Source organism: Zingiber officinale, chromosome 4A, assembly GCF_018446385.1.
Source record: "Zingiber officinale cultivar Zhangliang chromosome 4A, Zo_v1.1, whole genome shotgun sequence".
In the NCBI taxonomy this organism is placed as follows: Eukaryota; Viridiplantae; Streptophyta; class Magnoliopsida; order Zingiberales; family Zingiberaceae; genus Zingiber; species Zingiber officinale.
The window spans coordinates 125,678,314-125,750,402 of record NC_055992.1 but is presented as its reverse complement, the minus strand read 5'-3'; positions in this window follow the sequence as shown (position 1 = coordinate 125,750,402).

Here is a 72,089-nt window from a genome sequence, read left to right as displayed (position 1 = left end):
ATTAACATTAGTCATAATTAAGCTGTCAGCTCTAACTATTTAGATTGCCGGAACTAGTCGATACCTGAATAGTGATATTTTTTGATATATTTTAACGAAGAAAACAAGCCTAGATATAATATTGATTCATCAAGTAGGATTCACTTACATTGAATTAGTGTGAAAATGCTGAGGAGGACCAGGAGGGTGATTATGGAACGCATGGTGGCCATCTCTTGACTTGGATATGTTTGAATTGATAGATATGATCGAGGCCCATTTATAGTGTTTTCTTTTTTGTTTTTCAGTTTGAAATCCTCATAAAATTATGCATTGTATTGAAATATTTTCTTAGCATTTTTGAGATTTTTGCCAAAAATGCAATGTGTTAATACTTTCTTGACTTAATTTGTAGATATAGATGACCTTTCCTTCTTTAGAAAGATTATTGAATACAAATGATCAGCATTTTTCAAATTTATTTCTTAAAATATTTGAAAGATTTGCTAGGGTGAGAGAAGGAAGATTTTTCTTAATGATTTATTTATTATTAGCATTAAAGGCAGGTGGGTTGCTAGCTTTAATTTATTTAAAATGAATAATGCATTATTAACGAACCAATTAATCATGTTTGATGTTTAATTCTCTTAAAATTTATCTGGAAAAACAATGTTTCTCAAAAAGATTTTCTATATGAAAAATTTTAACATAAGAAGGGGAAAATGTTTTTTTGCTCGACTATTACCTTCTGTTTGGATGGAGTGAGGGAAGGTTCATTAACGGAAGGGGAAGGGAGGGAAAGGAAGGGGAAATGATGGAAAGTAAAGTATTTAACTTTCTTATTTGGGAGAGAGGGAAGGTTCATTAACGTAACATGTGTTACTTTGTTTGGGAGGAAAGGAAGGGAAATGAAGGTTAAATAGATAAAGTTACAAAAATACCTTTACTTTTTAAATTTGATATTTTTCTTAATATTAATATTTATTTTATAAATATAAATTAGATATTTTTAATAATAAAATTAATTTTTTATATTATCATTTAAATTAGTTATTTTTTTAATAAAAAATTAATCTTTTTATACTATTAATAACAAAATAATGAATTATCGATAATCAAGTAATTAAATGAGAAATAATGAAAATAATGATTTTAAAAATCTTAAATAAAAAAAATTGAAAGATAACGCTGATACCACTAAATTGTCACGCCCCGGAGGAGTCCCTGACCGAGAAAATTTCGGCAGCATCTCCCCTGTACGGCGGGCAATCTGAAACTTTTTTACATCCTCATATACCTCAGCCACATGCGGCTGGAATAATAACATGTAAATAAACCATCACCACGCAGTTTATATAAATATAAGCAAACCAAAGCAGTAATACCATGACTCAAAATCAATCCTGCTCAACTACACTCGTAAAGCTCAAATCCGATAAACTCATCTCTTCTGCCGTCCAGGCAGGCATGTAGTAGAATAAATCCAAATCATACCAAAAATCCATCAAACGATAAGAATCCATACAATATCCATAAGTAAAACAATACAAGACTAAAACAAAGTCTGATAGAGGAACTAAGATAAAATAACAACTCAAGACCAGCAGAGGACTAGCACTACGTGCGGATGGGGACTAGCGACTGGAACTGCTCCGGACAGCCTCAACCTGAAAATATCAACAATGGAGGCGGGGTGAGTCCAACACTCAGCAAGTACAACTGATATGCAAAGTAAGGAAATAATACCTAGCACTAATCATGCGTACAATCTCCTGATGTAATAAAGGTGAATACAAACTGAAGTAAACAGGAGAATACTGTACTAACCAGGACCTGGGTATAAAGACAAGCAATCCGAGAGGTATAGAAATCCTGTATGCATGTCAAACATAGGTATCCAAACAATATGCAGCATATAAATGCAGCAAACACAAACACAAGCAATAAATGCATCATGCATATGATGTCAATGTCATGGTCACCCCTGACGCCAGTCAGCCAACTCACAACAAAAGTGGGACCGAGTGGGTAGGGCTGTGACGACCGTGCACTCTGCATCACTACTCCTGATGAGTGACCGAGGGGACGAGATGTTGTCGGAGTACATACATACTCCTACCCCAAATCGTAAATGGGGGAGCTCAGTGCTCTCATCTCCCGTTACACTATGACGGGGAGGGATCTCTAACGTGCTACACGCTGCGTCACACTACCCATGAGTGGACCAACGGAGCACCGGAAGAGCAAACTGACGTGCTACCACGCTGCGTCACGCTATCCATAAGCGTCACAACGGAGCACCGAACAGTGATGAAACTGGCAATGTGCTCGACAATAATGGAGCAATCTATCACACAGCATGCAATCATGCGAATGGTGCATGCCACTAAGCATGGTAATATACCGAACTAATCTACATACACACATGATGTGTACCATAGTAAATAAATCACAGTAAAGTACACTGATCAGATAAGGTATCAAACCTAGGTCCTGAACATGGTGAAGCATGGTTATATCACTGCCCCTATGAGCATGTGTAACCAGGTACGTAACAACACGAGATGCAAAACAAACAATCAATCAAGCAGGTAACAGGTATCGGGTAGTGATTAACCGAAACAAATAAGAGAACATAATTATTGCTACTTGTAAATTTCACTACTATGCATATCAAAGACATAAAGTCAAAAGTACCCGCCTCCGACAAAAGAAAGGTCCAATTCCGACTCCGAGATACTCGTCTCGCGTCAAAGTGCTGTAATACCAAACATACATTTTTATTTAGCTACAAATTAAACGAATAGCCAAATAAAAATCTTTAAGAACAATTTTAGGGAAAACCCCTAAACCATAAATCTCAATCTACCTAAAACAAATCCAACAGTTAATTAACGAACCCTAATTATTCCAAATCCCCGTTTTAAGTGATTCTACAGTAGGGATAAATTCTTCCATATTGCTATACTACAATTATCCAACAACCATGAACCAACAATTATATACCAATCATACTAACTCATGTAAATCCAAATCCCTACACCTTACCTCAACACTAAGCTTCTCCGGTTGATCACGGCCAGATCGGGCAGCCGCCAAAATTGAGTAGCTGCCGGAAATCGAATGACTGCTCAATCTCAACTGCTGGAAGGAAATCCTGCCAAAACCAAAATGAGTTGCGGGAACCCAAATCATGCAGAGGTGTGTCTCTAATCAGAAAGACTAGCAAAGAGTAGAGATGTGCCGGTGAACTCGAACCCTAGCTAAATCTCCACTTCTCGGAAGGAAGGAGGCACCGGAGAGGGGCTGTGCGTCAGCGTCGGCACAATGCTTGGGCACAAGAGAGGCCGGTGATCCGTTGGCGTCGCTGGGCTAGCCCCGTGCGGAAAGAAGGCTCGGCTAGGGCACGGGGTGGCCTGCGGTGGCGTCGGGCTGGCTAGGGCACGAAGGAAACTCGGCCAAGGAGTCTCGGTAGCAACACAGAGGAAGTCGGAGAGGGCGTCGGCACCTAGGGCTCGGCTTTGGCCGGCCGATTGGGGTGGCGACAGAGGAGAGGAGGAAGGCGTTCGCGCTGGCGTCGGGTGTGTTGCTCAGGAGAAAAACAAAAATGAAGAAGATGAAAAGGAGGGCTCGGCGGAGGGGTTGTATGCTCGAGGAGGAGTAACTGCCGCCGGCGGTTAGGGCAAGGAGGAGAAGGGAAGGGTGGCGTCGGGATGGCTCGGGTGCACGAGGGAGAGAAGAAACGGCGAGGAAGAGAGAAAATAAAGTAAAAAGAAAAAGAAAAGAAAAAGGAAAAGAAAATAAAACTTTTCCTCATTAAAACAGGGTAGCCTAAACAGGCCTTCCCGGGGTCCTGTTTTTATCCCCGCTAACTCGTCCCTACAAGCTCCGAAAAATTTCAGAAAAATTTCTAAAAATTTTGAAAAATTCCCTTATTATTATTCTCTTATTTTCCGGTATTTTACAAGATACACATGGGTGGACGGGCAAGAAGAGCAATTTAAAGCTACATGGAATACTTACTGTGCTAAATTGTACAAAGATCATATGTATTATATGAGAAAAAAGGACATTTGGCCTCCGTATGTTTCTGAGACGATTTGGAGTGCATGGACAACCACCTGGACTGCAGAAAGGTGGCAAACAAATGTTGAAAAGGCAAAAGCAAATAGAAATACAGAGCCAGGTGGCCCGAGCACCGGTACCGCTCGACATACGTCGAGATCGAGATCTATTGTTGAGCATACTATGGATTTGTGAGTATAATTTAAAGTTATACTTTGTAACAAATTTTCTATTTATTACCAAACTTGTATAATTTTTTGCCCTTTAATTTTTGGAATGTAGGAACGTGAGCTTGCCCGACAACCCACATGTATGGAGGTCTTTCTTACGACCCATAAGAAGAAGGATGGATCATTTGTTGATTCTCGATCTCAGTCTCTACACGTAAGATTATTAACTTTATTATATTTTTCCACTTCTATCTATATTTGTATTTAGTAATACTGAAATTGGATATTATAATTTTTTTTATGCAGCAACAAATGACAGAAAGGGTGGCTCAAGCATCTCAGTCATTAGCAGAGGGGAGGAGTCACAGTCTTTATCCACCGACGACCTAAATCAGATTTATTATGATGTTGTCGGTGGAAGGACAAAAAACTCCACCCTCTACGGCCTTGGCTCTCAAGCCAAAGTTGCATTTGATTGTTTGAGGAATCCAGTAGGTCGTGCTAGTTCCTCTTCTTCCAATGAGATGCAGTCTTTAAGACATGAAAATCAAGAACTGCGTACTCAACTGATATCAATGGATCAGAGGATGACTGAGATGGATCAGTGGAGAGCTGATGAGGAGAAGAAGAGAGCCGAACGTGACAAGAGCAATGATGATCTCATGGCCCAGATGCACCAGATTGTGGCTAATTTCACTTAGGGATCACATGGTTCTGAGTCACAGGAGACTCAAGATCCATCACGCAGGGATGATTAATTTTTGTGAGGGTTGGTCATCTACACTTTAATTTTTATTTATCATATATTAATCTTCCTTACAGTATTTATTCTGTATAAATATTATAATATATTTATTTCTAAATATTTTATTACTATATATTTCAGGAGTCACGTTCGGTCGGATTTACATATTGGCTCTTCATTGGATGATATGCTCGTTTTTTCAGGTATCATTTCATATCAAATCTGTTATATATATATATATATATATGCAAACGGTTTATTTAAACATCAACATGATCATTTTGTATTTGACTTTTACAGGATTTTCTTGATCATTTAGCGTTCTTGTATAATTTGGATTACATTCTAGTGTGGTATGTATTCTGTAAACTTAAATTTTGTTATGGATCTTTGCATCTATATATTCTCTAGATTGAGTTAGATATGGATTGTGTTTATTTTTTGTTGATTTTATTTGTGTGTGATTGTTATAAAATATATTGATGTGTGGATTGTATTATAGATGTGTAATTTGTATTTGATGTGTGAATTGTATAAAACCATCGTTTGTGTTGGTTGTTTATATATATGAAAAATGTATATGTGGATGATGACCAAAACAAGCAGAATCTGGATTTTTTTTTTGGTTTCCGTCGGAATACCGACGGAAAAGAATTCCGTCGGAATTTATCGAAACATTACTGTGCGATATATTTCCGACGGAATTGCTTTTTCCGTCGGAAATTTTCCGCGGAAGTGCCTCTTCCGTCGGTAATTTCCGACGGAAGTGCCTCTTGCATCGGAAATTTCCGACGGAAGTGCCTCTTGCGTCGGAAATTCCCGATGGAAAAAGCAATTCCGTCGGAAATTTTCGACGGAAAAAGCAATTCCGTCGGAAATTTTCGACGGAAAAAGCAATTCCGTCGGAAATTTTCGACGGAAAAAGCAATTCCGTCGGAAATGTGTGCACTTTTTTCCATCAAAATGTATTTTTTACCGACGGAAATAAAATCTCCGTCGGCAAATTTTGTGAGTTCGAAACTGTGTTTCCGGCAATATTACCGACGGACCTATATTTCCGTCGGTAAAATATTAACGACAGAAACCTTTGTTTCCGTCGGGAATCGCATCCCGTCAAATATATTTCTGACGGAACACTATAACAAAAACCTTCATAGACATCGGTTTTCCACCGGTGTCTATTACATTTTCGACCGATGTCTATGAAGGCGATGTAAAAGCACTGCCATTTTAGACATCGGGTTAAAACCGGTGTAGTATCACTTAACAACACGGGTGTTCGAATTGGTTATTAACCGGTGTAGTATCACTTAACGACACCGTTTCATCAACGGTGTAAAACCGATGTAATATTATATATTAATAACACTAGTTTTGGCAGCGGTGGAAAACCGATGTAATATCAATATTGTTTAACGACGCTGATTCGATTTCCGAAATAGTGAAAACCCGATATTATACAACATTTTAATAGTACAAAATTTAGTTAATATTATTATACATCGGTGTATCTAAACACACCAAGTCAATATCCATATAACCAACACATAAATATTATTCTTATAATATAAAAAGATAATAGATATTGTACACATCAAGTCCGTATCCACAAATTATACAAATATTCTTCTTACAACATCAAAAGATAATTAACTATGATGCCTAAATTGCATTGGCTGATGACAAATCACCGATAGGAGCTAAATCACCTTAAAAAATTATATCAAGCTTATAGTTGCAGGGAGCAGTGTTGACATTTTCAGTCAACTTCTGTAAAAACTTCTACCATTGTTGACTTTATGTTTGTAGCTGATGCCAAATGCATTTCATCAATTTCTATTGTAAGCAAGGCGTCGCATACAACCCGTCCAACTTGGAGAATTTTTAGGCAACCTGATAGGATGTAGTTGTAATGAGCAAAAACATCAACAACAAAAGATCAACTGCAATAGATAGGGCACTTACCTGCAACTGGGCATTGAGGATGTGATTTCTGTGTGCTTATGTAGTGGATTACTGGTTCCTTCTCATAAATGTACTTGCAGTGCATCCTGCTTGATGAAGAACAATAGACAGAAAGAACACGGTTTATAACTTTAATAATAATAATAACATACCTTTTGCTTGGGAAACAAAAAAAAAAAGTGAAACAGACTAGTCATAAGCTTCTTCATCACTTGATAAATAAATATACATCAAGCATTGTTCAAGGAACATGAACAATTGAATCAACAAAATATGTTAAAAGGTTTTTTTGAGTTGTTAGAAGGAAATATAAGTAGAAAGCTATGGAATGTTGTCTACGACATTAACATATCCTGGGAATACGCTAGGAACAATGTTTAATTGTATATGATACCAATATTTTATTGTATATGATATTCTCATTTTCTAAAAATGCATTATAAACTATTCTAACGGTTTTCCATTCATAATTTCCAAATGGCTTACTATTAATATTTTCTTCAAATTAACATTAACAAGTACAAAAATTTACTGCCTCCTTTGGTCTTGAGCACAGTAAAATGTTCTAAGGATCGAATATACTAATCACCATGATGTTGCAAATCAACCGGAAGAGAGCTAAATCACTGTGTGGTACACTCTACACACTAACAGCATGATTCACAAACATAACTGCTACTAGCATTGTAGATCAACATTGTACAACATATGATTACCCAGTATGTAATATTTTTATATTACCAAGATATATAATATGAAAGAAACAATTGACCAAACCCAAATTCTAAGGTTTTTTCAGTATCAAGAAAAGAAAAAAAAAAGCAACATGCAAGGATGATCTGAACTTAACAACCATATAAAAAGCATAGAGATTTTTCTCTTAGTGAAAGATGGGACTTGATAAGAAGACAAACACAGTCCCAGAATATGCAATCAATGAGTTAAAGATCGATGCAATGAACTTGCAGGATAATTAGAACAATAAGATAAGATGACATTCATAATTGTATTATTATGCCATAACTAAAATCCATGATGAAGCAATGCCAACTGCATCAGATTCTTTCCTACTTTGACAAACACACTCATAATAGCATTAAATAGAAAGTTGACCACAAAAGATTCAACAACGCCTACTTTATACATGAAAATGCATCAATCAATGAACTTGCCACAAATGAAAACAAAATGAGGCATGCATGATAGCAAGGATACACTTTCCAGCATATGATGGAAGAAGTCTCATTTCAGTGACTTTTGACAATTCCAAATCATCATTACTTTCTGAATCTGAGCTTTCAGACTCTTCATCTTCGTCGCCTATCTCGATCTGATGAAGAATCCAGCAAACAGTACATAAGCAATAAAGCAAAAAACAGCACAGGAGCCATCAGCCAATCTGACTATCCTCAATGGTGTAACTCAAATTTGCCCCTCAAATAATTCAAATCCTTCAGGACATTATTACTATAAAGGACCATTCTCAGCTAGTAATCACCAACTCAAATAGGCAACCTCAAGCACCAACATGTAGCTATCCAAGAAACAACTTACCGGTAGCCCCTTAATTCATGCTTAGAAAATTCAAGTCAGAGGCAACAAAAGTTCAAGTTTACCAATCAGTGAGGGAAAATAGCGCATTATCTAGCACCACAATGAATTCTCCAAAAAAACACAGAAAGCTTTCTAATGTTCAAGATAAATAGAAAAGAAAAAAAGTTACGTTTTGTAATTTTGATCCTTTGGATTCAATAGAAGTTCAGGTAGAACCACCCCAAACTCAGTCATAGATCAAATACCTGAGTATAGATGCAAGGAAAGGGGTAGGTCTCCAGGTCCCTTGACACAGCGTGGAGGGACAACGACAAGATATTTAATGATATTCAACTCAGACTTTAACTTTTCATTATCCTCAAAGTCCTCATCGACTCTATGTCCATCATCAAATGTGACAGATGCAACATCAATAAGAGTCCCCAAAGCAAAAATAGCAGAAGCTCTAACCTGCCAAACAGATGTTGAACTACAAGAATTTTCCTAGTAAAACATAAACTACAAAGATGTATAAATTCTACCTCGGGCTATGGTTCCAGCAATTAAGGTAAAATAGTTGCTACTCCATCTGCATGAGAACCTATGATTTGTACTTATGGAAAATCTTCCCAGAGCTTTCCCGGCCCAGACATAAACAAAGCCATGGAGAAGTAAAGGTTCAGTTTGCCCGTCACTTGGATTAGCAATTTGTAAATGCTTCAGGGACACATTTAAAAAATTTGCTTGAATACATGCTTCTTGTCTCCGCCGATGTCCATCCACTACAACTGCCAAGACAAAAGCAGCCATTGCTCGCTGCTCAGCATAGGCATCCATGCTATCATGAAACCTGATAAAATATGTGTGACCACCATCTTTCACCAAATCTACCTGACAAGACTGATATCATTAAAAAAAAAAAGTAAACAATAAATTAGTCATTCTCTAGAAGCTAGCAAAAAGATGAAGGAACACCTAGATCAAGGTCAGCAGCCTAGCAAAAGATAAAGGACAAAAGTAGATTAGCATGGAGGATGGTTGTAATTACATCAAGTAAAGTATGTAGGAGTATACTTTTCAATCAGTATGGAACAGACATGAATGGTTATGTGTGTACCTAACACTGACAAAATAAGGGAATGCCAGCAAAGAGCATCAACACAACCAAAATCATGTCACATGGCATTTGTCAATGGCTATCCCAACAAGAAGGGTCCTATGCATGAGCTACTAAGCTCATGTGGACAAGGGTCAATGAGTAGTCTTCTCAAACAAACAAAAAACATGGTACCATGTAGGTCATTATCCTCCTCTTATCTATATCCTTCCACTTCATCTTCCACCCCATAATCCCCCTCCCGATCACTAGAGAACAACACAACTAGAATTAACAATCTGGCACAATGCCAAACTAGCATAGATGCGATCTAGTTCCAACTCCATGATTCGACACGCATCTTACTCAAACTTATATGACACAGATGTGTATCAAAGTGTGACATAAATGTTTCCAATTGTTTTTATACATGATCAATAGAGATCTTTGAAATTCCACTCGAAGTGTTGGGATCAAAGACACAAGTATGAATTGGGTAGATAAAGACTAAAGATTCTAAGTATCAGAGTCCAATGCACGTCATAACAAGATCACAATCCTTTAGAAACAGGAGTGGTTGGTAGATGGCCTTGTCCAAATATGCATTAGTGGTTGTGTAGAATATCAATTCTATGAAGATGGTCCAAGTTTGAAGACACCATGGATGTAGCCAATTATTACTATATTTGACGGTCTACTTCACTAAGGAACAATTCCCTAAATTAGGAAAATCAATGGTACTTAAGAAAATACTATACTTTACCATAAAAGGCAGAAAATTAAGGAGTTGGAAATTTACCACTGTCTTAAGTGCCTACCTGAAGAACTACTGGTAGTTGTTCTGGTGGTTTCTTATGTTCGGAGCCATGGGCTAGCCACACCTCAAAAGTTGTCAGTTGCATTGTAAAGAATGGGCTTGGCTAATTTAAACAAAGTAAAAAATATTAGTGAAGAGTCTCAGGTAAACAATGGATATGAAACAGGAGAGCAGTTAGCAGCTCTGTAAAATATCGAAAAAATGATGGATAATAATAAGGGAATTTTCTGGAATTTTTTGGAGCTCATATGGATGAGTTTACGGGGATAAAAGTGGGTCCCGAAAAGGTCTATTTAGGCTACCCCATTTAAGCGAGGAAAAGTTATTTTTCTTTTCCTTTTTATTCTCTATTTCTTTTATTCTATTTCTTATCCTCCTCACGCCGAACCTGTGTCGTTCCTTCTTCTTCTCCGCGCGCTCGATGTCGAAGCTCTAACCGGCGCCGCATGCGGCGATTACTCCCCTTCCTCGCGATTAAGGCTCTCGGCCAAGGGAAAGCCTCGCCTTCGCTTGACACTTCTCCCTCTCATCTTCCTTGCATGCCGCGCCAACTAATTCCTCTTTGTCACCGGCTGATCCCTTCTTCCTCCCTGTCCAAGCGTCGGCGACGCGCGAGCACAGCTGAGCAAAGCCCTACTCTTTGCTTAAGCGCTGTCCTCCTTCCTTCCCGTCTCTGCCTGACGACGCCACCCGAGCTCTCACGGCGAAATTATCAAGTCGACACTGTGCCCTAGCTTGAAGCCGACGACTACGGTTTAATCTCTCCGGTGACCATTTTTGGTTGCTGTCCTTGCTATTTCCTAGCGCCGGCAGCCGGCCACTGTGCCCTAGATTCCTTCTTGCCGCACCCACAGTGCGCCTCTGACCGACGCCGACCATTAGGTTCTGCCGAGCCCTAGATTTCCACTGTCGGGTTCTTTCTTCATCCATCGCAGCAACCATTTCAGCTTTGGGTAAGATTGATCTATATAAGAGTTAATTTGAGTATATGGCTTGGAGGTCAATTATTTCTTACTGCACAAGTTCGGCAGTGGGTTTCCCGGATCACGTGCAACAGTAGAGTGCTGCTGGTCAGATACAAGAATCGCCAAAGAGGAAGCGATTGACACCGATTTAGGTAAGATGTGGTTGATATCAGATTTGGTAGGGATTGGAGTTGTGTTTATGTATATGGGCGCATTGATCATTTAGTAGTAAATTTTAAATATGGATTTGTGATAATTGTAGCATGCCAGTGTAGAAGGGATACAAATTGACTAAGTGTGAATTAGATTTATGTTCATGTGTTAATTAGGGTTTTGCCCTAATTCAGGGTTAGAGATTTTGATTTAGCTATATATTAGAATTGTAGCTAAATAAAAACGTATGTTTGATATCACAGGACTTTGACGCGAGACGAGTATCTCGACGTCAGATTGGACTGTATTGGACCTTTCTTATTGGAGGCGGGCACTTTGACTTATGCCTTTTGATATGCATAATAATGTTTTTAACATATAGCAATGATTGTGTTTTCCATTTGTTTCGGTTGGTCACTACATGATCTGTTACATGCTTGCTTGTTTACTTATTATGCACTGCATGTTAGTATATATCTGATCATACATGCTTATAGAGGTAGTGACACAACCATGATATATATTATGTTAAGGACCTAGGGTTTATTTGATACCCTATCTGATCTGTGTACCTTTGATTTGATTCCTTGTCCTGTGGTACACATTTTGTATTTATATATATGGTTATTGTTATATTGTTCATGATATTGCCATGTTTAGTGTCATGCATCATCTTGCATGATTGCATGCTATGCGATAGTCTGCTCAATTTTTGTCGAGCACATCACCAGTTACATGTATCCGTACACACCACCACTCATGGGTTAGTGGTAGATCAGACAGGTGTGTGACAGTTCTGCTGTTTGGCTCCGTTGGTCTGGTGACTTAGCGTGGTAGCCGGCAGACGGTTCTGCTCTGTTTGGCTCCGCTGGTTTAGTGTAGTAGCGTGGTAGCCGGCAGGCGGTTGGACTCCGTTTTGGCTCCGTTGGTCCGCTCATGGGTAGTGTGACGCAGCGTGGTAGCCAGCAGAGATACCTCCCCGTCATCGTGTACTGGGAGATGAGAGTATTGCGCTCCCCCATTTATGATTTGGGGTAGGAGGATAGGTGTACTCCGACAGCATCCCGTCCACTCAGTCACTCATCAGGAGCAGTGATGGCAGAGTGCACGGTTGTCACAGCCCTACCCACTCGGTCTCACCATTGTATGTGACATGACTGACTGGCATCAGGGGTGACCATGACATTTGCATCATATGCATGATGCATTTATTGCTTGTGTTTGCTACATTTACTTGCTGCATTTATATGGATGCATATGATTGACATGCATACAAGATTATGACACTCTCGGTCTGACGACCCTGTTATCCTTATACCTTGGTCCTGGTTAGTACAGTTTTCTCCTGTATTCTTCAGTTGCATTTTATCTTTTTTGTATCAGGAGACTGTATGCATGATTAGTGCTAGTTGTTATATTCTTTATTATGCATATCAGTTGTTACCTGCTGAGTGTTGGACTCACACCCTCCTCCGTTGTTATTTTCAGGTTGATGCTGTCCAGAGAGTTCCAGTCGCTAGTCCCCTGCAGTCTGCGAGGATGGTTATTTGTCTTTTGGTGTTCTTTTCTAGACTATGTTTGGACTTGTTCCATTTTGGATACTTTGGATCTTGTATGGATTGTTTTACTTGTGGATGACTTTTATTTGGATTTGTTTTTACTACATGCCTGCCTGGACGGCAGAAGAGGTAAGTTGATCTTATCGTCGGATTTGAGTTTTATGAGTGTAGTGGAGTAGGAATATGTTTTGAGCTTTATGAGTGTAGTTGAGTAGGGTTGTTTTTGAGTCATATTATCACTGTTACAGTTTGTTAAATTATTAACTACGTTGGTGATTGTTTATATTATTGTTATTGTTCTGGCCATGTTGGCCGAGGTATATGTGGCCCAGAGGGCGATGTAGAAAGTTTCAGATTGTCCGCCATACAGGGGAGATGCTGCCGAAATTTCTTTGGACAGGGACTCCTCCGGGGCGTGACAAGCTCTCATAATCCGCTCAGCAAGTAAGAAATTGCGAAAGAGACTTGCAACTAACAAGTCTTACCTAAACAGTCTCTGGAAAAGATCTGCGCAATTGCATTTAACACTATTGTTCACATTTCCTCTCTTGGAGAAGGCGCTAATTAAAGCCTCGTTGGCTTCATTGAGTAGAAGCTTGAGGCACACTTATGCCTCTTCTTCCGATAGATCAATTTGATCCATGAGCGACTCAATTAACTAAGCCACACAATCTTTAAGAACCTCAACTAAAAATAAACAAAGACAGGAAAGCACACGAAAGAAACAAGCCCAGGGTTCAATGACAACGAGAAAATCACCTTGGAACCGAACCTCAAAAGGGCGGGTCCCCAGGGCGCTTGTGGTGGGCATGGCCAGCAAGGGATGAACAGCCACAGATCTGTAACTACGAGTGGCAGATGCAAGATTGACAAGGAGTGGAGAAGGAGAGGGAGGAGGGTGATGAGAAAACAAATGGAGGCTCGACGGAGGAAGGGGTGGAGGAGGCGAGGATCTCAAAGAGAAAACAAGAGGAGGCTCGATAAGGTGGAAGAGAAGTAGCAGAGGCGAGCGAAACGGAGGAGGGAGAGGGAGGTGGGCGGTGGATTGACTAGGAGCGGAGGAGGGAGAGGGAGGAGGGTGATGAGAATTAGGGATTGACGGTCCGTCGGTCGAGTGAAAAAAGTCGCGACGAGATGAGATGTTTTAAGTGGTTTTTCCCACGTTGTTGTTAATAATATTAGTAAGTATTAATAGCACATATTACATGCTGTTAATATTAAGTTTTAACAGCGTACTTTGTATGTCATAGAAAAGTTTATTGATAGCGTATTTTTTATGCATGCTATCATTTATATAAATATTACATCATTCGCAGCACACATAAGTAGGTGAGCCGTAAAAACTATTATTAACGGCGCACTTTAACCGCGCGCTATGGATGATGTGATGGGATAGTCATATTTGTTGTAGTGCGTGAGCAGCAAAATCAGCAAGCAAGGAGCTCCGATCAGTCCTGGCCACGTGAGGATCGACAAGGAGGGATCAAATCAGAAGAAGGAGATGAGGAATCGAGGTTACCAGATATGGGATCGAGAAAGAGTGGAGGGTGACTTCTAGCGACCCGACGACAACTCCAAGCCACACAAGCAACCTCTTCTCACCCAAAGGGAGGAGTTGGAGGAGATGCGCTTTAGTTGGACGGAGAAGCAAGGACGTCCTGTGTTGATCCTGATTGGGAGAGGAAGGGGCGTCGATCTAGGAAGGGGAAGAGGGAGATGAGGCGACGGTATACGGTGGACGGTGCGATATAGGTTTAGGTTTAGAGGGAAGAGTGAAGTGTTACAAATTTCGGCTAAGTATTGGTGGAAAAATTATATTATTTTATTTTATCATAGACACCGGATTTTAAAAACAGCTATTAAAATCGGTGTCTATTAACCAAAAAAAGGCGCTCATAGACATCGGCTTAAAAACCGATGTCTATGAGCGAAAATCTGTGCTTATAGACACCAATTTTTGGAAAAACCGGTGTAAAATACTCAAAGACATCGATTTTTGCTTAAAACCGTTGTTGTTCCACCAATGTCTATGAGGGTTTTTCTTGTAGTGGAATAAAATTCGTCGGAGAGCCGTCGTTATACGCATATACCAACGGAAATTCCGTCGGTAATGCTGGTTTTTCTTGTACCAACGGATCGACGCCTACTGTTCCTTCAAACGGGGAACACGTCCTCACAAAGTCACTTTCCTCTAGTGACTTACCTTAACTTACCGCTTTACTAGATATTCGGTCAGCCCGTCGACCTATCTGGACTTTATGCCAGCGCTATCCGATCGGCCTGTTGACCAAGCTGGACTTCGTGCCAAATATCCGGTCAGCCCATCGACCTATCTAGACTTCGTACCAGCTATCCAGTCAGCCTGTCGGCCTAGCTGGATTTTTTGCTAGATATCCGGTCAGTCTGTCGACCTATCTGGACTTCTCCCGCATACTTAGTGTAATTGTTAGATCACATTAAACCCAACTTAACTTACTTTGTCATTAATCAAAAGCTGAGTTAGACCGTTAGTGCAACCTGCACCAACAGAAAGTGTTAGGACCAAAAGTAGCTAGAGGGGGGGTGAATAGCTTGTCGCGTTCGCTCGGTGCGCTTCGTTGCTTGGCGTTGCTTGTTTCTTCTTGGATGTGCAGCGGAAAATACAGAAACAAACACAAAACGCTAACACTAGGATTTTACTTGGTATCCACCTCACAAGAGGTGACTAATCCAAGGATCCACACCAACGCACACACCCTCCACTATGAATAACACTCCTTTATGGTAACTACCAAAGGCGGAGAAGCCCTACAACACTCTCAATACAAGAAGAAGAAAGGGAAATACAAGTTAAGCAAAAGCTTACAAGATGTGCAGTAAAAACCCTAACCCTAACTTCTTCCTCTTGCAATAGATCCGCCTCTTGACTTGGAAAGCCTCCAAGAACCTTCAAGAACTGGCGATCACGTGCTTGTAGAGAGCTGTGGAGGAGCTGGAATGAATCTGAGAAGCTCGTAAAGAGATGCCGAAGACCACGCCGCTTGCGGCTTTAACGCCAGCGGTCGGATCCCGATCGATTCGAATGTTCGGAATCGATGGCTTCTGATCGATCCACGGATCGATCTGGCATGCTACTATGAATGCTCCCGATCGATCCACGGATCGATCCAAGACTTATCACGCGAAGAAGATCGTCCCGATCGATCGGCCGATCGATCGGGACCTGATCGATCCACGGATCGATCCGGAATCTTGTCTTTGGATCTGTGCTCGGATCAACGCCTGGATCGGATCGATCCACGGATCGATCCAGACTTGGTTTTGCCCAAAACCAAGTCCCAAACCTCCCTAACCAACATCCGGTCAACCTCGACTGCTGGTACATCATGCCTCGCATCTGGTCACTCCCTTGACCTGCCAGACTCCCCACCAAGTGTCCGGTCAATCCCTTTGACCCACTTGGACTTTTACGTCGTGCCAAGTATCCGGTCACCCATTGACCTACTTGGACTTCCACCAGATGTCCGGTCAACCTTGACCCATCCGACTTCCCTCCTTATCAAGTATCCAACCCTCCTGACCTACTTGGACTTCCCAACACCGGATGTCCGATCATCCTTGATCCATCTGGATTTCCTTCTGCCAAGTATCCAACCAATCCTTGACCTACTTGGACTTCCCAACACCAGATGTCCGATCATCCTTGATCCATCTGGATTTCCTTCCTTGCCTGGCTTCACTCACCAGGACTTTCACCTAGCTTCACTCACTAGGGTTTTCCATCTGCCTAGCTTCACTCACTAGGACTTTCCATCTGCCTAGCTTCACTCACTAGGACTTTCACCTGGCTTCACTCACCAGGATTTCCTTCTGCCTAGCTTCACTCACTAGGACTTTCACCTGGCTTCACTCACCAGGATTTCCTTCTGCCTAGCTTCACTCACTAGGACTTTCCAGTCAAGTATCCAGTCACTCCCTTGACCTACTTGACTCTTCTTCAATCAATATCTTATTGTCAAACATCTAAACCCTAACCAAGACTCAGCTTGGTTAACCAGGTCACCCTTGACCTGAGGGATATTGCACCAACAATCTCCCCCTTTTTGATGTTTGACAATACCACAATAACACTTACAATCCCACATGTAAGTTAGGCTAATCCTATAGCCTCCTTCTTCATGCCACTAGGTAATGAACCCATAAATTAAGCTTTTCATTCTCCCCCTAAGAGGGCAAACTCCCTCTAGGTAATGAAAACCTAACTTACTTCCTTTCATTCTCCCCCTATTGGCACACATCAACCCCCTACTAATAAAACACATCAACCCGTCTTTGGACACACATCAACCTATGCTCCAATTTTGGGCACACTTCAACAAATCCATTTGTTGAAGACTCTCCCCCTGAAGAGTTGCTCATCGTGATCACAATTTCACTCATTGTGATCAACTCAATATTGAAGGTCCCATACCCTTCATTATCCTTAAACTTCTCCCTCAATGTTGATAAATACCCAACCTTGAGCATTTTCAACCACTTGAGTTGCCACTTGAAATGATGAGGATATCCACTCCCCATTTATCCCCATTTCAAGTTTAAATGCTCAACCATGAGCATTTTCTTTAAAGAAGGTTAACCACCTTCCAAGGTTCATGAAAAATAATTTTCATGCCTTTAAAGAGTCCCTCCCCCTAAAGACATGGTGGTAACTTCTGTCATTGCACCAACAATGACTTGGAATCCCTAAACCTTTAGGAAACCCAAATTTAGAAGTTTTGAGGTTCAAATATTCAAAATTTGAAACAACCTCAACCGAAACTTCTACTTAGTCTTCGTTAACCAATCCATCCTTGTTTTCAACATGAAAACACCCTTTGTATGTATACAAATGTATTTAAGGGGTTTGGAATGGTTACCTAGACTCAAAGAGATTCAAAGATGCTGAAATCAGGCCTTCCCAGCCAAAATCAGCAACTTGGATCGATTGGAGTTGGGTTCCAATCGATTGAACCTTTCTGAATCGATCCACGGATCGATTCAGACTCCCTGGATCGATCGGCTGATCGATCCAGCGAGCTTCTGCTCGTGGGAATTGCCGTTTGAATCGATCCATGGATCGATTCATGGAACTCCAATCGATCCATGGATCGATCGGAGCTCTGATAGTTTCTGAAATTCCATTTCAGTCAACTTCAGAAACCCCTAGAAAATTCTACAAAAATCCAAAAATTATGAAATTTCGTGTAGACATTATTTAGGGCATACTTAATCATGGAAAAATAGCTTTCTATGAAAATACATCATATTTTCAAAGATTGACACAAACTTGAAAGCTTGCAAAAACTTTAGTGTTTTTCTTCAAGTTTGTGTCTAACTATTCAATGGTGATTACTATCAAAAGATAGCCTTCACCAAGGTTTTCCAAAAACATTTTAAAAACATTTTCAAAACCAATATCCCATCATGTTCCTTGGGCATAATGCACATGACTTGTACATTAGCTTTCCCAATGATGGGAAAACACATAACTATGTGTTTTGATGAACTTAAAACTCAAAAGAATGCACTAAATCAACATCTTGAGTTTTGTTCATCATCCTAATATCTCACTTGTATATAATATGCACTAAAACACATACAAGTCACCTTATAGGTCTTTGTGAGATGTAAGATTTTGGTTTTGCCCTATTCTAGGGATCATGCATATCTATCTAGGCATTTTGAGAGGTAGACATCCACAAAGGATGTTACTTGTTGATTTACTTGTTAAACAAATGTCACTTGTTTATTCCACTTGTTGTAAACAAATGCCACTTGTTTAACTAATGCCATATGTCCTTAATTTTTTTTTAAGGAAATAAACATAATGCATGATAATGTTATGGCATACATCAAAATAAAATAGCTTTAAAAAAAAAGATTCCTATAACTACATGATGTATGTATGACATGACATGGTATTTTTGTATTTTTCATGATAAGTCATGAATGCAAAATACAAATAAGATAAAATATGATGTCATGGCATATTATGAGCAAACAATCATGGCAAGGTTTAGCATAAATAAAATATACCTAGATTACCTATCTAAGTATCGTTAATCTTAGCTAATCCTAAGACTTAAACCCTAGCTTGCCCAAAGTGCTTCAAGAAAATGCCAAAGCCTAAGTTTGCATTTCTTATTCCCTTGATTAATTTATGCCAATTAAAATGAACATGTCCTCAAATGTTGGCATATTCCATTTTTCCTCAAGAGCAGCACTTTTAAATTTAAGGCCCGGATTGCCTTACATTGCCTAAGAACATACCAAAAACCCAACTTGATAGTTCTTATTAATTTTCCAATATGTGCCATTTAAGATTAAAATTAAATCTTCCACCATTAGGCACATTTTACTCTTTCAAGGAGTAAATAATAGGTCCATTTCATTTTCAAAGGTTAACTAAACCTTGAAAATGCTCCTTGAGTGTCAATTTCCTCAAAGTTGGGTTAACTACCCTTCTAATCGGAGTTGACACTCTCTAACCCATCTATGAGGTAGAGAAGATGCTCCTAGGAACCCAACACCTATTGGTGCTCCTTGGATGCTCTAGGTACTCACTAGGGATAACTTCCCTAGATACCTTCCTAGTGACCTTGTTGGGCTTCTTAGAAGCCTTGGTCACATTTTCTAGGTCAACTCTAGGGATAACCTCCCTTGTGACCTTGTTTGTGACTTTCTTAGACTTCTTAGAAGTCTTAGTCACATTTATTGCAAAAATACTCTTAGGGATGACTTCCCTAGTATTTTTGGCTTGACCACTAGACCTAGGGTTTGTTCCATAGCTATATGGAACTCTATGGTAAGAGGGAACATCCTTCTTAGCCTTTGGTTTGTATCCCAAACCTCTATGGCCATTAGATGACCTTTGTGCTCCTAGACCTAGGTTATGCTCATTTTGCCCTAATAGGATATTTTCCATCCTTTTTAGGGTCTTTTCCATTTTATCAAGTCTTGACCTCAAGACTTGATTTTCTCTCACTAAGTCCTTAGTATTTGACTCATGAGCATTTTTGTTTCTAGGCTTGTATCTAAAATCCTTAGAGTTTACGCCTAGATTTTTACCTACAATCCTAGCCTTAGGTGTAGTAGTTTTAGCATGAAAAGCTATATGTTTTTCTTTAACACTATCATGCTTTCTATTTTCATGGTAAATAGCATTAAAATGATATAAATTTGAACTATCATGCTTTTTACCATAATGTAGAGGAGTAGGCTCAATAAATGTTACCTTCTTCTTTACCTTAGAGGCTCCCCCTTGACTAGAGCTTCCTCCATGAGCCTTGACCATCTTCTTCCCCTTGGGGCATTGACTTCGGTAATGCCCTTTTTGTTGACACAAGAAGCACACAATGTGCTCCTTGCTCTTCTTTGTCCCGGGGGTGGTCTCCTTGGGCTTCTCCTTGCCCTTTTTCGTCACTTGACCCTTCTTCTTGGCCAAGTTGGGACACTTGCTCTTGTAGTGCCCACTTTCCCTACACTCAAAACATATTATATGATTTTTATTTTTAATTGAAACATTTATACCTTCTTGTGTAGGGATGGCACTTGCTCCTCCATTTGCTATTTCTTGAATTTCGAGGTGGCACCATCTTCTTCTTCTTCACTTGACCCGGATGTAGAAGCTTCTCCTTCTTCTTGATCCGGCGTCACCAATTGCTCCCCCTCAATCCTAGAGGTGGAGGCTTCATCATCTTGAATGTGAAACAAGGAGTATGCTCTCTCCTTGTTCCCTTCGGTGCATTCCCTTGAGGATGAAGCTTCTTGGATTTCCTCTTCTTCGGAGGTTGAGTATCTCTCAACCTCGGGGTCCTCCTCTTGGTCTTGCTCCAAAGAGTCACCCTCTTTGGATTCTTCATGATCTTGTACAGTGGAGGGGATCTCTTCATGAAGCTTGGCCAATTTGCTCCAAAGCTCCTTGGCATCTTCGAATTCTCCAACTCGAGCCAAGATGTGGCTAGGCAATGAGTTGACCAGAAGCTTGGTCACTTTGTCATTTGCCTCGCCCCTTTGAATTTGCTCTGAGCTCCATCTGCTTTTCTTTAGAAGCTTGCCCTTGGAGTTTGTTGGAGCTTTGAAGCCTTCCATTAGAGCAAACCATTGCTCTATCTCCATCATAAGAAAATTTTCGATTCTTGATTTCCAAGAATCGAAAATCGTAGAAGTGTATGGTGGAGCCACCCTTGTATCAAATCCAAGTCCATCTTGGAATTGCATCTTGAAGTTGAGCTTCTTGAATTCTTTGACTTTGATGAATTTGCTCCAACTTCTTCACCCTCTAGCTTTTGTTGTTATGCTTGACCCTTCCGGCGATGATTCCGGTGAAGAGCGGCCTTGCTCTGATACCACTTGTTAGGACCAAAAGTAGCTAGAGGGGGGGTGAATAGCTTGTCGCGTTCGCTCGTTGCTTGGCGTTGCTTGTTTCTTCTTGGATGTGCAGCGGAAAATACAGAAACAAACACAAAACGCTAACACTAGGATTTTACTTGGTATCCACCTCACAAGAGGTGACTAATCCAAGGATCCACACCAACGCACACACCCTCCAATATGAATAACACTCCTTTATGGTAACTACCAAAGGCGGAGAAGCCCTACAACACTCTCAATACAAGAAGAAGAAAGGGAAATACAAGTTAAGCAAAAGCTTACAAGATGTGCAGTAAAAACCCTAACCCTAACTTCTTCCTCTTGCAATAGATCCGCCTCTTGACTTGGAAAGCCTCCAAGAACCTTCAAGAACTGCGATCACGTGCTTGTAGAGAGCTGTGGAGGAGCCGGAATGAATCGAGAAGAGCTCGTAAAGAGATGCCGAAGACCACGCCGCATGCGGCTTTAAACCCGACGCAACGGTTGGATCCCGATCGATTCGAATGTTCGAATCGATCGGGAGGCTTGGATCGATCCACGGATCGATCTGAGCGCGCTCGGGTCCTCGATCGATCCACGGATCGATCCAAGACTTATCACGCGAAGAAGATCGTCCCGATCGATCGGCCGATCGATCGGGACCTCGATCGATCCACGGATCGATCCGAATCTTGCGAACAGAAGAACTGGATCGATCCACCGATCGATCCATGCATCGGATCGATCCACGGATCGATCCAGACTTGGTTTTGCCCAAAACCAAGTCCCAAACCTCCCTAACCAACATCCGGTCAACCTTGACCTGTTGGTACATCATGCCTCGTATCTGGTCACTCCCTTGACCTGCCAGGACTCCCCACCAAGTGTCCGGTCAATCCCTTTGACCCACTTGGACTTTTACTCGTCGTGCCAAGTATCCGGTCACTCCATTGACCTAGTTGGACTTCCACCAGATGTCTGGTCAACCTTGACCCATCTGGACTTCCTTCCTTGCCAAGTATCCAGTCAATCCTTTGACCTACTTGGACTTCCCAACACCAGATGTCCGATCATCCTTGATCCATCTGGATTTCCTTCCTTGCCAAGTATCCAGTCAATCCTTTGACCTACTTGGACTTCCCAACACCAGATGTCCGATCATCCTTGATCCATCTGGATTTCCTTCCTTGCCTGGCTTCACTCACCAGGACTTTCACCTAGCTTCACTCACTAGGGTTTTCCATCTGCCTAGCTTCACTCACTAGGACTTTCCATCTGCCTAGCTTCACTCACTAGGACTTTCACCTGGCTTCACTCACCAGGATTTCCTTCTGCCTAGCTTCACTCACTAGGACTTTCGCCTGGCTTCACTCACCAGGATTTCCTTCTGCCTAGCTTCACTCACTAGGACTTTCCAGTCAAGTATCCAGTCACTCCCTTGACCTACTTGACTCTTCTTCAATCAATATCTTATTGTCAAACATCTAAACCCTAACCAAGACTCAGCTTGGTTAACCAGGTCACCCTTGACCTGAGGGATATTGCACCAACAGAAAGAACCTTGGAGACCAAGTTGGATAGATGAGATGTGCTCTGTAACAAACTCAGCAACCTCTGACTAGAGAATGGAGAGTCAGTTGCTCAACTACACTCAAAGCTTAAGGAGCTGATCACTGGACTCACCAACCTCGAAGAAAAGATGTCAAATCAGGATTTCATCTAATATTCATTAAATGATTTTCCAAGAACCCTGGACTGAGCATTAATAGTAGACTCCTGCTACATCTCCAAGGATCTCAAGATAAGTACTTTAGAAAGTTTGAGAAAAGATCAAAAGGTCAAGGCTCAAGAATCTTAAAGGAACATGGTGCGAGTTGTTAGCAAAAGAGTTCGAGACGGAAGAATACGCTGGACTAGCACTAATGACCAACCATCAAGAAGAAGACGACGAAGCAACATTGGAAAAGAGCATCGATAAAGGGGGAGCATCCACAAGAGAGTCTGACATGATAAGCGATGTATAACTCTTACCCTCCAACAAGTTGTATCATGCAATAAAAATGCTATATTGATCATTATGCAAATCTAAGAGTAAGATTTTTTAAATAAGAAAAGAAAAATTAATAGTAGAAATAAAATTAGAAAATGCCTGTTTAGAGCTAGAAAAAGTTGAGAATTAAAATAAAAAAAAAATAAAATATCAAATAGAAATGTTAAAAACGATTCTGAACACTCAAATTTAAAACTCTTTTACATGTTCCACATTTTAGATATTTATTATAAAGGACTAAATTAACATCTAAAAATTTATAGGTGTTAAATTATAAAAAATATTAAATATAATATTACAAAAAAATATTTGTTAAATCCAGTAAATAAAAATCAATTTTGGATTCCAAAATAGGTTTTAGCTTACTAAATTGTCTTTTTTTTTTTTTTCTTTTTTTGCATGCTAGAAATAAATTTGATTTAATTATTAACATTATTGATAAAATTATTTTTCATATACATTTTGTTCAAGTTTTTTAAATTTTTTTGATAAAAATATATTATCTATTAGTAGAAAAAAAATTAAATTTCTTTGATTGTTAAAATTTCTTTTATGATTGATCCTGTCCGAAAGTTGAATAGATAAATGCTAAGGATGTTGTGCTCCTGCTTATCACTAGTGGACTCTGCTCAGACCTGCAACACAGACCACGTCAGTGCCTAGCCAGGGAAAGGGTCCCTGACATTGACCCTTCGACACTCATGTCAATCACCGGCGATAAAGATGAAAGCGGAGCAAAGAATTGAGAACAGTAGCAACAACAGTGTATTGCGTCTCCTTTCTTCTTGCTGCTTGGGCTTCTTCCACATCTATATACTCGTTGGCCTTTCTGAGCAGGTGGTCGAAGTCTCTAGGCGGCTTCCTAATGACTGATCAGAAGAATTCTCCTTCGACAAGCCCTTGAGTGAAGGCGTTCATCATCGTCTCGGATGAGACTGATGGGATGTCTATGGCCACCTTATTGAAGTGTTGGATATAGATTCGGAGTGTCTCCTTCGACCCTTGCTTCACAGAGAAGAGGCTAACGCTCGTCTTCTGATAGCATTGGCTGTTGCCGAACTGATGTAAGAAGACAACCCGGAAGTCTTTGAAACTACGTATATGTCCGTTTGGCAAACTTTTGAACCATCGTTGGGCGCGATCTAGATAGAGTGGTGAGAAAGACTCAGCACTTCACCCCATCTGTGAACTAGTGTAGGGTGGCCGCGTTATCAAACTTATCCAGCTGATCATTTGGATCAGTCGACCCGTTGTATTCTCCGATCGCCAATGGATTATATTGCCTCGGCAAAAGGTCTTGCAAGATTTCTTCAGAGAACTGCCGATTTATCCGTTCAGGCGATGCGGTGCCTCAGGGCGCCTTGCCTTTTCATGCGTCTCGAATGGGAGCGTCGTCCGAGGATGACCCCCTCTCTTGATTCGCCTGGGCTATCTCTGAGAGGGTTTGGAATAGGGCGCAATGGAAGGGGATTGGCATGGGCAGCGCTTCCCCTGACGTACCGATTGGCCTTTTATTCTGTTCCCATACAGAAAGCTGTTCCGCTTGGCCTTCTTGCCCCGCTTGTCCTCCGGCTGCTGATGTCGCGGGCTACGATGCTAGTCGATCGGCTTACGCTTGTTGTTATTGCTACTCGATCATCTTAGCTGCTCGGGCTGGCACAAGCATGTCGAACTCTTCTTGGGCGAGCGTCACGGTGGTGAGTCATCCAGTATCCTCCATCTTCTCGGCTCGGATGCAGGCTATGTTCCCACAGACGGCGCCAAATATGCTCCTGTTCGAAAGTCGAATAGACGGATGCTGGGGATGTGACACTCCTGCTGACCGCTAGTGGACTCACGGACATATATATCTGGGGATGTGGCACTCCTGCTAACTGCTAGTGAACTCACGGACATATACGCAGCTTCAAAGACTTCTGGGCTGCCTTCTTACATCAGTTCGTCAGCAGCCGACGCTATCAGAAGACGAGCGTTAGCCGCTTCTCCATGAAGCAAGAGTCGAAGGAGACACTCCGACCCTACATCCAATGCTTCAATAAGGTGGCCATGGACATCCCATCGGTCTCATCCGAGATGATGATGAACGCCTTCACTCAAGGGCTCGTCGAAGGAGAATTCTTCCAATCAGTCATCAGGAAGCTGCCTAAAGACTTCGATCACCTCCTCAGAAAGGCCAACGAGTATATAAATGTGGCAGAAGCCCAAGCGGCAAGAAGAAAGGAAGTGCAATACAATGTTGTTGCTACTGTTCTCGATTCTTTGCTCCGCTTTAATCTTCATCGTCGGCGACTAACTTGAGCGTCGGAGGGCCAACGCCGGGGACCCTTTCCTTGGATTGGCACTGACATGGTTTGTGTTGCATGTCCGAGCAGAGTCCACTAGCAGTCAGTAGGAACGTCACATCCTTAGTATCCGTTTATTCGACTTTCGGAGAAAATCAATGATTTTCTTTGAAAATCGAATTGTTAATGATTAAATTTTTTGGAGATTAAATTTTGAAAATTTTGTTTTTTTTATAGATCATTTCAAGTATTCAGAAAAATTATCAAGTGAGTTCATGTTGAAAATCATTTTTAAAATTTATTTTTAAAAAAATGCATATTTATGTAATTATCAATTGAGTTTGCCGCTGAGATAGTAGCTCCGAGCTGGCCGTCCATTTAACTCATTTTTTTTCTTTCTTCCTCTGCTACCCGGTCTATAGCCCGGCTAGCCATAAACGTGGCTCCGCCACATTGCTACTGCAAGTAACATTGTTCATAATTTATATAAATCTTTGTCATTTTGTCATTTCATATGGTAAAGTGATACCCTTCACTTAATTTGGTTATCTCGAGCAAAAATAGTCGAATGCCATTGTTACTCTCGCATATTTCTGATAAGACCACAAGATATGTGATCGTCCTTTATTCTACATCGATAGATCATCGATTCATCTATAACATATTTGGAACTATCACAAGATAGATTCGATAATGATCAACAACTAGGATCACATATTTTTGGACACTTTGCCTGGCACTGTTCCCAGGTGTAGTAGCATGGGGTACCCGGTAAATTCCTGCAACAGTAACATTTATCGCCATCGCAATGTTGGTTGTCGCAGAAAATGAGTACTAGCTTGCTACTGTTCTTGCCCTCCACATCCAGTAGATTCTCGCTGCCGCCCATCATTTGAATTTGCCGAGCTACAGAATTAACATTAGTCATAATTAAGCTGTCAGCTCTAACTATTTAGATTGCCGGAACTAGTCGATACCTGAATAGTGATATTTTTTGATATATTTTAACGAAGAAAACAAGCCTAGATATAATATTGATTCATCAAGTAGGATTCACTTACATTGAATTAGTGTGAAAATGCTGAGGAGGACCAGGAGGGTGATTATGGAACGCATGGTGGCCATCTCTTGACTTGGATATGTTTGAATTGATAGATATGATCGAGGCCCATTTATAGTGTTTTCTTTTTTGTTTTTCAGTTTGAAATCCTCATAAAATTATGCATTGTATTGAAATATTTTCTTAGCATTTTTGAGATTTTTGCCAAAAATGCAATGTGTTAATAACTTTCTTGACTTAATTTGTAGATATAGATGACCTTTCCTTCTTTAGAAAGATTATTGAATACAAATGATCAGCATTTTTCAAATTTATTTCTTAAAATATTTGAAAGATTTGCTAGGGTGAGAGAAGGAACATTTTTCTTAATGATTTATTTATTATTAGCATTAAAGGCAGGTGGGCTGCTAGCTTTAATTTATTTAAAATGAATAATGCATTATTAACGAACCAATTAATCATGTTTGATGTTTAATTCTCTTAAAATTTATCTGGAAAAACAATGTTTCTCAAAAAGATTTTCTATATGAAAAATTTTAACATATGGAGGGGAAAATTTTAACATAAGTTGGACTAGCTGAATTCAGAAGAAATGTTTGGTTGAATAAATTTAAGTTTGTAATCATTGTATTATAGCTAGTTTGCGTGTAACACCCCATCCTCCTCCCTACTAGTCTGTCAGGGTGGAGCGCTACTGGACTACTAACTTATCTTAACTAATGTTGCTCACATGAAAATATCTATGCTTAAAACTCTCAAAAATGAGAAGCATACAATATGTAACAGCGGAAAACGTAAATAACTCATCTATACATACTACTCAGGCTTATATTCACAACTAATACTATACATCAATCTGAACATACTAAAACAAAATATATATTAATCTAATCATGCATGCAACAATAATACAACTCAAATAATGGAACTAATGTTCATAGCAATTAAAAAGAAGAGTTCTAATACATAAAATATTCAATACAAAATCTTAATGAACTTTAAGCTAATTCCCAAGGCTTCCATAGTCCAAACATCACACATCCATCCGCACTTCTTTGTCGCCTTCCTTCGCTATAGCTTTTCCTTTCTTTTTTCTGTAGTAAGAGGAAATGCAATTATAAGCAAAATTACTTAGTAAGCGCTATCTAACTCACAAAACTCGAATATGCATGTGAATAAGAATAAATCTAAAATTGAATGCTTTAAAGGAAATACTACACATGCTCATATGATAATAGAGGGATCAAAACATACTGAAATGCTAAACATGTATAACTGCTCATCTAATAATAGATAATAGTAAGCAAAACTAACATCATGCTAGCATAAAAGAAACTAAACTTGCTGAATTTTAAACTTATGTGAAGCTTATTTCACTTGTTTAAAATCTTATACTTTTATACTTCAAAATAATAATCTTTTGGGCACAGGCATAGTACCATTGCGCGCTCCCTAATAGAAACTGAGGTAGCGAGCCACCAGTCCTACGAGGGTAAAGACCTTGGTCTTACCAGGGCCGAGACCTCAGAAATGGTCACCAGGATTTATTTAACGACAACCTCGGAAGTCGGGTACTAGCCTCTTCAAGTAAAATACTTATTCTTGTTAATACTTCTAATAAAAGAATGTTTCTTACAAAACTGAAATGTTTAAACAACTTCTAACATTGTAATGCTTAAATAAAAATCTGCATACTAGCTCAACAAAAATCTGCATATTATGCTAATCAAAATTTTGCACACTATGCTAATCAAAATTCTGCATACTATGCTAACAAAATTCTGTATACTAAGCTAATCAAAATTCTGCATACTATGATAACAAAATTCTGCATACTATGCTAATCAAAATTCTGCATACTAGGATAACAAAATTCTGCACTGAAACACTGAATCTAAAACTGCATGTATAATAAGATTTACTACACGTTTGAACTGTTAAACTACATACCAATCTAAAACTGCATGTATAAAAACTAATAATAAAAGATCTAATAACAAAAAGGGGTCTAACAGCATGTTAATCAACTGATATCAAAATGATTTAATGCAGCCACGGAAATCCAACAGAAACACCCAAACTAAGGTTATTCATATTCAATGCATGGCACAAACCAAATCTGTACAGCAAGCTTCAAAGGAATTGTACATGCCCTTTTTTCCTAGCACAAATCCGAATACATAGCAAACTTCAAAGGGATGTTCATATTCAATGGATACACAAGCCAAAAACAAGCAGTAAGGCTGTTCGTGCCTCTCTCATAGCACAATTCAACTTGTTGAAATTTTACAAAACAAATCTATGTAAATTATTCAAAGCTTACACCTTCACAGAACCCCAGGAATCTTTAGGCATATTGCAGCCGAAATGCAAGGGAAAATCAAAATCTCAGATTTACTCTAAATCCCCTAGCAACCACAACTCTTTACAACAAAATCCGAAAGCCAAAGAAGACCAAATCAAAGCATGAAACTACCCTTACCGTAGGTGAGTAGCACTTACTTTTGGTTCTTGGACTCACAACCGAATTCGGCCTCTAGGGTTTCGGATAGCTCGAATCTCCGGCAACTCCTCGCGCCTATGCGTTCTCCTTGCCGAGAGGATCGTGAGGGTGTGAAGAAACCTTCGGATGAGTCCTTGGCCGGCCACCGGAGACGAAGCCCTAGCCCTCGACTTCGTTTCCGCCCGAGCAGAGACGACGCCGCGCGCGAGAGGGAGAAGAGAAAGGGTTTTCGGTCACGGGAAAAACCTAAGTTCCCTCTTTATAACTAGGGTATTCTGTTATTTAACTATTGCTTAAGTTATTTCCGCCCTTTCTATAATCAGCACGGCCTTGCTGGGTTCTTGGTCATCACACTTCGCTTAAGACTCAGGTTGGGTTGGAGGTCACGAGTTCGAACCTCGGCCGAACCTCTTTATTTTTTGAAACTTCTTTCTTTTGGTGAAAATACCAAACGAACTCCAAAAATTACATAAAAATACTCTAAAAATTCCTAAAAATCTCTAGAATATTTCTAAAGCATTTCTAAATATTTTTAAGCACTATTAGGACTCGTAATGAGGAAATTTGGGCTGTTAGAATTTCTCATAACTTATAAAAAGTTCATCCTCGAACTTAGAATAACTCTGGATATTTCTGTCTCATGCTGTCCTCATGCTCCCAAGTAACTTCCTCGTGCTTCTGATTCTGCCAGATTACCTTCACTAGTGGTACTTCTTTGTTCCTTAGCCTCTTAACTTCTCTGACCACTATCTGTGTAGGTCTGCTCTCATAGCTCAGATCCTCCTGGATCTGCACTGACTGAGGCTGAATCACTTGGCTAGGGTCGTGGAGATACTTCTTTAGCATGGAGACATGAAATACATTATGTATTGCTGACATATCTTGAGGTAAGTCCAGCTTGTAAGCTACTTTTCCAATCCTTTCTGTGATCAGGTAGGGTCCTACGTAGCGGGGACTTAACTTGCCCTTCTTGCCAAATCACATCACTCCCTTCATCGCAACAACTTTGAGACAGATTGAATCCCCTACTTGGAATTCAAGTGGCCTATGGCGAGTGTCAGTATAACTTTTCTGTCTACTTTGGGCAGTCTCAATCCTCTGTCTGATCTTCTGAATAGCCTGAGTGGTTTCATCTATCATTTCAGTTTGCCTGCCCAATTCTGATTCCATCTCTTTTCTTTCTCCAGTCTCCAACCAGCATATAGGTGATCTACACTTTCGGCCATACAGTGCCTTGTAAGGTGTCATCTTGATAGTGGCCTGGTAGCTATTGTTGTAGGCGAATTCATCTAAGTATAGATACTTGCACCAACTACCTTTAAAATCTAATGCACAAGCCCTGAGCATGCCTTCTAAAATCTGATTTACTCGTTCTGTTTGTCCATCAGTCTGGGGATGGAAGGCTGTGCTGAACTTGAGTTTGGTGCCTAATGCATTCTGAACACACTCCCAAAAATGAGAGGTGAAGCGCCCATCCCTATCGAAAATAATCGACTTCGGAACTCCATGAAGTCTGATCACTTCCTTAACATATAGCTGTGCCAACTGCTCTATAGAGTGGGACACCTTGATGGCTAGAAAATGGGTAGACTTGGTTAATCTGTCCACTATCACCCATATCACATCATATTCATTGGTGTTCTTGGAAGACCTGTTATGAAGTCCATGGATATTTCTTCCCACTTCCACTCTGGTGTTGGGAGAGGCTGTAGAACTCCTCTTGGTCTCTGGTGCTCTGCTTTGACCCTCTGACAGGTCAGGCAGGTTGTAACGACCACCCTTCTTACTACTACTACACTCTAAGGATGACCGTTACTTAACTACTAACTCTACTTAACCGGTATGATTGAAACCACGAGGAGTCTCTACCAAAAAATTTTGACAGAATCTCCCTTGTACCGGTGACCTTAAACTGAGATACAAACATAATATACATCAGCCACAGGCGGCTGAAATATATATCAATCACTCATGCAGTTAAATAAGTGACAAACATCAAAATAACTACTTATTAAACATAACTCATCTCCATGCAATCTAAACAAAAATAATCTCAAATGACATGAACATAAAATACAACTTCAAATGTTTATTAATTACTAAAATACGGAAAACTTAATAACGTCCTAAGTCTCTTCCATAGTCCTGGCATCACATATCCATCCGCACCTCCTTGTCGTCTTCCTTTGCTAAAACTTTTCTTTTCCTGTATCTGCAGTAAGAGGAAATGCAAACTATAAGCAAAATGCTTAGTAAGCGCTATCTAACTCACAAAATCTCGATATGCATGTACATATATCTATAACATGATCTAACTGCTTACTTACTGAAGATTACTCATGCTCATCTAATAATAAAGAAATCAAACAGGCTGAAATGTTAAACATGTAAAGCAACTCATGCTCAGGAAATAGAAAAGAACAGTAAGTTAATCTAAATAACATGCTAGCATAAAAGAAAACTCAACTTGCTGCTTTTAAAACAAAATGAAACTTATTTCATTTGTTCTAAACTTATTCTTTTATTTCACTTGTTTAAAAACTTCTTCTTTAATACTTTTATACTTATGTAAAACTTACTTTACTTGTTCAAAACTTATACTTATAATACTTCAAAATAATAATCAACTTTCTTCTTGGACCCGACAACTGTACTTGCTATGTGCGCATCCCTAACTAGACCCGAGATAGCTGGTCCCGAATCTAGTAGGGTTTACTATTGTAATGACTCGACCCATTTGGCGGCCCATTTGGCGACCCTCAGGTCGTCGACGGTCGACCGTCGGTCGTGCCGCTACTATTAGGTTATCTAAACCTAGGGACGACTATGGGAGCCCAACTCAAGGACAACTGAGAGTCCAGTACAGTGCCACTGATAAAAGTAAAATACTGATTTATAAGCTAATTTATCTTATCTTGTTCTTACTAGATTATCTGAACCTAGAGCTAGGTTATCTAAACCTAGGGGCGACTATGGGAGCCCACCCATAGCATTGGACCGTAGTCCCATATGAACTGAAGGAAGACTAAGCATGGCATATATAAGAATTGTAGAATGAAATGCTAACTAATTGAAATACTGCATACTAAAATTCTGCACTTGCAAGCTTAGTAAAATCTGCATACCAACCTAACCGAAAATCTGGAATTCATAGTGAGCTGCCCTAATTAACATAACAACAACTAATACAAGGTAATACTATAATTCAACTCATGCATAATTTATCAAGGACTATAGCTCTAGTTATTCCATAGTCGTACACCTCCTAAGCAATGGAAGAGCAACTACAATAAGCTACAGCAGAGTCTTATCATTTAAATTTCATACAATTTATAAAACTCAAGCAACAACTACTACAATCGATTATAACTCGACAACCGAAAATCATCACAGAACTTTGTTGACAGTAGTAAGAAGCACAAAGAAAAGTAAGTATATTGTACACTACAAATTAATCCACTACAATTCCGTCAAACAAATCCCATACTAAAGATAACCCAGAGCATCTGATCAATTCGTAAAGCCTTAGTGATCAACAACCCGACCAAAACCATCCAAGCATCAAGGAAAAATAGCCACCATTGAAACCAGTCGAAATCCCAAGAAATCGATTCAAAAAGCTCGATCTATCGAGGAAATTACCCTACTAAGCCATCTTACTACACAATCCTCTCTCCCTTAACAGAAATCAGAAGAAATCGAAGAACAGATTAGGAATCCCACGGAAACCTCAAAAACACAACTCATTAAGCCAAATCTCGCCTAAGCTCCTGTCCTCTACCCTATGGATCTCACGTTACCATATGAATGTGTACTTGCTCAACTATGTAATCATCCTCTTTCTCGTTCTTTCTTTGAACCTCACGGCAACAAGCCCTAAACGGAAAATCCCTACAGCAAAATTCAAAAACAAGGAAGAAACGAGAACCCAGAGCTACTCTACTGCAGGTGAGGAAGCACTTACCCTTCGTGTTCTTGGACTCACAGCCGGGAAGAAGGCAGCTAGGGCTTCGGGGAAAAACTCGAGGTCTTGACCTCTCCTTGCGCCCTCTTGCTCTTCTTGACGAGGGGATCACGAAGGTGTAGATGGCTCTCGGAGAACCCCCTCGACCGGCCGCCGGAGTGATGCCCTAATCCCGTTGCGTTTTCACCCGAGACGAGAAGCGTCGATGTCGTCGCGAGAAGAGGAGAGGAGAGAATTTAGGTCATGGGAAATTAACACCTAAGTTCTCCTTTTATAACTAGGTGTTCTGTTAACTTGTTAAATAATTTTGCTACCTATTCTAAACAGAACCGACCGCGTGAACAATTGGTCAGCCGCTGCTTGGCTCGTGGTTGGAGTCGCGGGTTCGAATCCTGCCGAACCTCCTTTTTATTTTCTGTTTTAAATCATTGCTTAAATAAATTTCACTTCCTATTTTACCAGCAACGACCGCCAGCACACTTGGTCAGCCAGACTCATTTAAAGCTTGGTTCGGCCGAAGGTCTCGGGTTCGAAACTCGGCTTGGATATTTTTTTGTCGAAACTTCTTTCGTTTAGTAAAAATACCAAATGACCTCCAAAATTACATAAATACACTCTAAAAATTTCTAAAAATCTCTAGAATATTTCTATAGTATTTCTAAATATTTTTAACTACTATTAGAACTCCAAATGAGGAAATTTGGGTCGTTACATAGGTACTGACATATTTTGCAACATCCCTCTTCAGTCTAGACCACCAGAATTTCTGCTTCAAATCTTGATACATCTTGGTGGAACTAGGATGCATGGAGTATGGTGTGCTATGAGCTTCTTCCATAATCTTCCTTCTTAATTCCTCATCATTGGGAACACAAAGGTGGTTCCCTTGATAAAGGATTCCACTGTCTGATACCCGAAACTCTGAATCTTCTTCTTTTTGTATCCCTTGCTTGATCTTCTGGATATCTGGATCTTCACTTTGCTTTCTCTGTATATCCTCAAGCAGGATTGACTCTAAGGTCAATGCAGAGAGTTGCCCATAAATAATTTCAACTCCAAAGTCTGACAATTCCTTCGCAGTGGCGGTGCTAATGATGACAAGGACATCAGAGTTGCACTGGACTTTCGACTTAGTGCATCCGCCACTTTGTTAGCTTTGCCTGGGTGGTAGAGGATTTCACAGTCATAATCTTTAACCAACTCTAGCCACCTGCGCTGTCTCATGTTTAAATCTTTCTGGGTAAAGAAATACTTTAAACTCTGATGGTCGGTGAAGATCCTGCACTGAACTCCGTACAAATAATGTCGCCAGAGTTTTAGCGCAAAGACTACAGTTGCCAGCTCAAGATCATGAGTAGGGTAATTCTTCTTATAATCCTTGAGTTGTCTGGAAGCATAAGCTATAACCTTCCCTTCTTGCATGAGGACAGCTCCGAGGCCCATCTTGGAGGCATCACTGTATATGTCAAAACTCTTATCACTCTCTAGAACAGTCAGAATGGGAGCACTAGTCAATCTTTTCTTCAATGCTTGGAAACTTTGCTCACATTTGTCTGACCATTCAAACTTCTTGTTCTTCCTAGTGAGGGTTGTTAGTGGAGAGGCTATCCTGGAAAAGTCCTCCACAAATTTCCTGTAATACCCAGCTATACCAAGAAAGCTTTTGATCTCCCTGGCGTTCTTGGGTCTACCCCAGTTGTTGATCGCTTCTACTTTGGCAGGATCTACTTGAATACCTTCTTTAGAAATGATGTGACCTAGAAACGCCACCTGCTCTAACCAGAATTCGCACTTCGAGAATTTAGCATAAAGCTACTTTTGCTGAAGGGTCTGCAGTACTATTCTCAAGTACGTGTCATGCTCCTCTGGGGTTCTTGAATAGATCAGAATGTCGTCGATGAACACGATGACAAATTTGTCAAGGTATTCTCTGAACACTCTGTTCATTAAGTCCATAAAGATCGCAGGTGCATTACTCACTCCAAAAGGCATGACTACAAACTCGTAGTGTCCATATCTGGTCCTGAAAGCTGTTCTGGGTATATTACTTTCTTTCACTTTCAACTGATGGTACCCAGAACGCAGATCTATCTTGGAGAACACTGTTGCCCCCTTTAACTGATCAAATAGATCATCTATTCTGGAAACAGGGTACTTATTCTTAATTGTTACTTTGTTCAGCACTCTATAATCTATGCACATCCGCATAGATCCATCTTTCTTCTTGACGAACAACACCGGAGCTCCTCATGGTGAATGACTGGGACGGATGAAGCCTTTGTCAAGCAGCTCCAGGAGTTGTTCTTGTAGCTCTTTCAGTTCTGCTGGAGACATTCGGTACGGAGCTTTTGAAATTGAACCGGTACCAGGAACCAACTCAATTTCAAACTCCACTTCTCTGTTGGGAGGTAGTCCAGGTAGCTCTTCTAGGAATACCTCTAGATACTCATAGACTACTCGAACATCTTCCTGCTTGGGTCTTTCTTGTTCTTTTGCATTCACAATGTATGCAAGAAAACCAGTACACCCTTTAGCTAACATCTGGTGAGTTGTGAGGGAAGAGAGGAATTTCTGGGTCTTCCTCTTCGGCACTCTCGTGAACTCAAAGGATGGTTCACCTTCTGGCATGAAAATCACTTTCCTTCTGCGACAGTCCACCGAAGCACTGTACTTGCTGAGGAAGTCCATACCCAGAATGACATCGAAATCTTGCATCGCAAGGGCTACTAGGTCAACATATAGCTCTCGATCTGAAATTCTGACTGGTACAACCCAAAGCCACTGGTTGGACTCCATGACTTCTCCAGAAGGTAGGATAGTTAAAAATTTAGAGTTCATGCTCTCTGTAGGCATCTGAAATTCTTTGGCAAAGAGTACTTATATAAAAGAATGGGTCGCCCCAGTATCAAATAGTGCAGTAGCTAAATACTGAAAAATAACTACTTGACCTGTTACGACCGTAGAGGCACTAGAAGCCTCCTCTTTGGTGAGGGAGAATAATCTGGCACTGGCTGAAACTGGTGGGGCTTCCAATCTACCTTGACTGAGCTGAGGTCCGTCCAGTGTTGCAGGCATGTAATATAGCTGAGGCTTGTTCCCATATTGCACTGCCTGTTGCTGAGGTGCTTTGAGCTTGTTAGGACATGCCTTAGCTAGATGTCCTTCTTGACCACACGAATAACATCCAGTCATACCCAAAAGACAGGCTCCTGGATGTACTCTCCCACATTTAGGACAGGGAGGGAACTTGGCTTGCTTGTCTATAGAACCTCCCTTTTGGCCAACTCCTGTATTCCACCGTTTCCTCTTGTTATCTTTGCCCTTCCAGTGCTGCTTATTTGCCTGAGGTTTCTGACTCCCTGCTGTCTTGTCCTCTATCTTAACTGGCTTGAATTGCATTTGTTGTGCTTTGATGATGTTCAGATAATGCTCAGCGACTAATGCCCTGTTGACCAGCTCTTCACCAGTCTATGGTCGGTGAGTTCCATTACTCACGTTAAGTGTTATTTCTGGCCTCAGCATTCGGAGCATCAGTCTGACTCGTTCTTTCTCTGTACTTACTAGCTCTGGGCAGAGAAGAGCTAGTCTATTGAATCTCTTGACTGCTTCTTCCACTGACATATCACCTTATCTGAATTCTATAAACTCCTTATAATGTTTATTGGTGATTCGTTGGCGGAAGAATTCTTCATAAAACTCTGTCTCGAAGTCAGCCCAGCTCATCTGATTGGATACTCTCTTGCTCTTCACTCTCTCCCACCACATACGAGCATCTCCAGATAGGCAGAAAGAGACACACTTGACCTTCTCGACTTCTGGTCAGTCAAGAAGCTCCATTGTGCTCTCCAGTGTCTTGAACCAAGCCTGAGCATCCCAGGGCTCAGTCGTGCCTGAGAAACTTTCTGGCTTCAGCTTCAGCAACTGTATCAGGTATGCTTCTTGTCTTCTAGGTTCTGTGGGGACTTCCAGGGCGGCTGGTGGAACCTCAGTCACCACTGGAGTCTCCACATTGATAGTTCGAGGAGTGGGAGGGACTGGCTGCCGATTAGCCATCAGATTGACAATTACTTGTTGCTGCTCTGCCACTTGTCTCTGGAGTTGAGCAACAACTTCAGAGAGATCATGTTCAGTTGTTCTGGGCTCTTCATTCTCCTATGCTCGGTCTTCAGTATGAGCAACACGGGGGCATCCTCTTCTTGACATCTAGTTATGCAGAAAGAGGAAAAACCTGAAATCATCCCTATTCTTTCTAGACATATTTAAAAACATAGAAAAACAAAACAAGAACTTTTAGCTCACTTAAACACATATAAGCAATTATCTCTAAGGATTTCTCTATACTACAAATAATAAGGAAAATCATACTAAGTAAAATTTTTAAATACTTTCTTACTTGAAGACGGCAAGGCTGGTGCTGATGTGTGATGCTGGAGAATGGGGACTGCTCTGATACCAACTTATAACACCCCACCCTCCTCCCTACTAGTCTGTGAGAGTGGAGCGCTACTGGACTACTAAGTTATCTTAACTAATGTTGCTCACATGAAAATATCTATGCTTAAAACTCTCAAAAATGAGAAGCATACAATATGTAACAGTGGAAAACATAAATAACTCATCTATACATACTACTCAGGCTTATATTCACAACTAATACTATACATCAATCTAAACATACTAAAACAAAATATATATTAATTTGATCATGCATGCAACAATAATAAAACTCAAGTAATGGAACTAATGTTCATAGCAATTAAAAAAGAAGAGTTCTAATACATAAAATATTCAATACAAAATCTTAATGAACTTTAAGCTAATTCCCAAGGCTTCCATAGTCCAAACATCACACATCCATCCGCACCTCCTTGTCGCCTTCCTTCGCTATAGCTTTTCCTTTCCTTTATCTGCAGTAAAAGGAAATGCAACTATAAGCAAAATTGCTTAGTAAGCGCTATCTAACTCACAAAACTTGAATATGCATGTGAATAAGAATAAATCTAAAACTGAATGCTTTAAAGGAAATATTACACCTGCTCATCTGATAATAGAGGGATCAAAACATACTGAAATGCTAAACATGTATAACTGCTCATCTAATAATAGATAATAGTAAGCAAAACTAAACATCATGCTAGCATAAAAGAAACTAAACTTGCTGAATTTTAAACATATGTGAAGCTTATTTCACTTGTTTAAAATCTTATACTTTTATACTTCAAAATAATAATCTTTTGGGCACAGGATTAGTACCATTGCGCACTCCCTAATAGAAACTGAGGTAGCGAGCCACCAGTCCTACGAGGGTAAAGACCTTAGTTTTACCAGGGCCGAGACCTCGGAAATGGTCACCTGGATTTATTTAACGACAACATCGGAAGTCGGGTACTAGCCTCTTCAAGTAAAATACTTGTTCTTGTTAATACTTCTAATAAAAGAATGTTTCTTACAAAACTGAAATGTTTAAACAACTTCTAACATTGTAATGCTTAAACAAAAATCTGCATACTAGCTCAACAAAAATCTGTATATTATGCTAATCAAAATTCTGCATACTATGCTAACAAAATTGTGTACACTATGCTAATCAAAATTCTGCATACTATGCTAACAAAATTCTGCATACTAGGCTAATCAAAATTCTGTATACTATGATAACAAAATTTTGCATACTATGCTAATCAAAATTCTGCATACTAGGATAACAAAATTCTGCACTGAAACACTGAATCTAAAACTGCATGTATAACAAGATTTACTACATAACTGAACTGTTAAACCACATACCAATCTAAAACTGCATGTATAAAAACTAATAATAAAAGATCTAATAACAAAAAGGGGTCTAACAGCATGTTAATTAACTGATATCAAAAGGATTTAATGCAGCCACGGAAATCCAACAGAAACACCCAAACTAAGGTTATTCATACCCAATGCATGGCACAAACCAAATCTGTACAGCAAGCTTCAAAGGAATTGTACATGCCCTTTTTTCCTAGCACAAATCTGAATACACAGCAAACTTCAAAGGGTTGTTCATATTCAATGGATACACAAGCCGAAAACAAGCAGTAAGGTTGTTCGTGCCTCTCTCATAGCACAATTCAACTTGCTAAAATTTTACAAAACAAATCTATGTAACTTATTCAAATCTTATACCTTCACAGAACCACAGGAATCTTTAGGCATATTATAGCCGAAATGCAAGGGAAAATCAAAATCTCGGATCTACTCTAAATCCCCTAGCAACCACAACTCTTTACAACAAAATCCGAAAGCCAAAGAAGACCAAATCAAAGCATGAAACTACCCTTACCGCAGGTGAGTAGCACTTACTTTTGGTTCTTGGACTCACAACCGAATTCGGCCTCTAGGGTTTCGGATAGCTCGAATCTCCGGCGACTCCTCACGCCTACGCGTTCTCCTTGCCGAGAGGATCGTGAGGGTGTGAAGAAACCTTCGGACGAGTCCTTGGCCGGCCACCGGAGACGAAGCCCTTGCCCCCGACTTCGTTTCTGCCCGAGCAGAGACGACGCCGCGCGCGAGAGGGAGAAGAGAAAGGGTTTTCGGTCACGGGAAAAACCTAAGTTCCCTCTTTATAACTAGGGTATTCTGTTATTTAACTATTGCTTAAGTTATTTCCGCCCTTTCTTTAATCAGCACGGCCCTGCTGGGTTCTTGGTCATCACACTTCACTTAAGACTCAGGTTGGGTTGGAGGTCACGGGTTCGAACCTCGGCCGAACCTCTTTATTTTTTGAAACTTCTTTCTTTTGGTGAAAATACCAAATGAACTCCGAAAATTACATAAAATACTCTAAAAATTCCTAAAAATCTCTAGAATATTTCTAAAGCATTTCTAAATATTTTTAAGCACTATTAGGACTCGTAATGAGAAAATTTGGGTTGTTACATTGCGTGAGCCAATCAATCCAGTTGGCTAGATCTATTGTAATGGTTAGACAGTCGAATGTTTCCTGAATCAACTACACAAGTTGGTCACTCTGATTAGCTAGGCATGTCTTAGGTATTGAGAAGATAGGCAAGGGAGTTTGCGGCTGAGACATACAACACTTGAGGGACTACTACCATCAGTTACACATCAGTAAGCCATAGACGATAACTTCGACATGGCAAGATTGGGAGAGGCCTTGCAAAAGCTAGATGCATGGTAGAATTGAAGTGAATTTGTACATAATGAAGCCCCGACTTTTATTCTTCATGCCAAACTACACGCCCTAGAAAGTGCACACACTATTGCATCAGAACTGGATAATTTTCATCTTGCACTATCGACAAGAAGACAATGTGATGGCAATGACTACAAGATTGACCTAGTCGAGTAAGTAGTCTACTGAATGATTATAAGAGTGAGAAATCTACCCAGTAACTATAAAGGTGAGTAGCCTATTGAGTGATTGCAAAGGTAAGTAGTTTACCGAATGACTAATAAGTCCAAGCAAGTTAAGATGACCTGATGATTGGTAAGAAAAAAAATCTTAAGGGGAGGTAACCCTAGGTAATAAGAAGTCTTAGAGGAGTGAACTCTAAACAAAGGGAAAACCTTAGGGGAGGTAATCCAAAGTAATGTGAAGTCTTGAAAAAGTGAATTCCAAGTAAATTTGACTAAAAATCTGTTCATTAACAACGTTCAAAGAATTGAATGTTGTTAATGTGTGGGTGTTATAACACTCATCCACGTTGGTTTATAACATCATTTAATATTATAACACACACATATTTACACTAATGTGGATGCTCTTATAGCACTCACATATTAGCATCAAATCTAGATGCTCTTATATTATCGAGTCAAACTGTAAGTGTTGGCGCAGCGACGGGGCCGACAAGAGGGCGCAGCGTCTGTAAAAGAAAAATAAACCTTTATCTTTTTCAACTAAGATTAGTAGCACTATCACAATAATTATAATCTAAAAAAATAAGCAACTAATAAAAAGAAGAGGCAAATAGATTTGACTTGGTTACAACCTAAGTGGTTGTTAATCCAAGACGGTTGCAAAGCTCTACTAGAAAAATCTCCTTCTCTGTAGGCGGAGAAACCTCTTACACTCTTTGAAAAGCTCAGAAAAAGACTAGGAAATTGTTATAGTAGTTGTTCTCAAGTTATTATTGATTTCCTAGGTCTAGGGGTCTTTTTATAGCTCTTGAAAAATCCCATCCGAAACTTGAGGGCGCCACCAAAGGGCTTAGAAGACGCCTCCAGCATGGCAAGTAGATAAAGATTTATCCACTTACAAACGGTTACTTTGGTCAGGTCAAGGGTGCCTCCCTTGCTTATGGAGGGCACCCTCCATGCCTATGGAAGGCTCTCTCCGCTTGAAGGTGGCGGAGGGGCAGGCTTGATCATCTCCTTTCGCTCTCTTGCTGCTTCGATCACCTGGGTGATTGCGGCCTACCGAAATAGAACTCACCCAAACTCAATTTCTGACCATCTCCTCGAGCAGGCTTTTGCTCCAGCTACTTATCCCTCAAATGTCATGTACATTTTTCTCGTCCATCGATGTACTCTTTCGCAGCATCTCGTCCCTCGGACGCACCAAGTCCATAGGCTCTCTCCCGTGTCGTCCTTCTCGTTAGCCGCATCTTCCGCTCGACTTTCTGTGCTCCTAAACTCCTGCACACTTAGACACAGTGATCAAAACTAAACAGGACCTAACCTAACTTGGTTGATCACATCAAAACTGTAAAATACCGAAAAATGGCGAATAACGATAAGGGAATTTTCCAGAATTTTTAAAAAATTTCTGGAAATTTTCCGGAGTTCGTATAACTTAGGTTACGGGGATAAAAACTGGACCCGGGAAAGCCTGTTTAGGCTACCCATTTAAGCAAGAAAATGTTTATATTTATATTTCTTTTGTTTTTGTTTTCTCTTTTTCCTTTATTTTTCTCTCGCGCTGAGCTTTCTTCCCCGCCACGACCCGTGCCCTAACCTCCTTGTGCCGACGCCCTTCCTTCTTCTCCTCTCACGCGGCGGTTGCTGCCTCCTTGCGATTTTAAGCCGTCGGCTGAGAGAAAGCTCGAGCCTATGCCCTAAACCGTCTTCTCTTCTCCTCTTGCATGTCGACGCCGCCTCCCTTCTTCTTCCCTGCCCAAGTGCCGACGATGCGCGAACACCACTGGTCGAGCCCCTTCCTTCAATCGCCAAGCAAAGCCCTTCTCTCTGCTCTAGCACCGTTCTCCTTCCTTTCGTCTCTGCCCGACGACGTCATCCGAGCCTTTGCCTCCATCCGATTTCCCCTCTCCCTGAGTCGTCGTTGTGCAGGTGGATCTTCGTTCTTTCCTTCGTCGGCAAGGACGCGTTGTGCCCTAGCACTGTCGCTGGCCACCAAATTCGAACCAACACCGACTTTCCCTCTGTGCCCTAGATCACAGACTTTTGGTGTCCCTTCATCGCGACACCAGCCGGTCTTCTCTCGCCGCTACTCGCTGCTCTGGTTCACCACCACAGTAGCTTTGGGGAGAAGGATTACAAATATGGTTTCGGTAAGATATGGTGGGTATTAGGTTAATTTCATGTTCTGTAAGGATGTTGAGATTGTTATGTGACTGAGCATTCTTGTCTCTTGCTCACCAAGGGTATCCAGTGATGAATGCTCTAGATCAACAAGCACTACCGTGAAGTATTCCAGCAGCTCCGTTGTGATTGTTAGTCTACCAGCCTTTGTAGCTTGGCCAACACTGTTCACTGGCGATCCACAGCGTCAACCCTTTTGTTTTAGGCATGGAACCCTTTCGACCGTGAGCCATCAGTGACCATCTTGAATTTGGGTGAGTTCTTATGAATTGATTTGGATTAGGTTGTTGTGATGGATTATGCTTATTTAAAGTCCTAATTTAAATGGATTAGTTTAGAAATGATTGAGGAGTTAGATGATCCAATTAGAGTTTATAATTGGATTTAGATTTAGGTTAGCTTCTCGGGGATATGATTTAGCTAATTAATTTATATGTAATTAGCTAAATCTATATATTATATTGTTACAGGACAATGATTCGAGACGAGCATCTCGATGTTGGATTTGACTGGATTGGACCTGCTATTTGAGGCGGGTACTTTGACTTATCTTTGATAATGTCATGTTGATATGTTTAGTAGGTTATAACCTTTAGTAATGATTATGTTCGTCTTTACTTTGGTTGGTCACTCACTACCCGATACTTGTTTCATGCTTGTTTTGTTTACTTATTATACACTTCATGTTAGTACCTACCTGTTTATACATGCTAATAGGGGTAGTGACACAACCATGTGTTTATTATGTTCAGGATCTAGGTTTTTATACCTTATCTGATCTATGTACCTTTGATTTGGTTCATTGTCTTATGGTACACAATTTATATATATATATATATATATATATATATATATATATATGAATATTGCTATGTTGTTCAGGATATTGCTATGCTTAGTGTCATCCATCATCTCGCATGATTGCATGCTGTGCGATAGTCTGCTCCATTATTGTCGAGCACATCGCCAGTTACATGGATCTGCACACACCACCACTCATGGGTTAGTGGTATGTCAGGCAGATGTGTGGCAGTTTTGCTATTAGGCTCCGTTGGTCCAGTGACTCAGCGTGGTATCAAGCAGACAGTTCTGCTCTGTTAGGCTCCGCTGGTTTAGTGTAGCAGCGTGGTAGCCAGCAGACAGTTGGACTTTGTTAGCCTTCGTTGGTCCGCTCATGGGTAGTGTGACGTAGCATGGTAGCCGGCAGAGATTCTTCCCCGTCATTGTGTACCAGGAGATGAGAGCATTGAGCTCCCCCATTTATGATTTGGGATAGGAGGATAGGTGTACTTCGACAGTATCCCGGCCACTCGGTCACTCATCAGGAGCAGTGACGTCAGAGTGCACGGTTGTCACAACCCTACCCACTCGGTCTCACCATCGTGTGTGAGATGGCTGACTGGCGTCAGGGGTGACCAGGACATGACATTGGCATCATATGCATTTATGCATTTACTTATTATGGTTGTTGCACTTATATGTTGCATTTGGGTGGATGCATATGTTTGACATTCATACAGGATTTATGATACTCTCGGTCTAACGACCTAACTATTCTGATAAGAGACCCTGGTGAGTACAGTTCTCTTCAGCCCTTTTCTATTGTGCTTTCCCAGCTTTTGTCTTGGAGATTGTACTCCATAGTTATTACTATTTGTTATAGTTTACTATACATGTCAACTGGTATTTGCTGAGTTGTTGAACTCACCCCCGTGGACACTATCTTTTTCAGGTACCAGGTTGTTTATGGAATCGCTTGGAGTATCCTGTCTGCTGGTTCCCACATCACATCATAAGACTTACCGTTTCCATTTATGTTTTATTTGTTTTACGTATCAGTGTATTTAGCTTTGTGCTCCGGTTTTATTTCTGGAGTGTTGTTATGTGGTATTTTGTATTGTTTGTTGGTTGTGTAAGCCTAGCCGGCTAGCAGTCTTGTATTTTGGTTTGTATTTGGTTTTCTATCATTTTCCGTTGTGTTTGGTTTTTGGTACAGCCGAATGGGCTGATAGATTTACATATAACTACGTGGTTGTGTTTTTATTGTATCAACCGAGTAGGCTGCATATAAACTGCATGGTTGTGTGTATATTCTAGCTGCCTATGGCTGAGGTATATTATGTCTATAGAAATGGTTCAGATTGTCACCCGTACAGGGGAGTTGCTACCGAAATTTCCTCTGGCAGAGACTCGTCTGGGGCATGACAATTTATTTGGTATCAGAGCCAGGTTGGCGATACTTGTTTGTATATCATGTTACGGATTTTGAGATTTATCTGATACCAATTTATTGGTATCAGAGCTCGGTTTACGAGTCTTATATCTCGTATTTTGGATTTCGTGTTTTAGTTTTCTCGATGTGACTTTTCGGATTTTGGGACCTGGTAGCGGCAGGACATCTCCAAGCTATAGGAGGTATGTTTGTATACTGTTATCCTACCTTTTTGTTTGTATGCATTGTTGACTATGATAGTTATGACATGTATTGACATTTTTTATTTAGTACCTGTCTAGTTGTTGTAGCACCTATTACATGTGATGGGTTAGCCACTGATGATGATCGACCCTAATAGAGATCAAGGATTACAATCTCTGGTGATTTTTTTATATCATACCACCAGTAGTTTTAGCTTCTGTTACTACTAGTTGGTTAGGAGATGGAGACACATATCAGCATCTGCTATTATTAGCTGGATAGTGGATGGTACCTACATATGCATGTTGACTTAGCCAGTAGAATACCATGTTATCTTAGTTAATTTCATCTGTACATAAGTGATTTACTCTTGGTAGATCGGTCAATAGAAGTCTGATTTACATTTGTTGATTTGGGTAGTTGTGGATCGATTTACCTTAGTTGCTTGTAGAGGATTATTGTATTCTTGATTAGTTAGTAGATGACCAATTTAATTTTGTTGATCCGATCAGTAGGGGATTGTCATACTCTATTTTTAGATGTTTGAATCTTTGGGTTATTTGTGCTTAGTTAGGTATCTAGAGCACATTTGAGTACATGACTTGTACTGACGTGGAAAAGACTGAATTAGCCGTATACCATTATCGATTTGGGTCAATCTATAGAGGATCGATGTATCCTATTCCATGTGGACTTTAATTTTAGACTGTATGTACCTAGTTGGATAACATAGAAGGTAGCATAGGGAATGTCAGGTTGATTGTGTTATATATGCTGATTATTCATATATATGTTGCATGTACATATGATTGTTATGTGTTGTAGGAGTCATGTGGTAGACTGTCCATTTGCGGGTAGTATTTGTATACATGTTCCGATGTGGTGATTGCAGGTTCCTTGTGAATCATAGCTATGTAGTGAGGTGTACATGTCTGATTATATTATTGAAGGTAAAATGTCGATTAAATCTGTGTTATGGTATGTGTACATGTGTTTGGTGTTTTATGGGAGGTATCTTGTCGATTATAATTGTTCTGAGTGTACACTCGTGTCTATTATGATTTGTTGGAAGTATTACGTTGATTATATTCTTGGCATAGGTGTGTATATATGTTAGGTGAGTGTTGCTTAAGATGTATTGTCGGTTATACCTACGTTGATATATACACACGGGTTCGGAATGTATTTTTGGAGGTATCACGTTGATTTATACCTGTGTTATGAGTATGTTTGGTGTGTACTTATTGGAGGATTATGTCGATCGTACCTATATTCTGTGTGCACGTGTGCCAGGTGTATTGTTGGTAGCATCATGATGATTCTACTTATATGGAGTGTCTACATTATGTCATTTGTTGTATTGCTCTATCAACTAATTCTACTATTAGTGGGTGACCCACTACGATTGATATGGGTTATGTTTAGTGAGCCCTTGGTGAAAGAGGGAAAGAAGATAGCATAATTAAGAAGATAGGATAGTATCGACTGAAATATATCTTGATGAAGGAGGATTAATACCGATCGAGAAATACCTTAAGGAAAGTAGGCCAACATCGGCTGAGATATACCTTAGGGGAAGATAGATTAATATCGACCGGTGTATACCTTGAAGACAGTAAGCTAATACCGATCGAGAAATACCATAAGGAAAGTAGGCCAACATCGGCCGAGATATACCTTAGGGGAAGACAGATTAATATCGACTGGTGTATACCTTGAAGACAGTAAGCTAATACCGATCAAGAAATACCTTAAGGAAAGTAGGCCAACATCGGCTGAGATATACCTTAGGGGAAGATAGATTAATATCGACTCGTGTATACCTTGAAGACAGTCAGCTAATACCGATCGAGAAATACCTTAAGGAAAGTAGGCTAACATCGGCCGAGATATACCTTAGCGGAAGATAGATTAATATCGACCGGTGTATACCTTGAAGACAGTAAGCTAATACAGATCGAGAAATACCTTAAGGAAAGTAGGCCAACATCGGCCGAGATATACCTTAGGGGAAGATAGATTAATATCGACCGGTGTATACCTTGAAGATAGTAAACTAATACCGATCGAGAAATACCTTGAGCAGAGGGGGCAAATATCGGTCGGGATACATCTTAGGGAGGATAAATCAATACCTGCTAGGTTTTCACGTTTAAGATAAAAAGCTAGGATTATTTAAGATAGCATATCTAGAATTATTTAAGTATACATGATCGCTCGAGAATGAAAAGATCTAAGGCTTTATAGAGTTAGTAGTATATTACTGAACGATTAGTTGAATGATAATAATAAACCGACCGAACAAGGTCCGAGTTGTTGGTGCGGGAAGCATCCGACGATCGAACTCGTGTTTTGATAACGGCAAAAGAATTCAAAGTTAAGATGTTTTGGTAGTCTAACGAGTCTACTTGAGGATTTCAGGAAAGTCCTAGCTGCGGTTAGGCAAAGGAAAAACCCTAGGGGGCGGTAACCCTAGGTCATAGGGGGTGGTAACCCTATGCGGAAAGTCTTGGCAGGTCGATGGCTTCAGGCAAAAGTCCTAGGGGGTGGTAACCCTAGGTGGAAAGTCCTGGTGTCGCGAACTAAGTGAAAGTCTGGACTAGCCGGGAAGCGGATGTCCAGCAGAAAGTCCGGAAGCATCGAGTGCCGAGCAAAAGTCCAGTCGATCTGGAGGATCGACTGGCAACAGGTAAATCTCCTGAGAGGAGTAGGTGAGGACGCGTTTCCCGTAGAGGGAACAGTAGGCGTCGGGTCGACCTAGGGTTTCCGGTTGGAAACCCGAAGTCAGACTCGGACAGTCCAGAGATTGTCTATACTTCTTTAATAATGTTTATTGTGCTAACTTTGTGTTGCAGGATAGTGTTTTGGACTAACGTATCTTGCAGGAGCAAAGGAGCAACCTAAAGCCTCGGATGAACAGTGTCCAAGGCGCCTCCATGGAGCTTGGAGGCGCCTCGGGTGCAAAGGCTGAGCTGGCTGCGAAACACCATTGGAGGCGCCTTGGAAGGCGCCTTGAGAGGGCCATAAGGCGCCTTGAATGGATGAAATTCGACCAGGTCAGGTTTGATCCACGCGGAAGACCAGGCAGCTTGGAGGCGCCTTGAACAGCCTTCAAGGCGCCTTGAACACCCTTTATAAGGGGGTTTCGACCAGCACTTCAAGACAACGAATTCCAAGTGATCTTTCATCAACGTGCTGCTCCAAATGATGTTCCGAAGTGCTGCTACAAGTGTCCGACGACCCGAAGCTTCAGATTTAGCATTTCTTGTTGTCGGTATAATATTTATAGCTTTTATTTCTACTCATTGTTGGTGCAATTTCCATTAGGTCAAGGTTGACCTAGTTGACCAAGCGTAAACCTTGGTCATGGTTTCGATGTTTGACAATACAGAAAGATATGTAGATGGACAATGCAGGTGCAGTTGTCCATGCGGAGAAATACTGATGAGGGTCTGATCAGGTTGGATGAAGAAGAGTCAAGTAGGTCAAGGTTGACCGGATACTTGACTGGGAAGTTCTAACTGGGATGTTAGGCTGTTCGGAAAGTCCTGGTGAGTGAAACCAGGCGGTTAGGAAAGTCCTGGTGAGTGAAGCTAGGCAGTCAGGAAATCCTGGTGAGTGAAGCCAGGTGAAAATCCTGGTGAGTGAAGCTAGGTGAAAGTGAAAGTCCTGATCAGGTTGGATGAAGAAGAGTCAAGTAGGTCAAGGTTGACCGGATACTTGATACGAAGAGAAAAGTCCAAGTGGGTCAAAGGGATTGACCGGACACTTGGTGGGGAGTCTTAGCAGGTCAAGGGAGTGACCGGATGCTAAGCATGATGTACCAACAGGTCAAGGTTGACCGGATGTTGGTTTGGAAGGCTTGGGACTTGGTTTGGGCAAAAACCAAGCTCTGGATCGATCAGTGGATCGATCCAGTGATACACTGGGTATCTGGATCAGTCTGGTGACCGATCAGTAACCAAACAGTAGCCTACTGAGTGTTATCTGATTGGTCTCCAGACCGATCAGGAAACAATGATCAGAAGGCAAGAAGTTTGGGAGAAAAGGGTGTTGATCGGTCCCCGGGACCGATCAGGGTACGCACAGAGACTCTCTGTAAGCGTTCTGATCGGTCTGGGGACCGATCAGCATAGAGCTTGATCGGTCCCCATGACCGATCAGCAGCACTCTGGACCGATCAGGGTGGAGCCTGATCGGTCTAGGTATAGCCGTTGTGAGTGACAACGGCTATCTCCGTCTTCTTCGCTGTCTTCTTTGTGCAGGTTATAAAAGGAGATCGAGGGCTTTCTACAGTATAACTTCTTCTCCGAAGCCTCTCTCTTCTTCTTCTTCTTCCTGTTGAGTTCTGCTGAGCTCTCGCTGTCGAAGCTTCGGGTGAGCTTCCTGCTGGTTTTCTAGCTGAGCTTGGATCCGAGAAGTTGCTGCTTCATCAGGATTCCAGTCGGCAACGAGAAGGCAAGCAAAGGGTTTTACATTTCGATTGTTCTTGTTTGCTTTCTCTACTGTTGTACTCCTTATTGCTGTTGCAAAGAGATTGTGGCGAGGTTTCTCCACCCACAAGGAGTATTTATTAGCCGGTTCTCCGGGGACTCATCCACCGACGGATTGATAGGGCTCGTCCACCTTACGGACACGCCGAGGAGTAGGAGTTTATCTCCGAACCTCGTTACATCGACGAGTTTGAGGTTTGTTATTCTCCGTTGTCGTTTCTATTGTTTATTTCCGCTGCGCTAACCTTGATTTGTAGAAAGAAACGAACGATTTGGGGTCGGCTATTCACACCCCCCTCTCTAGCCGCGACCATCGGTCCTAACACTCATAAGTGTAATCTTTTAACGAGCTTATAGTTGTTGCCCACCGGAAGCGATGAAGGATCGCGGGCCTTCTAGTAGGAGTCGATCAAGGCTCCGAACGAAGTAAAAATCCTCTTGTCTCTGTGTGCTTACTTTGTTTTATTCCGCCACTTAATTACTCCGATAATTCTTACGTTTTACGAATCGAACAAATAGCCACGAGCGCTATTCACCCCCCCCTCTATCGCGTCTCGATCCAACAATTGGTATCAGAGCAGGGTCATCTTGAATAAGTGCAACCACTATTCGAGAAAAAAATTTTTCCGTGGTTTTGTTCGGAGTCGATTAGAATTTAGCCTCATAGCTATATTCTAATTTCTTTTCACGAATCGATTTTCTGCTCAAAGTTGGACAATACCACTTGAGCCTGTTTTTTTTTTCCTTCCTCCCGCACTACTAATCCAAGACTTAGTCTTGGAATAGATCTTGTTGTTTCTGTTTTCGTAGATCTAAATGGCCCATCAAGAAGGATATAGCACCGTTCGTCCCCCACTATTTTCCGGAGAGGACTTCGGATATTGGAAGGGGCGAATGGAGATATATCTGAAGATCCAGTTCGACACCTGGATGATCGTCAAAACAGGACTGGAACTACCAACTGGTACCGACGGTAAGCCTACATCCTGTGAAAACTGGGAGCCAGCATTTATCAAAAAGGTGGAAGCTGACGCCAAAGCCACCTGCACCATCCAATGCGGTCTTACCAAAGAAGAGCTCAACAGAGTTGGTCCATTCTCCTCCGCAAAGGAACTATGGGAGAAACTGATCGAACTTCACGAAGGCACCTCGGAAACCAAGGTAAATAAGCGTGATTTGTTACTAAATAAACTATATAATTTGAAAATGCAGGAAGGCGAGACGGCAAGTTCTTTACACGCTCGAATTCAAGATATCTTGAATTCCCTTCATGGAATCGGGCAGAAAGTAGAAAACAGAGATATAATAAGGTATGCCCTTAACTCATTTCCTAGGAGTACATTGTGGGCATCAATGGTGGATGCCTACAAAGTCTCTAAGGATTTGTCGTCCTTAAAATTAGATGAGTTATTTAGTGAATTTGAACTCCATGAACAAACTAATGCACAACCATCCGAGAAAGGTATTGCTTTGATTGCAGGAACGAGTCGAACACGGGAATCAAGAGGACGACGAAAAGTTGGATCAGAATCAGAAGACGAACCCAATTCAGAAGATTCAGAAGATGAACTGGCCAGCGAGTTTGTGAATCTTGTAAAAAAACTCTACAAGAAGAAGAAGGGCTTCAACAAGAAAGATCTGAAGAAGGCAGTTCAATCTAAGGAGGCCCAATCAAAGGTAAAATTCGAAGTCACATGTTTCGGGTGCAACCAGAAGGGCCATATCAAGGCAAACTGCCCCAACCAAAAGGAAGCCAAGAAGCAAAGAAGAAAGAAAGTCCTAAAGGCAACCTGGGACGAATCTTCTTCGGAGGACGAAGACGATGAACTCGACCAATCGAGTTTACTCGCATTGATGGCCCGGGACCAGATCATCGAATCCGAGAGCGAGTCAAAAGCCGACTCCGAGCAAAGCCACGGATCCGCATCCGTTTCCGAAGGGCCAGACTCCGCTGTAAGTATTCCTAGACTTAATAATTTAGTCAATTATTTACTTCGCAAATTAGCCAAGTCAAATTTGAAAATTAAGTCACTTTTAAAAGAAGTAACCATTCTTAAAGAAGTAACTAACTCAAAATCTTTACCTGATCAAGTTCAAATTGAAGACTCAACTCAAGTACAACAACTTGAGAAAGAAAATTCAAATCTAAAAAATCAGTTAAAAGATTTAAAAATTACTTTAGAAAAGTTCTCTCTGGGCTCCAAGAATTTGGATCTAATTCTTGGGACACAAAGAGCCGTCTACAACAAAACGGGACTGGGATATAAAAGTAAAAAGAAATATAGATCTTATTTATCATTAATAAAACAAAATAGCAAATCAGTCCAAGCATGGGTCCCTAAGTCCAAATTGATCAATCAAGTTGGACTTGGCCAATACTGGGTTCTGAAGGATCAAATATAGTACCTCGACAGACCGTTTCGAGGCCGTGATCCAGGGAAAACTAATATGAAAACGATCTACAAATTCTAAATTCGAATTTAAATTAAAAATTCAAAATTAAATTACAAATTCAAAACTTAAATTACAAAATATAAATTCTAAATTCGAATTTAAATTAAAAAATTCAAAATTAAATTACAAATTCAAAACTTAAATTACAAAATCTAAATTCAAAATACAAAATTAAATTAAAAATAAATGGAGGATCCAAACTAGCTGGCACCTCTAACAGAACTACCCGACAGGGTAACTGAACCTAATTTACCCAGAATGGGTAAAACAAGAGTAGACTACCCGGTAGGGTAATTAAGGATAGATTAAAAAGGATAAGTTTAACTTGAACCACAGTACTGGTGAAATTTTAGGATGATAGTACGTTAGGGAAGCTTGGGCATCGCATGTCTAGGAAGATATGGCTTCGACCTGGTGCATTTGGCCAAGTGGAACTGACCGAAGCTACCATTAAATGGATCCTAACTAGCTAGACCAAGGATTAGTATTAAGTTTAATGGGTAGGACTATTTGGAAGACCTCGAAGGCATGGTTACTTTAATGAGCTCCTTGTGACTCACCATAGCCCAGAAGTCTATCCAAAGAATGCCTACCTGTTGAACCCAAAGCTAAACCTGAATCTAACACAAAGTTAAACCTTACCCTAAAAAAAAAAAAATTCAACCATAATTCATCTCACATCAATTATAGGATTCCCTGATTGAAAATTTAGATCGGGTGAGATGACTAAGTAATTAAAATCAAAATTTCAAAATTATTTTCAAAACTTAAACTTCAAAATTATTAAATTTCAAAATTATTTTAAAAACTTCAATTTCAAAATTATTTTAAAAAAAACTTCAATTTCAAAATTATTTTAAAAACTTAAATTTCAAAATTATTTTCAAAAAACTTAAATTTCAAAATTATTTTAAAAACTCAAAATTATAAAATTATTTTAAAAACTTAAATTTCAATATTATTCCAAAGTTAACTAACTTTATTATTCTTGTCAAAATTTAATTATATCAATTCAAAACTTTAAAATAGGTTTAAGTATTTGCTGAATTACTTCAAATATAATTGAGTAAAATAGAAAACTAAGGAGTCTACTTCAAATAAGTCATCTTTAAAATCCAACTCAAACTCCTTCATGTGTAGGAGTTAGATCAATGGATGTTGGATAGCTGATGCTCTAGACATATGACTGGAGTGTTAGAGTGTATACTAAAAGCCTAGCTTTTGGTATAAACATTTATCTAGAAATAAGAATCACATTGGTCAAATGTCTACATTTATGATAAATGTAGTTGTTCAATTAATTTATATTGTAGATAACATGGTGTGTGGTGTCACACACAAAGGATCATGTTATCAGTATCTTATAAATTATAAACAGTAACTCACGACCATAATGGAAAGGAACAAACCATTGGAAGGTCGTAGTGTAATTAGGTATCAGTTTATCTTGACTATATAATTACACTAGTACACTCAGAGTGTATTGAGTAGGACCATTTGAAGTCGTTTCTTTTATACTGACTTTATAAAGAAACAAAGATCTCGGTTATTATGGAAGTGTGTGCTCTTAATCCTAATATAATAACAAGCACATATATTTGATATTTATTTCTTTAATTTATCAATGGGTGAGATTTAGTTCGAGAAATCAATAAACCCGATAAGTTGGGAAATGGTATCACTTATAGTGTGTGTTGTTGATTATAAAAGGAAACTGTGTCCTAGAGATACTAGGTTGATAATGTCCTCAAGAGGAGCTCATAAGGATTGTCATGTTAAACCCTGCAGGTGGACTTAGTCCGACATGATAATAAGGTTGAGTGGTACTACTCTTGGACTAAGATATTAATTAAATGAGTTGTCAGTAACTCACTTAATTAGTGGACATTCGATATCTTAAACACAGGGAGACTAACACACTCATAATAAGAAGGAGCCCAAAAATATAATTTGGGATTGGTGCGGTAGTTCAATAATAGTTCTCTAGTGGAATGAATTATTATTGATAAAATTAAGTTGTGTGTTCGGGGCGAACACGGGATGCTTAATTTTATCGGGAGACCAAAATCAATTCCTCCTCTCGGTCCCTATCGTAGCCTCTTATTTATAGAGTACTATACCCACCTATACCCACCTTCATACCCATGAGAAAGGGGCCGGCCAAGCTAGCTTGTGGTTCAAGCTAGGGCCGGCCAAGCCTTGGTTCATGGGTGGCCGGCCCTAGCTTGAACCCAAGTTTAGGTGGCCGACCCCCATTAAATTAAAAAGAATTTTTATTTTTATTTTTATTATGTGGAAGATATAATTTATTACAGAGAATTAAAATTAAAATATCTCTCTTTAAAAGATCTACAAAAAGATTAAAAGAAAGAGATTAGATCTCTTTCCTTATTTGTAGATTGGAAAGATATTTTATTTTTTATCTCTGAAAAATTATTCACATGTTGAAAATTAAAATTATAGAAATTTATTTTTATCAATCATGAAGGGATTTTAAAAGGAAATTTTATTTTTTAAAATTTCCAAAGACAAAAAAGGAAGTTTTAATTGTTGATTAAAATTATCTTATTTGCTCTAGATGAGGTGGCCGACCACATACAATTAATTAGGAAAATTTATTTAATTTTTTCTTAATTAATTGTTGTCAAGGAAAGTTAAGGAAAATTTATTATAAATAAATTTCCTTATTTGCCAAAGCCAAGGAATATAAAAGAAGGGATAGGGGTGCCTTCATGGTGAACAACCTCTATTATTTTTCTCCCTCTTTTCCTTGGTGTGGTGGCCGGCCCTTCCCTTTCTCTCTTCTCCTCTTGTTGGCCGAAACCTATCTTCTTGGTGGAGCTTTTGTTTGTGGCCGGATCAAGGAAGGAGAAGAAGGAGAGAAAGCAAGTCTCATCTCTAGCATCCCTTGGAGCATTGGTGGTGGCCGAAATTATTCATCCTTGAAGAAAATTATTGTGGCCGGCCATCCTCTTCCTTTCTTCCTCTTTTGTGGTGGCCGAAACTTATCTCTTACTTGGACTTCTTGTGGTGGCCGGATACTACTTGGAGAAGAAGAAGAAGAAGGAGAGAAAGCTTGTATCCCTTGGAGCTTGGTTGGTGTTTTGTTCTTTGTCCTTGGTGAAGCTTCTTTGTGTTGGCCGAACCTAGCTAGGAGAAGAAGAAGGTGCTTGGTGGTTTCTCATCTCGGAAGATCGTTGCCCACACAACGTCCGAGGTTAGAAGAGGAATACGGTAGAAGATCAAGAGATTTTTCTACAAGGTATAACTAGTAATTTTTCTTTCCGCATCATACTAGTTATTTATGGAAATAATAACAAATACAAGAGGCTTACGATTCTAGAATTTTGAATATGTTTTTTGATGTTGTGTTCTTTTGTTTTTCTTTTCCTTGTGATTTGATTGTTCTTTTTGGTTAACCTAAAGTTATTTTAGGAAATTAAATATTAGTTTTCTATAAAAGGTTTTGTCTAGTCGGTGGTGGTTGCTCCCATATCCAAGAAGGCTGTGTGCCTCGCCACGTCAGTACTGGGAACCAATTATGGAAATTAATATTTAATGGAATTAATAACTTAAGGTGATTTGGGTCGAACGTGTTAAGTTCCGCAGGAGATCCAAGTCAAAACCTAAAAGAACAAATAGATTAAGTTTTGGATCAAACGTGTTAAGTTCCGCAGGCGATCCAAAATTTAATTTAAAAGAACACATGGTAGCTAGGAAAAGGTTCAGACCTTTGTACAAAATTTTTGTACAGTGGAACCTCTAGGTTTTTCGAGTAGCAACCAACAATTGGTATCAGAGCTAGGGTTTTGCCTCTGTGTATTTGGTATTAGTTTAATTATGCACATGTCATACATAATTTAGGCAGGTTAATAGTAGGATGTGCTAACTTTGTGGATGCAGGATCCAACTATTATGGCTTTTAGTTATTATGTGTGTGATTGGACCCTTGGACATGTCAAGGGCATTTATATGTGTGTGCATGATTGTATTATAAAATACAGCAGGAGCTGTATTTAGTTTTATTAGGATTTTATTTTTGATCTAGATACATGTACATTCCTTTTATGGAATATAGGATCAAAAATGTAAAATTCTATTTATGTCGCGGATTGAATCTTGCAAAGCGTGGAACCTTCTAAGGACCAGAGGCGCAGCGGAACTAGGAGCAAGATGGATGCGACAGCTAGACCCGGTGGCGGTGGCCAAATATGGCAGCAGCTTGGGATGACAACACACGGAGGACAACTAAAGATAAAAACCATAATAGTTGAAAATTAGATTTTCTATTTATTGCTTTTATATTGTGTTGTGTGCGCATGTTGGTTTACATATTTAGTAGGCTAGCATAGTTAAAATTCCTCATTTATAAATAACTAAGTGGGAGAGGGATTTTTAAGTAAATCCCATGGTCTCCATTACTGGTTTGTAAGTGATGCAAACAAGCTTGCGCGTTGGCTCTGAGTGCCTTCCTCCATAACGGATGAGCTTGTTTGTGGATCACAAGAACAGACTTCCAATTTTGGATGACTATAGGAAGTTAATTAAGAGCGTGTGATCTTCCCCAACGGAAGGGGCATAATCTTATTAATGGACTTAGTGTCAAGTAATGGTATACACTTAGACACATTTAATAGTATCCTCCCCAACGGAGTCACTACTATCACTTGTGTGACCAAAGGGAAACCAACTATTGATTTGTCATAAAACTAGATTGGCAATATAATAAAATTAATAAACCCCTCTTACAAATGTTTGAATTTGTATACGTCCACACTAACGTGGCATACAAGATTCATGGTGTTTGAGGTAATTTTATTTGTCAAAAAGTTATATTGACAAGATAGTCAATGGGTAAAACCCTCCTCTTACAAATGATGAATTTGTATACGTCCACACTAACGTAGCATGCAAAATTCACGGTGTTTGAGGTGTTGGTGAATTTAAATAATATTGTTTGAGGAATCAATGTTATTTTAAATTCAAAGAGTTTTGACCAAATATTTGATCAAAGACAGATCAACTATTAATTTTATTCGTCATAAAGTAAAGTTGACGAGATAATAAAATTAATGAATAAAATCTCCTCTTCGATTTTGTATACACAAAATTCATGGAGATTTTAAGGAGTTGATCTTGACCAAATATTTTTGTGATTCTTACGATGTTTGTCAATCCCTAGTAGTCATACTATAGAAAAAGACTTAGTAGTCCCAATTGTAATGATTGGAAATAGGACTTGGACATTAAGGTAGACTGTCTTCTTAGAACTAAGAACAATTTAGGTGTATTTAATTCATTAGTTGAAACATGTCTAGTGGTGTTATCTACCAGAACCTGGAGTGTAGATACAAGATGCCATTAATCATGTCTGTAATTCATTGCAAGGTTTCAGGAAACCCGACAACTAAATGAAAGGAAAATCACCGTCCACATGGGCACTACTGTAAAAGTGGTAGCTGTTGCAGTGGGAGATGTTTATCTTTTGATAAGAATAAAATATGGATTCTAAGTAATTGTCTTTACGTACCAAGTTTAGAAAGAACCTGATTTCAGTTTCTAAACTATTATAGATATTGTGTCTATTTTGATAACAAAGTTGTTATCAAGAAAAATAGGAAAGTTATCTATTCTGGTATGATGGTTGACAATTTATAATCCAATAACTCCCACGAAGCAACAAATGGAAATTAGTAACACATCTTCTAATTTTAAGAGAAAGCAACCTTTAGAAATGAACCAATTATATCTTTGGCATCTAAAGTTAGGTTATACTTGAGTAGGATTCATTGGTAGCTGATGAACTTTTGGGTTCATTAGTAGTGGAAATCATTCCAACCTGCGAGTCTTACTTTGAAGGAAAATAACCAAGAAGCTTTTAAGTCCGAGGGGTATGGAGTCAAAGATATGTTGAAAACGGTTCATTCTGATTTGTGTGATCCTATGACTATCCAGACAAGAGGTAGTATTGAATATTTTGTCTATAGACAACTATTCAAGATACAAATAAATTTACTTAATGTACCGCAAGACTAAGTACTTTGATTAGTTTAAAGAGTACAAGGTTGATGCGGAGAAATGTTAAAGTAAAAAGTCACTATGGAAGATCGTAGTGGCAAGTACCTCTTGAGAGATTTTAGGAGTCACTTATCAGTAGTTGGATTTCAATCCCAACTAACTACATCTGGTACACCCCAACAGAATGGTGTAGTAGAAAGAAGGTAAAGGACTCTTATGGAATAATTAGATAGATGATGAGTTATTCAGAAAATTACCAAATTTGTTTTAAGGATAAACTCTGAAAATGAAAGTGAACATAGTACCTTCCAAGTTAGAACTCTCTACTCATATAGAATTGCTGAATAGGTGAAAACCTATTTTGAAGCATATTCGGATTCAGGAAATCCAGCACATATGTTATAGAGAGACAATGATAAGTTGGATAGGAGTTCACTTGTTTGTAAGTTATCCTAGATAAACAAAAGTAGGTTTATAGTCTTAAAAATCAGAAAGTCATTGTTAGCATCAATGACTGATTTTTAGAAAAGAACTATATAATGAACCACGTGCTCATAAGTAAATTTGTTCTTAAGGAAATAATAAAGGACATGTCTAACCTAGTACCAACTGTACAAGATGAGATACCACAAGAAAACTGCAACACGTATCACAAATGATACACAATTGCAGAAAGTGTCTTGTCATAGTGGGAGGGTTGTTAGGCAACCTAAAAAGATTCATGTTTTGGGAGAGTTTTTGGACTCGATCCCTGGAGGACATGAACCTGATCTCCGGACATATGACGAAGCACTCCAAGATAAAGATGCAATATCTTGGCAAAGAGTAATGAATAACAGAATTAGAATATATGTATTCTAATAAAATCTGGAAGCTTGTAGAACCACCAAATGGTGTAAAAGCCTTTGGGTATAAAAAGGTCTATAATAGGAAAAGAGGGATAGACAGGAAGGTAGAAACTTTCAAAGCAAGGCTAGATGAAAAAGGAAACTTTTTCACTGGTAGCCATGCTTAAGTCTATCCGGATTCTTCTATCTATTTGGTAAGTGGATGTCAAGACAACATTCCTTAATGGAAGTCTTGAAGAAAGCATCCATATAAAGCAACCAGAAGGGTTCATTGCAAAGGGCTAAGAGCATCTTGTGTGTAAGTTCAATCAGTCTATGGACTGATACAAAGCTTCAAGGTCTTGGAACATCCAGTTTATCAAAGTAATCTAGACCTTTGAATTCATTTAGTAACTGGATAAGTCTTGTGTATACAAAAGGTGTGATGGAAGCGTGGTGGTATTTCTTGTACTATACGTAGATAACATTTTTGGTAGTTGGAAACAATATCAAAATGTTGTCAGAAGTAAGGGTATGGTTGTCCAAACAAATCGATATAAAGGACTTGGGAGAATGTATATATTCTTGAGATCAAAGTAATAAGAGATCACAAGAAAAGAATATTTTACTTATTCCAAGCTTCATACATCGGAAAAATCCTTGCTCGTTTTAAGCATGCAAAACTCCAAGAAAGGTTTCTTACTTTTTTAGGATGGAGTAACTTTATCTAAAAGATATGTCTCTGTAGACATCAAAGGAGATAAAGGAAATAAAGGCAGTTCTTTATGCTTCGGCTATCGGAAGCCTAATATATGCTATGCACGAGATCTGAAATCTGTTTTTGCCAAGGGCATAGTTAGTAGATATCAAAGTAACCCTGGACAAGGACAGTGGACTGCAATAAAGCATATATTGAAGTACCTTAGAGGCACTAGAGATTATATGCTAGCTTACAAGGCAGTTAATTTGGTCCTAGTGGGTTGCATGGATTTTGGCTTCCAATCAGATAGGGATAATAATAAGTCAACCTCGGGGTTTTGTGTTTACTTTAGGAGGTAAAGTCATAACTATGGAAGAGTGATAAGCATAGGTGTTTTTCTGGACTCCACCATAGAAGCTTAGTATATGGCAAGCCTCTGAGGTAGCCATAAAAACTAAATGACTCAATAACCTCAAGATAGACTTAGATATGATTTCTGGTTTGTCCAAAGATTGTTACAATTTATTGTAATAATGTTGGTGCAGTAGCAAACTCGAAGAAACCATAAGTCTATAAAGGCAAGTAAACACAATAGAGCGCAAGTACCACCCAATACGAGAAATCGTATAAACGAGGAGAAGTTGTTGCTGCCTAGATTGCATCAAGTGATGACCTATAGATCCTTCCACCGAGGTCCTTAAGGCAAGAGCTTTTGATGGACATGTTGAAGGGTTAGGAATCAGATGTATGGCAGCAGATATAGCAGCTTATCCTTTTAGTATAAGTGGGAGATTGTTAGAGTGTATACTAAAAGCCTAGCTTTTGGTATAAACATTTATCTAGAAATAAGAATCACATTGGTCAAATGTCTACATTTATGATAAATGTAGTTGTTCAATTAATTTATATTGTAGATAACATGGTGTGTGGTGTCACACACAGAGGATCATGTTATCAGTATCTTATAAATTATAAACAGTAACTCACGACCATAATGGAAAGGAACAAACCATTGGAAGGTCGTAGTGTAATTAGGTATCAGTTTATCTTGACTATATAATTACACTAGTACACTCAGAGTGTATTGAGTAGGACCATTTGAAGTCGTTTCTTTTATACTGACTTTATAAAGAAACAAAGATCTCGGTTATTATGGAAGTGTGTGCTCTTAATCCTAATATAATAACAAGCACATATATTTGATATTTATTTCTTTAATTTATCAATGGGTGAGATTTAGTTCGAGAAATCAATAAACCCGATAAGTTGGAAAATGGTATCACTTATAGTGTGTGTTGTTGATTATAAAAGGAAACTGTGTCCTAGAGATACTAGGTTGATAATGTCCTCAAGAGGAGCTCATAAGGATTGTCATGTTAAACCCTGCAGGTGGACTTAGTCCGACATGATAATAAGGTTGAGTGGTACTACTCTTGGACTAAGATATTAATTAAATGAGTTGTCAGTAACTCACTTAATTAGTGGACATTCGATATCTTAAACACAGGGAGACTAACACACTCATAATAAGAAGGAGCCCAAAAATATAATTTGGGATTGGTGCGGTAGTTCAATAATAGTTCTCTAGTGGAATGAATTATTATTGATAAAATTAAGTTGTGTGTTCGGAGCGAACACGGGATGCTTAATTTTATCGGGAGACCAAAACCAATTCCTCCTCTCGGTCCCTATCGTAGTCTCTTATTTATAGAGTACTATACCCACCTATACCCACCTTCATACCCATGAGAAAGGGGCCGGCCAAACTAGCTTGGGTAGGGCCGGCCAAGCCTTGGTTCATGGGTGGCCGGCCCTAGCTTGAACCCAAGTTTAGGTGGCCGACCCCCATTAAATTAAAAAGAATTTTTATTTTTATTTTTATTATGTGGAAGATATAATTTATTACAAAGAATTAAAATTAAAATATCTCTCTTTAAAAGATCTACAAAAAGATTAAAAGAAAGAGATTAGATCTCTTTCCTTATTTGTAGATTGGAAAGATATTTTATTTTTTCTCTCTGAAAAATTATTCACATGTTGAAAATTAAAATTATAGAAATTTCTTTTTATCAACCATGAAGGGATTTTAAAAGGAAATTTTATTTTTTAAAATTTCCAAAGACAAAAAAGGAAGTTTTAATTGTTGATTAAAATTATCCTATTTGCTCTAGATGAGGTGGCCGACCACATACAATTAATTAGGAAAATTTATTTAATTTTTTCTTAATTAATTGTTGTCAAGGAAAGTTAAGGAAAATTTATTATAAATAAATTTCCTTATTTTCCAAAGCCATGGAATATAAAAGAAGGGGTAGGGGTGCCTTCATGGTGAACAACCTCTATTATTTTTCTCCCTCTTTTCCTTGGTGTGGTGGCCGGCCCTTCCCTTTCTCTCTTCTCCTCTTGTTGGCCGAAACCTATCTTCTTGGTGGAGCTTTTGTTTGTAGCCGGATCAAGGAAGGAGAAGAAGGAGAGAAAGCAAGTCTCATCTCTAGCATCCCTTGGAGCATTGGTGGTGGCCGAAATTATTCATCCTTGAAGAAAATTATTGTGGTCGGCCATCCTCTTCCTTTCTTCCTCTTTTGTGGTGGCCGAAACTTATCTCTTGCTTGGAGTTCTTGTGGTGGCCGGATACTACTTGGAGAAGAAGAAGAAGAAGGAGAGAAAGCTTGTATCCCTAGGAGCTTGGTTGGTGTTTTGTTCTTCGTCCTTGGTGAAGCTTCTTTGTGTTGGCCGAACCTAGCTAGGAGAAGAAGAAGGTGCTTGGTGGTTTCTCATCTCGGAAGATCGTTGCCCACACAACGTCCGAGGTTAGAAGAGGAATACGGTAGAAGATCAAGAGATTTTTCTACAAGGTATAACTAGTAATTTTTCTTTCCGCATCATACTAGTTATTTATGGAAATAATACCAAATACAAGAGGCTTACGATTCTAGAATTTCGAATATGTTTTTTGATGTTGTGTTCTTTTGTTTTTTCTTTTCCTTGTGATTTGATTGTTCTTTTTGGTTAACCTAAAGTTATTTTAGGAAATTAAATATTAGCTTTCTATAAAAGGTTTTGTCTAGTCGGTGGTGGTTGCTCCTATATCCAAGAAGGCCGTGTGCCTCGCCACGTCAGTACTGGGAACCAATTATGAAAATTAATATTTAATGGAATTAATAACTTAAGGTGATTTGGGTCGAACGTGTTAAGTTCCGCAGGAGATCCAAGTCAAAACCTAAAAGAACAAATAGATTAAGTTTTGGATCAAACGTGTTAAGTTCCGCAGGCGATCCAAAATTTAATTTAAAAGAACACATGGTAGCTAGGAAAAGGTTCAGACCTTTGTACAAAATTTTTGTACAGTGGAACCTCTAGGTTTTCCGAGTAGCAACCAACATGGAGATAAGTTGAAGTTTACTAAACTGAAGTACAAAAAGTTAGGATTGGTTGCATTCGGCAACGACGGTAAACTTAAAGTAATCGGAAAAGGTAATATTGAACTTAGTTTCGATTTTATTATTCGAAATGTCTTATTGGTTGAAAATTTTAACTTTAATTTACTAAGTATAAGTCAACTATGTGACAGTGGATATCTAGTCAATTTTGACAGATCTGGATGTTTAGTTAAAAACATAGAAAACCCTGAAATAAGACTTAAGGGACTTAGGAAGAATAACATCTACACGATTGACTTATCAATGTCCTCAATAAAGTGTCTCTTGACACAACAAGAGGAAACCCAACTGTGGCACAGAAGGCTAGGTCACACTCACACTAGACTCATTTCAAAAATGAGTCACAATGGTCTAGTCAGAGGTTTGCCCAAATTAAAGTTCATTGAAAACTCAATATGTGATGCATGTCAAAAAGGAAAACAAACCAAGTCAACCCACAAATCAACCAATCTAGAAAGAACCAACACCATACTCGAGCTCCTTCACATTGACCTATTTGACTCACATGGAGCCAAATCACTAAACAAGAATCAATATTGCTTAGTAATAATTGATGACTACTCTAGGTACACATGGGTAAAATTCCTAAAAGCAAAAGATGAAACATATGAAATATTTAGTAACTTTTGCAAATTAACTGAAAATGAAAAAGATACTAAAATTAAAAGAATAAGGAGTGATCACGGGGGAGAATTTGAAAATCATAGGTTCACGCAATTTTGTAAAATAAATGGATACCAACATGAATTTTCATGTCCTAGAACACCCCAACAAAATGGACTAGTAGAACGTAAAAATAGAACACTACAAGAAGCCACTAGGACAATGTTAAACGAATATAAGTTAAGTCATCAATTTTGGGCTGAAGCAATAAATACGGCAAATTATATTCAAAACAGAATTTTAATAAACAAATCTCACAATAAAACACCGTATGAACTCTACTATCATAAAATTCTCAACCTAAACTATTTAAAAGTATTTGGTTGTAAAGTTCACATTTTAAATACTAAAAATTACTTAGGAAAATTTACACCCAAGTCTAACCAAGGAATATTTTTATGATACTCCTCAACCAGTAGAGCCTTTAGAGTTTACAATCAATACACCTTGAAAGTTGAAGAAACAACTAATGTAATATTTGATGAAGAAAATAATTTACCTAATATAATTGACAATGTTGACATTAATCCAAGAGCTATAGAAGATGACGAAATCCAACCTAATCGTAATGAGATAGAAGAACAAGTACCTGAACCACAACCAAGACCAACTAGAGTAAGTACTTCTCACCCACCTGACCAAATTCTGGGTGACCCAAACCTAGGAGTCAGAACTAGATCATCCCATAGAAACCTTAGTCAAATTGCCCTCATTTCCAAAATTGAACCTAAAACTATAGATGAAGCCCTTCCTGACCCAGACTGGACTATTGCAATGCAAGAAGAATTAGCACAATTTGAGAGAAACCAAGTCTGGGACCTTGTACCTAAACCCATAGATAAATCAATAATAGACACCAAATGGGTTTTTAGGAACAAGTTGGATGATCATGGTGAAATAATAAGAAACAAAGCTAGGCTGGTAGCCAAAGGATTTAGTCAAGTTGAAGGCTTAGACTATGATGAAACCTATGCTCCGGTAGCTAGACTCGAGTCCATTATGATGCTATTAGCCTATGCAGCAAATAAAGGGTTCAAATTGTATCAAATGGACGTCAAGTCAGCCTTCTTAAATGGTTTTATCAAGGAAGAGGTCTACGTAAGCCAACCTCCAGGGTTTGAAGACATAGACTATCCTAACCATGTATTTAAATTAAAAAAGGCATTATATGGACTAAAACAAGCCCCAAGAGCATGGTATGAAAGATTATCTAATTACTTAATTTCCAAAGACTTTAACCAAGGTCAAATCGATCCGACCTTGTTCGTAAAAACTATAGAAAAAGATATCTTTATCGCCCAAATCTATGTTGACGACATAATCTTTGGTTCAACTAATTCAAAATTTTTGAAGGAATTTGTTAAATTAATGGAAAGTGAATTTGAAATGAGCATGGTCGGAGAACTCAATTTTTTCTTAGGCTTACAAATAAAACAAACCAAAGATGGAATCTACATTTATCAAACTAAATATGCTAAGGAGTTAATCAAAAAATTCAGCATGGAAAATTCAAAAATTATAAATACTCCAATGGCAACCAACATAAACATTGACTCTGACCCTGAAGGAAAACCTGTAGACCCAAAATACTATAGAAGTGCGATAAGTAGTTTACTTTATCTAACTGCAAGTCGACCTGACATACTGTTTGCAGTAGGTATGTGTGCAAGATACCAATCATGTGCAAAAGAGTCACATCTAACATATGTTAAAAGAATACTTAGGTATATTAAAGGAACTCTAAATGTAGGACTTTGGTATCCAAGAACTTGCACCTTTGACCTTTATGGATATTCTGATTCAGACTATGCTGGGTGCAAGTTAGATAGAAAAAGTACAAGTGGTAGCTGCCAAATTCTAGGTCAATGCCTAGTAAGTTGGTCAAGCAAAAAGCAACATTGTGTTGCTTTATCCACTACAGAAGCTGAATACATAGCTCTAGGAGAATGTGCATCTCAATTGTTATGGATGATGCATACACTAAAAGACTATCAACTAGACTATAAAAACACTAAAATCTTTATTGATAATATCAGCTCAATTAATCTGACCAAAAATCCTATTCACCATTCTAGGACCAAACATATAGAGGTAAAACACCACTTTGTAAGGGATCATGTAGCTAAAGGTGAAATTGCACTCAACCATGTTGAGTCCAAATCAAACCTAGCTGACATCTTTACAAAACCCTTACCTGAACTCGAGTTCAGTGGACTTAGAAGGCAAATAGGAATGTGTTGGGTAGAGTAGATATCTTACCATTATTTCTATTATTGTTTTTCAAATTCTAGGAAAAACAGTTTTCAAAACCCCACTTTTTGTTAGATTGTTCAAAATTTTGGAATTAGCCTAAGCTTTCCCCCTAGATATCATGTTCCCCTAAAATTAAGCCAGAGCATCTCACAAACACCTAGGTTTACCTTGATTATGTTTGAAAAATATAGAACGGTGTGAGATGCATAGGATATAGCCTGAACTCAAGAATGCTTATATCTGTGCATCAATATGAGTTTGGGCGTTAAATATGCAATAAACATTAATCAAGTTAAGTTCTCTAGCTCTAGTCAAGTCTATCTGGACCAAAATAACTTAACTTAACTAACCTAGTGAAAGCTATTGTCCTGTAGACAATCAGCAAATAACTAAAGATTAGACAGTTGGTAAAGGATACTCAATCTTTTAGTTAAGAATGTTTTGTTCTTTATGGCTCTGATACCTAGTAAATCAATCTAGTAAACATGACTTATGCTTGGACTTAAGGACCAACTGAACTTAAATAAATAACCTTGTCCTAAAACTTAAAATATTATTCCAATTGACCTTAACTTTCAAACTCTGTTGAACATTGCTAACCTTAATAAAATCATGTACAACTCATTAAAACACCTATTATTGCCCATTTTTTGAGTTATGGCAAAGGGGGAGAGTAGCAAAAATATAAACATAAAATTCAAGTTAAAAACAAAGGAGGAGCCAAAGTTAAGGGGGAGCATATAGGGCAAATTTGCTTTAGTTACCTTGTTCATCTATACTTAGCATATTTGCCTATGTTAAAAATGTCTATCTATTCGTTTATTTACTTAACTTTGAATTTGAGTTGTCATAATCAAAAAGGGGGAGATTGTTGGTGCGGGAAGCATCCGACGATCGAACTCGTGTTTTGATAACGGCAAAAGAATTCAAAGTTAAGATGTTTTGGTAGTCTAACGAGTCTACTTGAGGATTTCAGGAAAGTTCTAGCTGCGGTTAGGCAAAGGGAAAACCCTAGGGGGCGGTAACCCTAGGTCATAGGGGGTGGTAACCCTATGCGGAAAGTCTTGGCAGGTCGATGGCTTCAGGCAAAAGTCCTAGGGGGTGGTAACCCTAGGTGGAAAGTCCTGGTGTCGCGAACCAGGTGAAAGTCTGGACTAGCCGGGAAGCGGATGTCCAGCAGAAAGTCCGGAAGCATCGAGTGCCGAGCAAAAGTCCAATCGATCTGGAGGATCGACTGGCAACAGGTAAATCTCCTGAGAGGAGTAGGTGAGGACGTGTTTCCCGTAGAGGGAACAGTAGGCGTCGGGTCGACCTAGGGTTTCCGGTTGGAAACCCGAAGTCAGACTCGGACAGTCCGGAGACTGTCTATACTTCTTTAATAATGTTTATTGTGCTAACTTTGTGTTGCAGGATAGTGTTTTGGACTAACGTATCTTGCAGGAGCAAAGGAGCAACCTAAAGCCTCGGATGAACAGTGTCCGAGGCGCCTCCATGGAGCTTGGAGGCGCCTCGGGTGTAAAGGCTGAGCTGGCTGCGAAACACCATTGGAGGCGCCTTGAAGCAGGCAGAAGACGCCTTGGAAGGCGCCTTGAGAGGGCCATAAGGCGCCTTGAATGGATGAAATTCAACCAGGTCAGGTTTGATCCACGCGGAAGACCAGGCATCTTGGAGGCGCCTTGAACAGCCTTCAAGGCGCCTTGAACACCCTTTATAAGGGGGTTTCGACCAGCACTTCAAGACAACGAATTCCAAGTGATCTTTCATCAACGTGCTGCTCCAAAAGACGTTCCGAAGTGCTGCTACAAGTGTCCGACGACCCGAAGCTTCAGATTTAGCATTTCTTGTTGTCAGTATAATATTTATAGCTTTTATTTGTACTCATAAGTGTAATCTTTTAACGAGCTTATAGTTGTTGCCCACCGGAAGCGATCAAGGATCGCGGGCCTTCGAGTAGGAGTCGATCATGGCTCCGAACGAAGTAAAAATCCTCTTGTCTCTGTGTGCTTACTTTGTTTTATTCCGCTGCTTAATTACTCCGATAATTCTTACGTTTTACGAATCGAACAAATAGCCACGAGCGCTATTCACCCCCCCCCCCTCTAGCGCGTCTCAATCCAACACGAGTTTAATATTCAGTCAATATGAAACATATAATAATACCAAGTTGTCTACAACATAATAAAGACAGGACGAATAGGGAGACCCATACTTAATTTAATACAGATATCTGTGTCTGATTGTATAACAGATTTATCTATTTGGCGGGAAGTGTGCTTCCAGACTTTTTTACAAGTACTAGATGACAAAGAAGGTACATCTGGGGTACAAAAAAGATTTCTTAAAAATCATTTACCACAAGTACATAGCTTACGTCATCTCATAACAAACTCTAACAAACCAGGGTCCGCTTCATGATTACTGAGATTATATGAAGTGGTATAAAAGAGAGAATCCTCTCCGTTGGCGAGGTAAGTTCACATTGATGCTCACACTCACGACTCTAGTTTCTTAACCACTGTTCATCTTCTTCTTCCTGCTTCGACACCAAGAAGATCACTGACTTGAGCGTCGGAGGGTCTAGCCAAGGATTCCCACCCTGGTCTTAGGTCACTGACGATAGTGTTAGTTGGTCTCTTGTGCGCAGGAAGCCTTGGGAGTTCCGGATCTCGGTTTTCTTCAGTCAGATTTCTCCCTCGTCATCGAAGCTTCGGACTAGGAGGGCATTCTGTGATTTTATCTTCTTTGATCCACTTTGGGTTTCTCGGATCAGCATCTAGTCAGGTATTATTCTTCAGCAGCAGTAGGTTTTCTCCTCGGCTTTCGATTTTGTCCAGCTTCTCAGACAAGATCAAATTTGGTGTCGTCTGTGGGAACTCCACCTGAATCTGAGACTACAAGATGGAAGAGGATGGAAAATCAAATCTACTCACTATTAGCCGCGAGGATCTGGATATCCTCATTAATACTCATGTACAAAAATCTTTGCAACAACAACAACAACAACTTCAAGCTCATACTAGGGCTACTCTGCCGGTAGCTCAAAATCCAGCGATTTCAACTACTGAGCACCGGAAGGGAAAGGAGCTAGAAGAAGAAGAACATGTATATTTCCCTCCGGCTATAGCTTCCCCGACTCGGCATCCTCGAGACTTCTTTCGTACTCCTTTGGAACAGGGAGGGTGAAAGCCCATATTCCAGGAATCCTCTGGATAAGCACCAGACAGAGAGAAGCGCAAAGTTAAGATGATAGCCAGCGATAGTTCGCCGGAAAGAATCATTTCTCCATTCTCTCAAAATGTATTAGATGATCCGCTTCCCAAGCGGTATCAAAATCTTCAGATCGGCGAATATACTGGGACTACAGATCTAGAAGATCACTTGTTAAAATTTGAAAATGTAGCACTACTGCAACAATTTTCTGATGGAGTAAAGTGCCGGATGTTTCTCACAACCCTTGGAGGAGCTGCACAACGCTGGTTTAAGAGATTACCGGAAAAATCCATTCGAAAGTTCAAGGATTTCAATAAGGTTTTCCTACACCATTTCTCTAGTAACAAGAGGTATCATAAAACTCCTTGGAGTCTATTTTCAATTAAACAGGCATCTAAGGAGTCCATTAGAGCATATATCAAAAGATTCAATCAGGTAGCTATCGATGTACCCAATGCTACTATTGAAATATTGGTAAGTGTTTTCTCTCAAGGGATAAATGATAATGATTTCTTTAAAGATCTAGTAAGAAATCCCCCTGCCAATTTTGACTCCTTAATCGAACGTGCTACTGAATTCATCAACGTTGAGGAAGCTCAAGCTGCCCGCAGAAAAGAAGGCACTACTTCTTCTCCTACCCCTGTTAGGGAGAAGATTCCTGCTCCTGTCCCTCCACCAAGAGGACCTAGAATAGTTCACCCACCCCATCGTCATCCAGAATATCATCCGCAAGCGGTGTAACACGTGGAGATGCAACAAGAAGCACCAAGAAGGTGGTGTACTTATCATAAAACCAGCAGTCATCATACAGAGGACTGTTTTGTTTTGAAAAATAAGAGAGCGGATAGGGAGCATTACCAAAGGCAAAATTACTATCGACAACAATACCCCAGACAGCAAAGTCCGCTCAAACTGGAGTATCGCCTGGTTGAGCCTCAACAAGCCGCATTACCAATCCCGGCCAGTACAAGTTAGGCGCCCGAGAAAACTCAGCCTGACGTCATGACCGCCCGACAAGAAGAAAATAGGAGCAATGCTGCCAGGGGCAACATTAATATGATCGCAGGTGGGTCCAGTGATGGAGATTCCAACAGGGCCAGAAAAGCACATGCATGGAGACTTGAAATATATGTCGTAGGGTGTAGCATGGAAAAGGCAGCTGGTCCAGAAATCAGTTTTGGTCCCAGAGACCTCGAGGGGGTAGAAATACCCGTGATGATGCATTAATAATCAAGGCTGTGATAGCCAATTATGCTATTTCTCGTACCTTCATAGATACTGGTAGTTCTGTAAATATTATCATTAAGAAAGCTTTTGATCAACTGCAGATTGATCCGAGTGAACTTCAACAGATGGTGACTCCTTTATATGGATTCACTGGTAATGAAGTACAACTGCTTGGCCAAATAAAATTGGCCATATCCCTAGGGGAAGAGATTCTTATGAGAACAAGAAGATCCTATTTTATGGTGGTGGATGCCCCCTCCTCCTATAATGTGATACTGGGTCGGTCGACCTTAAATGAGTTTAGGGCGGTCGTTTCTACTTTATGTCAAAAGATTAAATTTCCCGTGGATGACCAGGTGGGAGAAGTGAGGGGCGATTAGAAAACAGCCCCCAAATGTTATGTAGAGATCGTCCGAACTGAAGCCAGCGCCGCTCGAAAAATTCAAAGAATGGAGGTTAATACCATTCGAGAAAAGCCACCTGTTCTGGTTTATGAAGAAAAGGAAGAAGTCCAGATACAAACCGGTCGGCCTGAAGCTACTACTTATGTCGCGGTCGATCTTGATCCTACCTTAAAAGCCGAACTGGTTCAGTGCTTGGAGAAAAACAATGATGTTTTTGCCTGGACGCCCAAAGAAGTCATGGGTGTTTCCCCTTCAGTGATGGAGCATTCTTTGCATGTTTTCCCAGATGCCCGGTCGGTTATGCAAAGAAAAAGAAATTTCAGTGCAGAACAAAATCAAATCATCAAGGAAGAAGTAAATAAACTCATGGAAGCTGGCTACATCAGGGAAGTACAGTTCCCTAGCTGGTTAGCTAATGTGGTCTTGGTCTCTAAGCTAGGTAATAAATGGCGGGTATGTGTTGATTTCCGTGATCTCAACAAAGCTTGCCCGAAAGATTATTATCCGCTGCCACGGATTGATCAATTAGTAGATTCTACATCTAGGTGTGAATGCATTTCTATGTTGGATGCTTATCAGGGCTACCATCAGGTCCCTCTAGCTAAGGAGGACCAAGAAAAGGTCAGTTTCATAACATCAGAAGGTACTTATTATTATAATGTTATGCCCTTTGGACTAAAAAATACAGGAGTAACTTATCAGAGGCTTATGAATAAGGTCTTCCAAAAATATATTGGAAGAAATATGGAAGTATATGTCGATGATATCTTAATTAAGTCTCTTCAAGCTATTGATCTGTGCAGGGATGTGGTGGAAACCTGCTAGACATTGAGGCAATATGTGCTCAAGCTAAACCCGGGCAAATGTTTATTTGGAGCAAAGGGTGGAAAGTTCCTGGGGTATATAGTGTCCGAGCGAGGGATAGAGGCCAACCCGAGCAAAGTCAAAGCTCTGCAAAACATGGAGCCACCACGCAACATGAGGGAAGCTCAAAGACTCACCGACCGGATTACAGCCTTGTCTAGATTTATTTCAAGGTCGGCAGATCGTAGTCTCCATTTCTTCAAGATACTTCGGAAGGCTAACAAATTTCAATGGGACGAAGAATGTGACAAAGCTTTTCAAGGGTTGAAAGATTATCTATCCACCCTCCCTGTATTAGCTAAGC